Below are 72,089 nucleotides of genomic sequence, written 5' to 3' on the forward strand. Positions count from 1 at the left end.
AGGCAGACTATAAAACCATGAGTGAAAACTCATAAAATTAATATATATGAATGTGCTTCTCTTTCCTGGTTGGGATTGGAAGTATCTCCACTGGGTCATAGTAACGTAGTTTTCTAGGGCCACCACCCTGGGACCTGACCAGCCCTATCTAAAATCTCCCTCCTAACAAAGTGAGAGCCTCCATTCTCAAACCAAGAAGATCAGGTCCCAGACTTCCTAAAGGACACCCCAAAAGCCTGAGCATAGGAACCCAGAATCACCCTTGTGCTTTCACTGCAAGAAGAAAGTTCCACAGGTCCATCCCTGTGGGAAAGTGGAACCCCTTACACCATAAAGACAACAATGCTTCCCCTTGAGGCCACAAGCATCACATCATAGCCCCCCTCTTCCACTTTTTTCCTCCTCCCCAATAGTTGTGACCCTGCCTGCTATCCTTCTTGATCAAGACTGCTCTTCTAATTAAAATAAACAAGTGTCAGGAAGCAATTACTGCAGAGAGAGAAGCAGATGGTAGAAGAGTGGCACTTGGTATTGCATTAAGCAGTAACTTGCTATCTCTTCAAAGTTTCTGCACTTTAATTAAGCATCGTTATAGACAGGTTCAATGAGCTTTGGAGTGGGGTTTATCAGATTAGCTTCTTACAGGGCTTATACTGTATGATTGCAAGAGGTGTTCCTGATGCAAAGCTCAGCTGCCTTAGAGGACCTGGGAGGGGAGAAAGGACAAGAAGGCCCCAAACCACTCCCTGTGCAGGCCAAAGGAGGGGGTGGAACTCTGGGACAGGGACAGAGATGGTGCAATACAGGGATGGCCTGAGTGAAACCTGAAGTAGAGAAGCTAGACGTCCCCCAAGCTGGGTGCCACCTCTTCTCCTTCCTGCATGTGTGCCACACACAGGATTCTGACCCAAAGAGGATAGACCAGAATCTGAGAGATGATGGAACAAAGAGGTTGCAGCAAACAGACTTGGGTTCCCATCCTTGCTGGGGTCCAAATAACACTGGACAAATTACCTTTCTGTACTGCTTGGCTTTTTCACTTCCACTGCGAAATGGAAGTAATAACAGCTGACAATGACTGAATGCTTACTACAGTCCAGGTACCATTCTAAGCACTTTATGTGTTTACTCTCCCTCATTCACTCCTTCTCCCACCAGTCCTATGAGGTAGGTATGATTAACAGATGAGAGGCCTGAGGCACAGGGAAGATAAACTTGCCTGAAGCCCACAGCTGGTAAGCGGAAGAGCCAGAATTCCAAGCAGGCAGCCAGATACAGAGCCCACGCTCACTTGTCACAGAAACCACACAGCGAAATAAGAAACTATGTTCTACAATTCAGCAAGAAAATCAAACAAACCACTGCCACATGCAACATGGATAAATCTTAAAAACATTATTTTGAGCAAAATAAAACATGAGTATGAGTCCAATTACATGAAATTCTAGAAAAAGCAAAGTAATAAGTAATGACAAAAATTGCATCAGTGGCTGCCTGGGGCCATGGGTGAGGAGAAGGACTAACTATAAAGAGGCACAAGAAAATGTTTTGGGGTGATGGGAAAATTCTATATCTTGATTTTGATGTTGGTTACACAGGTATATACATCTGCCAATACTCACTGAGCTATTCACTTAAAATGCATGCAGTTTATTATATGTAAATTAAACCTCTAACAAAAATTTTTAAAGCTATGTACTTCAGACTGAATACAAAAATATGAATGGTGTTATCTTTATGTGGTGGGATTCACTCATTCAACAAATATTTATTAAACACTTATCATGTGTCAGGAAATGTTCCAGGTGCTGGTGGCCTATCAGTATAAACAATTAGGAACTTGCTTTTGTGGAACATAAATCCTTTTGGGGAGAGATAGATAACAAGAAAATACATAAGTATAAAAATAGTATGCCCAATGGTGATAAGTACTCTGGAAGAAAATAAAGCAGAGGAAGGGGAATGGGGAGTGCTGGAGGGAGTTGTAATTTAAGACAAGGGGCTCAGGGAAGGCCCCTTTCTCAGCAAGGCATGTGAGCAGAGAGAGGAAAGTAGGCAAGGTAATCATGCCTACCCTGAGAGCAGGCCCACCAGCGCTGTGTGCCCCGTCACGACCCTCCACCCCAAGGCTGCCTCCCACGTACACCTGCAGCCTGGCGGCCACCTCATTTACCTCAAGATCTCTGGACTCTCCCTGCCTTTTCTTCCTCTTCTGACCACACAGCCAGCACAGTCTGCCCCCACAAGGTCTCCAGGCTCTCCTCTCCTCTCCAACTCTCCTTTCCCCGCCACCCCCAACATAAACCCATCTAGACGAGCCTTCACAGCTTGTTTCACACCACCTGCTCAGTTTAGAACTTCTTGCCACCTCTCAGGTGTGGACTCACGTCCATCAAGAAAACAGAACCAACTTCCTTGGGGCAAGATTTGGAAGGTCTGTGTGGCCAGGACACCAGTTTCATCCTAAGTGAGACGGTCAGTGTACAGGCCAGGGGTTTGGATAATCATCAATATTAGTGATCATCTTCTAAGGGAGATACTTGGATTATAAAGCTGAGTATACAAGGCCGCAACCTTCATGGAGACACATATAAAAACTATAAATCAGTGTTTGAGGCCTATATTCATGGGAATACATTGTAACAAACCAATACTTGCTGTGAGCATACCACGTGCTGAGCCTTGTACCCAGCCCTTAGTATGCATAAGTACCATATAACCCTCACAATAGCCCTATGAAGTGGGTAACATTCCTATTTTACAGATGACACTCAGAGAGGTTAAGTAACTTGCCCAAGGGCAGACAGCTTGTAAGTGGTTAAATCAGAATTGGAATCATGTCTGTCCCACTCCAGAGCCTCCAGACTAACCACGGTGGCGAAATACGCCCAGGAATGGAAGTTGCTCGGGGGGAACGTGGTATCTGTCTAGTATAACGGGGATGGCTTCAGACAGGAGGTATTTGTTCTGGAGTTTAAAAGATGACTTGAAGTTCATAAGGGGGAGGAGAGACTGGAAGGAAGAGAGAAGAATAAGAATCCATTGATAAAAGGAAACACGAGGAAAAGCACACCAGTATGAAAGGTGGTGAACGGTTGAGTATTGCTGGAGGTGCAAAGAGGATTGAGAACTTGAGCTTGGAGAGGTCAACAGGGGTCCAATTTTGAAAGGACTCTATGTCAAACTAAGGAGTTATATATACATTATTTAACAAACCCTCATGTAGTCTCTACTGTGTGTTAAGCACAGTTTAAAGCATCTCACAAATATTAACTCATTTAATCCTTAGAATAACCCTATGAAGTAGGTATTATTATTACTTGTCATTTTTAGGTGAGGAAGTTAAGGAACAGAAATGTTATGTAATCTTCGCAAGATAAATGGTATTCAAACCTAGGCAGTTTCATTCCAGAGTCCAGGCTCATAGCCACTACCTGTGGTACACTAGAGAGATTTTACAGAGAAGGCCGCATTTTATGCAAGGAATGGTGCAATTAGGTTGCTGTTTCTTTAGGGTCCCTCCCACACTTTGTGGGAGAGGAAAAGCAGATGCAGGAAGAAAAGAATGGGTTAGGAAGACTGCCTGAGAAGGCACCAAACTGTTCTAGTGGAACACTGATGGCCCACCGGCAAGAAAGATCCAGGCCAAATGGAAACCACAGATATTTATAAGGTAGAACTGAAGAGGTACAATGGTTAATGTGGTGGGGAGAGAGGGATACTGAAGCTGGCCCCCACATTTCCAGCTCAGATTCCTGGGTAGACGGGGTTGCCGCCCACTCAGATATGCAGGAAAAGATGAAAAGCAGACATGAGTGTGTAAAGTTTGATTCTCGACTCACTGTTAATTCTCAATAGCAAGAACCAGTAGGCAGCTGCATGCCTAGGTCTGAAGCCAACATGACTGGTTTTACAGCCGTCCATTCTGATGCGACCTTGGGAGGAGAGGACCAGGATATGGGCGATCCAATGTGTATGAGGGAGTTCAAACCTGGAGGTGCCAATCGGGAGTCATCCACCCTTGAATAGCAGTAAAATCCAGGAAAGTAGATAAGATCACACAAAAGAAACAGGTAGAGTATAAGGAAGGAGGGCAAGTACCAGGGCTCTAGAGAACTCGGACATTTAAGGGTCACATCAAAGAAATGAGTCCAAAAGATGGGTGGGTCTTTGTAGCCTTTAAGAAACAAACACCCTTGTAGATCTATGGCTGAGAAAGATGTTTTTAGACCAGTATAGTGAAATGTGAAGCCAGGAAACCAACTCACTGTGTGACTTTGGACAAATGGCCTTACACCCCTTTGAGCCACAGTTTGGACCTAATGATCTTCAACCTCCCTCCCAGTTGTGAATCTGTGAAATAGGTCAACAGCAGACCACAAGGTGACCTTCAAACGGGTGTATTTAACTAACCCAAGAACATTCAGGAAGGTAGCTCCATGGAAGGCGAGTAAGCCAACCAGCCAAAGAGGCCATTGTCAGGGAATGGAAACACTCCCATCTCGGCTTTCTATCCACTGTTTTGCTCCTCTTGGCCAGTCTGGGCTTGTTTCCTCTCTACCTACAGAAAGAGAATCACTCTTCACAGGAGACCATATTGAGTTCTTTCACCACCCTGGTCACTGTCCTCTGGGCAGACTAGAGAAGAGGAACCATGCATTCCTGGGACATAAGTAACACAACCAGAGTTTGAAAACCACCTGAGTGGCTATATTGTAAGAACACCATTTCATGGGATGCTGAGTCTGAACTCTGTGCATTTTGAGAAACTTCCCTCCTGTGGCTTCACAGGAATGGTGTGAGGATCTATGAGAAGCAGTCATGAGAGTGTTTTGGAAGAGAAGTCCCACTGTAACTCCTCCATGATATCAGGAGACAAAAATGAACTTGTTTGGGGTAATTTACAAAATAGGAAGAAGAGCATCTCCACTTCTGTGTCCCATAGGCACTTAAACACCTGTCCCACCCTGGACTGGTCAGCATCCTGCCAGCCCCAAATCTGCTCTCTGGCCTGATTTCTCAGTCTCAACAAATGGCATCCAATCCCCTACTACTCAGTAGGAACTCTTCCTTCCCACCTGCCCAGCCCTCTCTTTCCTCACTGCCACTACAGTGGGTGAGTTCCACCATCATCTCTTACAGGAATTACTGAAATAGACTAACTGGTCTGCCTGCAGTGAATCTTGGTCCCCTCTAAACCCCTTTGCATATGACTGGAACCAAAGTGCTCTTTCCAAAATTGGAGGCATATCTCACAACCCTTTCCTTAAAGCTCTTTGATGATTCCCTGTTATTCTCAATGTGTGAAGTCCTGACTCTGACCTGGCAGACACGGTCCTCTGCCATCTGCCATCTGCCTGCCTACCTCATCAACTTCATCCCTTGCCTCTCCCCCTGTGTCTCTAATGAACTATGTGGTCCTTCCACCTTTGTATAGGCTGCTCCCCTTACCTAGAATACTCTTGTTTAGTCTTTTGGTTTTGCCAAGTCATAGTCATTTTTCAGGTCTTCACCTCACTTTTTCCAGGAAGACCCCATGATTCACCCCAAGCTAATCTGGGTGCCATTCCTACATGAGCTCATAGCACCCTGTATTTTACTAGGTTGGACTTATATGTTGCAATAATCTGTTTACCACTGATTTCCTTCAACTGATTATAAGCTCAAGGATCTTATGTTTGGTTCACCATTATATCTCCAACACCTAGTAGAACATGACAAGCATAATAAGTGTTTAAGATACAGTGAATGATGAATGAATAATACACCCAGTAGGCAGACACAGAAACAGAGTTTTAGAAGTGCAGACTTGGAATGGCCCTTAGCAGTCATCTAGACAACCTCCTACCCAGTGCAGGAATCTCCTCTGACAAACATCTGGAGGCTCTGCTGGAGGCCGAGTGGGCCACCGACCATTGTTGAGAGGCTCTGGTTTCTAGAAAGGTCCCCCTTACATAGAGCTGAAATGGGTCTCCCTATAACATCTCCATCAGCCACAGCTCTCCTTTCAGGAGTCACACAGACCAAGTGCATTCTTTGTTCCTCGTGATAGCTCCCCACATATTTGAAGGCAGCTGTCATGCCCTGCTCATTCCCTAACTACCTTCCCTTCTACTATATGCTTCCCTTGTTTTAAGAGCTCCTCTCTGGCCAGGAATTCCAGATCTCTACCTCCCTAACCACCACCTCCTCTGGACAGACCCTCAGACTAAAGAGTGATGAACTCAGTGTTTCATCCTCAGATCACTGACAGCCAAACGGGGCAGCACAGCATGGAGCTGTAAGTTACAAAAGCGAATGAAATCTCCAGTTCTCAGAGTTCTCCTCATTCACCCAAAATGAAAGATGTAATGGGAGAAAAATCCATGCCACTGAGTGGAACTCAGAAAATAAGGGCACCTCCACATGGAAACCTGTCTATGGAAAATAAATCCATTCTACTATTGACTCGTCTCTCTGCCACCTGTCCTACCTAGTTCATCTCCTTTTATTACAGCATTCAATATTTCTTCTTCCTCTGAATATCATTTAATAATTATCATTTTATGAGGAAAGACTGACACTGGGCTTCCCACTCCAACCTTACTACTCAGAGAGTTAAATGATCCTCTTTCATCCAAACTCTAACCAAGCAACTTTCAGTACTTCAAAATCATCCAAGTGTGTTGTTAATCATCTCAGCCAATCAGACAAACACAACATCTGACATACTGCACCGTCCCAGTGGGACATTGATGGAACAAAGGGCACTGGGCTGGGCAAGTGACTTAATCCCTCTAGACTTCCATTTCCTCATCAGTAAGTGAGGGGACTGGCATAGGATTCTGTCCACAGTATTCTTGTCATTATCAGAAATACTGACAACCAAATCAATCCCTCCAGATTTCCAAGCATCCCCTTTCAGTTTCCAAACATCAACCCCAGCAGTTCTGAGATCCACTCGACCTTGGATGGTATGTCCTACATACCCTGTAGTCCAGGGTAGTGGGCATCATAGACAGGTTCCTTCTCTCACCACCCTGTGCCCCCAAGTCCACACAAAGGGCAGACAAGCAGATGGAAGTTACCCTTGATCTCTTTATTTTGGCTCTATCTTCACTGAAGCCCCTGCTATAAAATGGTCCTGCAAATTTCCAAAGAGTCCCACAAGCCTCAGAATATGAACAGATTCTATTCCTATTCTCAGGAACCTACAAAGTCCTTGGGAGAATCTGAGTGACTCAGAATCTAGTTACTCAGAGCTCTTTACATCCATGTATAATTTTAGGGTTTACTTGCTAACAACTGTTTTGTGTATGATTACTATAGTAATATATGTATGTCTTAAAAACTTTAAAACACAGGGAAAAAAGTATAATTATACCATTCAGAAATGATTAACATTAACTGTTATAGCCTGTTTTCAGTGCATATATTATTTAATGAGATCATAATGTACATGTTATTTTATAGCCTGATTTTTCCCTATACTATTAAATTATTTTAATGATTACATAGTACTCCATTATTACCATTAATTTAACTGATTTCTCATTGTAAGCACTTAGGTTATTTCAACTTTTTTGCTGATATAAATAAAACTGTGACAAACATCCTGTAAAAGATATTTATATATGCCTCTTTCCTTGGGGTAGAGATCTACTGTTTTGCATTATCTCGCCAAAGGGGACAAATAAAGAAAAACATGGGGATGGCTGACATTTTTTTCCTTGTAGTCGCAACAAACCTATCCACCCATGTTCATGCTCTTTCTTAGAACTGCAGAAACAGTAAAGTAGCTTTCTTTTTTGGTCCAATCAGATAGGCAAAGATTAACAAAAACACATTGTAAGGGTCTTGGAAAATGCTTTTTCTTGGGACACAGCAGGTGGAATGGTAATATAGGTCTAACCTTTAGTGGGAGCAACAGTAATATTTCTATTTATAGAAAATGTAGGATCTAAATGTCTAACAATAGAGATAAAGCAAATTGTTATATGTACATAATGGAATATGTTACATCCTTACAACCTTTTAAATAAAACGTTAAAGAGTATTTATTGATACAGTAATACATTCACATTATAACACTAAAAGCAGAAAAAATAGACAAAGTACAATGTATTTCATTTCTCTAAGAAATAAATGTACACAATCTCATACACCCATGTGCATGTACACACACACACACACCTGAGAGAGTCTACATCAAAAACTGAAGGAACAAAACAGCAGCAGACTCACAGAACCCAAAAATGGACTAACAGTTACCAAAGGAAAGGGACTGGGGAGAGTGGTTGGGAAGGGAGGGACAAGGGGGGAAAAAGGGGCATTATGATTAGCACACATAATGTAGGGGGGGGGGCATGGGGAAGGCAGTACAACACAGAGAAGACAAGTAGTGACTCTACATCATCTTACTATGCTGATGGACAGTGTCTGTAATGGGGTATGTGGGGGGGACTTGATGATAGGGGGAGTCTAGTAACCATAATGTTGCTCATGTAATTGTAGATTAATGATACCAAAAAAAAATGTTAATAGTAGTAAGCAGTGGGAAAACAGTGATTTTTACTTTGGCCTCTGTGCTCTTCTGAGTTAAGCTTTCAGTATTAATTGTGTATTACTTGCATTGCATAAAATACTATGTGTTAATAGTGGTAATAAAAAACTATCAAATTAGTGAATAAAGCAAAATTAATTCAGGTTTCCAAACTTGGAGGTGGTCAGTCCAACTCACTGTGTCTCGTTTCTTGACCTTTCTACCTTTGGCCATACCCAAGAAAGAAAAGAAGAAAAACCACAACTAGAAAGGGAGCCTGTGACATTTCCTACCCAGTTTTGAAACTGAGCCAAGTCAGTGAGAAGATTGGGATCAAAGAAACACATCAGACTTGGGAGCTAGAGCCAAACACCAGGTTACTAGTTGCAGATGTCTAACCCCAGAACAGCAACGCTGGGAGAAGGCTTTATCCAGCTGCACAATGCCAACGAGTCATTCATACACTCCCCTCCCCACCGCCCCAGAAAGCTGCCTTTTTCACTGCGGAAGGCTGATGCCAGAAGGAGAGGCCTCTCTCGCAAAGGGAGCCTCCCTCAGCACATTTAGTGCCTCACACCTGTCCAGTAATCACGCCACCAAGTTGTCCACACATGCCCCACCTGGGAAAGTTGTTTCAGTCCTCCTCAGAGAGCCCTCTCTCTGGACACAGGTATGGCAGCAAACATCTCATGTGGAAAAAGGAAGGCACAGGGACACAGGTATGAACCTTTGCATGCCTACATCTTCTTCGCAAAGCTCTCCAATGAGATAAGCCCCATCCCAGCCAGGAGATAGAGTGGGAGTTCATGGCCCCATCAGGGCTGCATACTGGATGTCTCTCCTGGCTGGCTGTGCAACTCTACACTCGAGTGTTTTGATGTGTCTGCACCTCCATGATCTCATCTGGGACATGGAGAAGAGTAATTCTATCTATCCCATCAGATTATTGTGCTGATTAAACTGAATAATACACATCAAGAACCTCATCCTGTGTCTGGCACATGGTACTTGGATATTGGTTCCACTTCCCTCTCTTACCTATGTCCCGAGAAAAGACGAGGGATGCTTAGCTCACAGGGACATGCTCCCCACCCCAAGCAACCAAGTCTTCCTTCTCTGAATGTAAGTAGGGGACTGAGCTTCATATAAGAAATTTTAACCAACATATAAACAAGAAGGGACATCACAACCATTTATCTCCCATCTTAAAGAATTTTCACAAGAATCATCTAGTTAGAGTTGGGAGGGACTCTAAGTTTACCTAGAGAGCCTCCACCCCCCAGTTCCCGACTGGACAGCCCTGACAGGTGACCTTCCCCCAGCAACAGATTCTGGTTACGGCCAGCCCACGCGCTTGACAAATGTTCTATCATTTTACTCTTGACATACCCAGAAACAGACACAATAACGCTGCCACATATTTAACCAATAGGGAATCTACAAAGTCCTTTCACAGAGGCTGATTCTGACTCGCTTCATTTCACATTTTTTAATTTTAAAAATTCTTTTCAACCCTCTCTGGCTGTAGACAAAAACAGTGTCCCCTTCATTTTCAGACAGGGAAATGGAGCAATGCTAGTGTCCAACCCCCAGCCTTCTGTCCCCTCCTATTACGCCCAGGATGGCACTCTGCTTCCCCATCCTGGAGAACATGACCAGGCTCCCCTGTGGCAACAAAGCACCTCCAGCATCAGGGGTGGAACAGGAGGCCCAGGGGGATGAACACAAGGGGGCACTATTAGGGTTTCTCCCTTCCCTGCTGTTTCCACTCAAGGCTGCATCTGAATCAGCAGCCCATTCTTGCCCCTTGTTCCCTTGGTCCCCCTGGTCAAGGCCCTACTCTGAAATGGACCTTAAGAGGCAACAGCCTTAGCCACTATAATCCATTTCTGCCCTGGTGACCTCGCGCTGAAAGGTTTCAGTGGTGCACGCTCAATCACACTTTCTTCTTGCAGCCCCCAAGCCACACTTGAGAAGCACATCCTCTGAGAAGACGGAAGAGCGGCATGTCAGAGTCTGGCAATGTCACAGCCGCTCGGGCTGGGCCCCTGTGCCTTTGCTCACCAGCCTATGAGCTCCCTCCCTGAGGTGGTGGTATTTCTCCTCCACCTTCTGCCTCCAGCCTGAGACTTGTCAGCAGCCTCTTTGTGTAGCAAACATACAAGTTGGTTTGGCTTAAAAGGTCAATTGCAGCAGATTTGTACGTGTTCTCTCCCTCTGACGCCAAAGTCCCAAGGAAACGAAGAGAGTACAAGCCGTCCTCGATGCAGGATGCAGGCTCTCCCTGCTCCCACCCCCGGCTTCTGGCTCGCCACCACACCCCCCGCTGCCTGAACAGTGTCTTCAGCCAAGGGAGGACAGAACGCTTGCTGGCTGGGTTTTTCTCCACCGCCTTTCCCACAACAGCTCCGAAGCCTGGCACACATATCCATTCAAGTCACCAGGTGGAAGCCACCAGGTCTGTGAGACCACGGGGTTCACAAAGAGGGAGCCCTGGGGCTGCAGGACTGACCCTGTTATGCAGATTCACCCCTGTGCTCCAAAGGCTTGGCAGTGTGGAGAGGTAAACCCAGTACAGAGACAGGCAGCCTATTTGGCTATGCTCTCAAGAAGCCATTTCTATTAATGAGGCACCTGTCCTAAAATGCAGTTCTCAATCAGGGTCCAGGGCCTTCAGTGCCTTAGGAGATTCTTCCAGATGGTCAGCAGGCTGTCACTTCCAATATTCATACTTATCATATGACAGCATCAACACTTCTGTCTCTGGCATGATGTAACCATGGCCTTTACCTGGGACATCTCTGAGAACTGTGGTATGTCACCACAAGAAGGATTAGTAGCTCCAACTCCAGCCTCATTTCACGGATGAAGAACCTGCGTCCAGGAGCCAGGAAGAGGCATGCCGCAGCCCTTGGGGTTAATGCAGGGAAGGCCAGAACCCCAGTGCAGGTTCTCATGCAGCTGTACCTCACCACCAGCCCAAACCCATTACCAAACCGCAGATCTCCTCCACTCAAATCCACGGAAAGGTCTTTATGTGACAAGAATGGATGAGTAGCTGGACCATGGGGAACTTTGTCCAAATTGTTGGACAACTGCTGCTTTTAAACACATTAAATCCAAAGAGGATTTATTAAGCATATTTTTCATCACACAATATGAAGCCAGCAAGATCAAGGCTTTCTCTGCTTACCCAGAGAAGTGTAGGCTCTATCCAGGACACCACACCACCCCTTACGCTGGTTTACTCTACAGTTGTTTTCAACTGTTAGCGTGGATCAGCAACACCTGGACGGCATTTTTAAATGCACCTGCTGGGCCCATTCCCAGAGTTTCCAATTCAGGAACTCTGAGTGGAGCCCAAGAATGTGCATTTCACACAAGTTCCCCCAGGTGACCCTGGGACCCACTTTAAGAACCGTGCATCTGAGTTTCACTAAGACTGACATTTCTGTTTCCATGAGCCCCACCCGACCTCCCAAGCTGCACATCCACAACTGATCCATACTTATTCAGTCTCCTCCCATATCTGCAACCTTATCTGATGGTTCTGCCCAATTAAGGCAACTCGCTTGTGCTACAACATAATCTATTGTCCCATTAACAGATGGCTGAAGGTTCAGGCTGGCCCTCTTCCCAAGATTGCTAGCTGTTGTGCTATACTAAGTTTCCCCAATCCAGACAAAGCAGATGAACCAGAGAGGAGTTTCCAACCATCATCCTGACAGCAAACCATTCCTGAAATGCCCCCTATTACAACAGCTTTGCCAGGGATTGTTAAACCCCAAAAGCTGGCACAGTCTGGGGGGAGACCCCTAATGCACACCCTTGGTCTCCATCCACCTCCAGCTTCCAAGGCTTTGCCTCATTTCCAGAAGCAGCTGGCCCTCTCCTGCTGCAGGTACGAAAGTCTGTGACATCCATTCCAGGGACAGCCACTCCTACGTGATGTATTGAGTCCCTCCCTGCCTCAGAGCAGGTTGGGATGACTCTACCTCAGAAATGGCAAGGCAGCTGCTCACATCAACAGGTGTCTTCCAGGACAGCAGATGGCAAACCTCCTGGGACACTGGGGTGTTCACTGGGACACGGCCAAGGTGAGGGAACAAGACCCCACCTAGAGTCCAGGGCCATATTAACCAACAAAGTAAAAGAGTAAAAGCCTGGCTGTGCAGATGGAGGCCAGGATCTACTGTCCACTCACCCTGAGCTAGTTGTATGGCCTTAGGAAAGTTGGCTAAGTTTTCTATACCTGGTTTCCTCACCTGTAATATGGGTAAATAATGATACCTGCCTTACAGGATATTTTTTTAAGATGCCTGTGAAGTGCTTAGCAGAATAAATGTTAGCTGCTCTTATCATTATGATCAAGGAAAACCAGAAGGCCCTACACCTGGCTCAAACTGCAATGCTGCAGAGGCTTCAGGGAGTGAGGCCCCAGATGCCACACACCCACCAGACACCTCTGAGAGCACCCCAGGCGCCCACGGCCTCCTCATCCAACCTCCAGCAGCTCCCGCCAAGAGCCTCTCTGGCCCTCCGGTTGCTGCACTTGCTCCTCTTGCACAAGGCATCTCTTGCTTTCTAGATAGTTCATCATGGCCTCTCATCAAAATCCACTGTAAGTCACAACACAGGCTCTGACAACGTGTTTTTGCTGACCTCAACACTTCCCCACTTCTGGCATCACCAGAACCTTCCTCGGTGCCAGGAGCCCCATCCTGCAGCCATGGGTCAGGCAGAGGTGTTCCCTCGGCCACCCACTAATGGAGACATGCCCGTCGCCTGGCTCTGACAGGAATCTGCCAGCTATAAACCAAGCTAAGGACCTTTCTAGGAATTTTTGCCAAACTGCAGGAAATGAGTTGACATCTAAGGTTTGACTAGAGGCTACCGGAAAGGAAACACATCTCTACAACCTACTCTCAGCCCATCTTTTGGAGGAAGTTCTGTCCTGCAGCCCTCATCTAAGTGCTGACAACTCAGAGAGGACCTGGACTGTTGAGCACAACTGAGATGTACAAGAAACAAAAGCCCCCTCCAGCTGTGGTGAGGGTGAGAGCTTGTTGGGGGGATGTGAGGACAGGCTGGGACCACAACGCCAGCAGCAAAGGAAGGAGCCACACCCTCTCTTCTCTTCCTTACCCTCCTGGCACTGCTGCTTTATTTCCTGTGCCATGCTCCCCTCCCCTCTCTGCTGGCCACCACCTCTGAAGCTCAGTTAGGGTTACCTCATGATCTTCGAGTTCAGAACCCCCACCACCAGCTCCGTTTCCCAGTCCCAAACTCCAAAAGGAGCAGAACCCTCAGCCTGACTCCCCTTTCTAAAGCTCTAGATTGCAGGCTGGATGTGGTGGGGCAGCCATGCATGCTCGCCCCTGCACAATAAGCATGGCTGTGGGGCGGGGGGTGAGCTCAGTCATGGGATACAGAGCAGGCAGTCGCCCACTCAGCAGGGATGGTGGGAAGAGCAGTTTCTCTCAGAAGAGGCTGTGGCTGGGCAGGGGGAACAAAAGAAAATCAAGCTCATGAGCCAGGCAGAAGCCAGCCCAGCAGAGCTCTTCCCTTCCCAGAGTTGTGCTAAGACTTGAGACTGGGACCAGCAGAACAGCAGCCAATGGTTAAGTGGGGAGGGTAGAGCCTGGTCCCAGGGCTTTCCGAAAGCGGGCACAGAGTCTGAGTCATATTCATTCTCAATGGAAATCGTTTTAAATTGTCCCTTGCTCTGGGCTGCAGGAGCTATATAGTGGCTCACTGCATCCAGGCAGCAGTCAGTGTTTTGGAGTGGACATTAGGAAGGGATGGGGGGCAGGTATCAGGGAAGAACACCACATCTACCACAGATGGGTGCTGTTTTAAAATCCATCTCTTCCTCCCTGTTCTGGGCAGGAGAGGAGGAGAGAATGGGAATGAAATGACCCCAGCAATCTCTAAGGGATAATATTTGGTCATGGATATGCCAGGGAGGGACATATCAGGGCCCACCCAGCTCCTCTCACCAGGAAACAGGGAGGTAAGACTGCCCCAACTGTAACTACCCAGCCAGGAAGGAAACAGGGACACCCCCACCCTCTCTTCCAAGCTGTCTACCAACTCTTGGACACCTTAGAGTGGTCAGAAACCCTGGGAGTGCCAGGAACAGCAAGAGGAAAAGCAGAATGAACGGCTCAGCACGGTGGCCTAGGAGGTCTCCAGGTTGAGCTAAGGCATAACCAAGCACCTCCCCAGCTACTGGACATGAGGCTTTGGGGGTTACAGGCACCTGCAAAATCCTGCCATGCAGCCTTATAGAGTTAGGTGGCAGCCAGAAGCGAGAAGCAGGGGCCTGGAGAATAAATGCCAGCATGTTGGTTGAGCCCTGTGGGAGCGGAAGGTCTCCTCAGCACCCCAGCTAAAAGCAGTGGCAGCCTCCTGTATTGATTATGCATGCATGCCACTGAGAGAACAGGCAGGCTGGGCCAGGGCCGAGGCCCGCTGGATAATTTATATGCTGGCACTGGCATTCAGAGAGCCGTGGGCAGAGTTCAAAGGAAAGAGCTGAAGAACAGACGTTCGAGACAGAAGCGAACTGCCACACTTCTGCAGCTTCCGGTGGGTGGGGCAGAAAGGTCTCCTGAGGATATCACGCAGAGTGGGGCCAAAACGGGTGTGTGCATGACACACCACTCCCACTGCCCATGACACACACCCCAGCCACAAGTCCCAGCCACCCCCTTCCCTGGCACACTTCTGCAAGGCCAGGGGTGTGCCACCACCCAGAGGAAGCCTGACCTGGGCTACCTGACCTCCTCGGTGCCCCTCTGACAGCTGTGGCTGCCTCCATCAGAGCCTTCCAGCTCACCCATCAAAGCATTTCTTCCACGGGGAAGCCCTCTACAAGGCACTCAACAGAGAGGGGCCTCCCTTAGATTCAGATAGCTCTCTTTCACAGCTTTATCGAGTTTTTACTCAGATTGTGGTGCTTCTGTGCTCACTTGCCCTCCCCTCCCCCTTAAATGTAAGCTCCATGAGGAAGGGGCCCTGTCAGTGTTTTACCCCCTGCACCTGCCACAAACCTGACCTGTGTGGAAACTCGATAGAGACTGAATACATGAATGAATAAGGGAGTCCTAGTACAACATATTATGGTCTTACTTAAGTCTCTTTCTTCCCAGCGAGGCTGAGATCCTTTAAGGTAAGGACATGTCTAAGTGGTCTTTTGCCCCCAGCACAAGAAGCAGGGTAGAGTCAAGCATTCCTGGCATCCTTGGGTGATTACTTCTCACCATCGAGGTGATCCAAACAACTCACCTCGTTTTGATCTTTCTCAGAGCTTTGCATAATTCCTAACCCATAACAGGAGCTCAGTGTCTATTTTCAAATGATTTACCTTAGAAGCCCACATCTAAGACTGGGAATGTGTCCTCTACACCAAACAGTGGCAAGCAGGCCCCTGAGTGATGGTGACACTGCCAAGCGGCTCCTCACAGCCCTCAGACATGGGCAAAGGCAGTATTTAGAGCAGAAGTTACCTCCCCAAGAAGTGGGAGACCCGAAAGTTAGTCCCCACCCTCTACTTCTGACTTGGTGATATGCAGAGAGCCTCAAACTCCCTGGTGTGCAGCTGTCTCATCTCTAAAAGGGGAGGGAATTTCCCCTGGGCCACAGGCATCAAATCTACCATCCCATGTTGTGGTGACTAAATACAGTCTGTCACATGAACTCAAGTTTGAATCCCACCTCCATTTTTCAGCTGTGTGACCCTGGACAGGGTACTTGACTGACACCTGAGTCCTGGTTTTCTCATCTGTAAAACAGGACTAACAACAGTTTACAAGGACAGAATAAGACAATGCATGCAAAGGACTTTGTTACAAATGAGCACAGATCACAGTTTGCTGATGGTAGCAGGTCACAGTGGAAAGATCACAGGTTTGGACTGAGAAGATCCACTCTGGTAAGCTGGGTAATAAGCGGCAAGCTGGGTTCTAAGGCTCAGTCTCCTCTTCTGCAAAAGGGAGGAAACCAAGCCGTCTCTGTTCACTCTGCCCAAGTTCCCTCCATTCCAGGATGCCTGCCCTTGCTGTTCCCTGTGGGGTGGCCCCTGCCAAGCCCTGCCATGGTTCTCTCATCATTCAGGTCTTAGCTCAGATGTCATCTCCCCAGATGGCTTTTCCTTCACTTCTCCAAACTCACCCACCTGCCCTTTACTTTACTGTATGTCCTTCATGGCAGTCACTTCTGTCTGAAATTGTCTGAATTTTAGCATATTATCTATTACCCGCTCACTAGAATCTCAGCTCTATGAGCAGAAACTGGTCTGCCCTGTATTCTGCTGCCTCACCAGACCTTAAAATGCTACCTTGCACAGGCTGGGTGCTCAAGCAACAATGAATGAATGAACAAATGAATGAGCAAACAAATGACCAAACAAATGAATGCACATCCTTCAGGATCACTGTGAACAAATGGATAACGTGAATGCAAATGCCTAGCACAGTGCCTGGTTCATAGCAGCCTCTTTGTGTTGGTTTTCCTTGCTTTCCCTGGGAACTAATTTTTCAAGGACTATAGTCCTTAAACCATTATCTCAGTTTGAGATTTAAACTTACTTAAAATTGAGCTAAGGTTACCAGAAGGGGAAAAAAAAAGAGAGTCGGCGGGGAGGAGTCATAATTAACCTCCCCATGCAGATCTCCACCAAGAGCTTCTTAACACCTCTGAAATGTCAGAGCAACTGAGCCTTCCATGATCCCCTGAGTGCTCCACAAGACAGGTCATCAATTGAGCCACTTCTGCATCTGCACACATTGCAATTCAGGCACAAAGACAAATGGTGCTCAAATGAGAGCCAAGGGGTCAGTGCCAGCCAGGGCAGAGAATGCAGGCTGGCCGAGAGGGCTTAAGGCTGAAATGCAGCCCGGTGAGGCACAAGGCAGGATGGGGATGGAGATACCTACCCCAGGACGCTGGCACACCCAGCCCCCTCTGCACCTGCTGCCCCTTTGCTCTTCTGGCACATCTCACACTATCCTTCTTTGAACCAGCCCGGAGGGCTCTCCAACTCTGTCAGAGGTCCCAGGCCAGCATTGTAGATGAAGCTTTCCTTCCTTCTCCCACCAGATGCAGCCAGACTATCCCAGGTCAGGAGCCCACCACCAGGGAGCAAGGGTTGCAATGGCCCCACCTTGTCCACACATTCTAGGCATCTACACTGTGAGCCACTGAGGCACAGCTGCCCCAGGGCTGAGAGAAACACACATCAGAAGTGAAGAGGCTCACACAGGGGGCTGCCAGGGCTCTGCCCCCCACCGTCCCCAGTGGGTTCCCAAGGGGCTGAGCCTAAACTCTAGGTACCATCCAGAATTCACAGCCCTGACCCTCTCCCAACCCTTCTGGGTGAGCCGTGTGAAATGCCAGGTGAGAACTCCATTTTAAATGTCAAAGAATAGCATTGTAGTTCTGTACACTCAAATACCATATTGCTTATCAGAACGCCAAAGCAAGGCCACATGGGATTAATCTATGGTTTCCGACCACTGCACTCAGCCCTTTGCACCTAGAAAACCCTCACGCCATGCAGGTAAGGGGAGCGTATCATGCCCCTGCCCCAAACCCAGCTTGCGTCATCTCCACTGGACAGAGCAGGCGCAATGCTCTCCCCCGCACTTGTCCCTGTGGGTCAAACTGCAGAGGCAGAGGCGGCAAATCAGCCCGACAGTTGTAGAAAATAGGCACCCTGATACCAAGTCTAGAGAACAGGTCAGGTGAGGCAGGGGGAGACAAAAACAGGGGGGCCCTCAAGCCACCACGAAGCAATGGCTCCAGTGCCTGGCAAGAAGGCTTTCAGGGGCATGGGCTGACAGATGACCTTGAACTCTGTCTTCTAATCAGTTCAGCTGTGACCTTCATCCCTTCAGCCCCACTTTCTCTTGGTACTCAAGTTTCTTAGTGAAAGACAGAGCCAGTTCTGTTCACAGGACTGGGGCCTCTTCCCTCCACTCCAGCAGACTCCTGGGCTGGCCTGCACTTGCAAAACAGCACTGCCCTGACTCTACAGAATCCCTTGATTGGGTGCTTTTCCAACCTTCCCTCCCCAACTTTACAGTCACTTCAGCTGTGTTATATTCCAATGTCTGGCCACCCTACCCTGCTATGTAAATTTAAGTAATCCTTAATCTCTTTGAGCCTCAGTTTATGTATCTCCAGGGATGGGTTAAATTAGAGAGCCCCAACATTTCATTTTCATGCTAATATTCCGCACCTCCATAATCGTTTGAAAGCAGATCACCAGCTGGAGTCATTTGTGACCCTATCTACTTTCTTAGAATTGGACCGAGACCTATTTGCCTACCTGGGTACCGAGCTCAACAGGTTTTCTGAGTTTCCCTTAGTTTGGTAAATGTTCTCTAAGTCAATTTCTACTCATATTCTTATTTTGTATAAAGGTGGGGAGTCAGGAAGGTAGGAGGCATTGGGCAGACTGGGGAGGAATTAGGAAGTACCAGTAAACTTCTTGTAAGGAACAGAAAAATGTTCAGACACAGGGCTCCTCTCCTACCCCTCCCCTTTTTGAAATATGTGAAATCTGCCCCAGCGATCTGGAGCCATGCCACCCTCCCTGGGAGAGAGAGGTTCTGGTGCCAAGCCTCCGATGGCTACTCACATCAACACCCCGGGAGTCGTTCTCCATGCTGATCTCTCCCTTACCCCAGATCCAATTCATCATCAACTCCAGTCAATGGGACCACCAAAATATGTCTCAGCTCGGCCAGCTGTCTCCCACACGGCTGCCCCAGTCCACCTCCAGCTTCCTGCACAATATCTGGAGTGAGCAGGTGCTTAATAAAGGTCTGAAGAATGAATGGAATCCAAGAGGACTTCTCTTTCTGAGAAACAGAACTGAGAGATGGACTGTTTGTGCAGAGAAATGGTGACTTCAGTTATTTCCTACCCAGCTAAGGATACATAAGCACGCCACCTCAAGCCCTGCACCACCACCTGAGTTAAGAATCCTTCTCATCCTCAAGGCAGCTCCACACTCTGCAGATAAGATCAGAGTGTAAGCATCAGTTTAACATCTGAGCAGCATTAATTCCCTGGAGCCACCTCCTGCCCTAAGGCAGTGTGAAAATATCTAAAGAACACATACCCTCCTCTCACGCATATGCATGTATGTGCACAGACACACGCACCCCATGCTCATGAAAGCAGAAGGGAGCAGGGCTATAACTCAGATCCCTGTGCTAGGGCCGCATGGCACTGTCCCCACAGAAGTATTGAGTCTGCACCTCTGTCCACTGGCTTGACTGTCATGATCTTCATGAATACAAAAGACAACCCTCCCGCCCTGCCAGCCCCCAACACCAGGGCCAATACTCAGAATTTGCCCATAGCTCAAAAAGCAGAAAGGATGATTGAATACTCCTGTTCACTCCCAGTTTCTGGAACTCTGCATCCATGTGCAGGCAGAGGACACTTGCAACAAAAGTCCAGGCTGGAGAGTGACATGGGTGGCTTTCTGGGCCCAACGCCCCATGCCCATCTCAAGATTTTCCTCATCATTTCACACTGGTGACACCCCATCCAAACTTCCAGTGCCATCATGCGTGATCTGGACATGTCTGGGGGTCAATCTCCCAGCCAAAGACCTAGAACCAGGCTCTCACAGGCCATCTAGGGACAGGGTGGAGCAACTCTGGGGGCTGGGGCATCCCCACAGGGAGTCCTCCTCTGGAAAGTCCCAGCCTCCTCCCTCGGCTTCATCAAATGCACTTCTGTGTTGGCCCATCGGCCCCTCCATCTGACTGATCTGGTAGGTCCCAAGTTTCAACCAGTTTATGAACACAGGCTCTGGAGTGAGACAGCCTGGGTTCAAATCATACCCCCAAGGGGACAGACCTGCGGACACATGACTTCTCTAAGCCTCCTGTAGAACTTGACTCACAGCACCCACTGCACAAGATTATCATGAAAATTAAATGAGTTAACTACTATATGTAAAGCTCCCAGCTCAGGGTAAGAAGGCCTTCAGCTCCGGACTGTCAGATCCCATCCTCCTGACCCAGTCCCACACACCCACTAGTTATGAATTTGTTTGTGCTGAAACACACAGTTCTTGGGCCCTAAAAACACTCCATCCAAATATGCCTTGAAAAAACAAGCAACGTAAGAAGAAAATGGATTTCCCTGTACCTCTCCTGAGGTGTCTCTGTCATCCCTATATATGAGACCCTTTTCTGGTTAGAGAAAAACTGATTTGTTAATACATAAGAGAGTCCTTGAAGGGGATCAACTTCTACTAATTCCCAGTCACACTCTTTCCACCAGACAACACTGCTGGTTGTTATTGTCATTTTGTCACCAGTTTCCTTAATAATACCCTTCATTTGTAGAATGCCCCTCCCAATTCATTCCTCTCCTCAAGAAAGCAAGCCAGTGATTTGGAGGAAAGGCTGTAGGCTGGGCATTCTTTCTGGGATGTGGGATTCCAGGTGATCTTCATTTTCCTCTTTATGCATTTCTCTGTTCACCAAAATTTGTCTTTTTTTTTCTTTGTGGGCCTTTTTTTTTTTTTTTGCAATGTACATGGCACATGTATTCCTTTTTTAAAATGAGAAAAAAATATAAAGCTATTTCAAAATGTCCCAGGCCTTGTCTCTGGAAGGAAATTCAGTGACTAGAACTCAACATGATGATGCACTCCCGTCTGATCCTCAAAGACCAGGCAGGAAGTGGCCCAAGGTACCAAGCACCTGAAGTGTGGAAGCAGGAAGCAGGGGCTTCATTCCTCCAGCAGGTGTTCACTGAGCACTCAGCCTTTGTGCGGGGCCATGTGTGAACAAAATGAAGTCCCAAGCAGCCCTCGGGGCGATAAGGTCCTTTTCAGATGGGCGGACAATAATCCAAGCAAACACATATGTATTGTCAGATGGATTAGGGGCTATGAAAATTAAGTTAAGGAGGATGAGAGTACTGGGCAGGGTGGTGCTACTCTGGAAAGGTTACTGGGGGAGGGCTTGCTCCATGAGGTTCACGTGTGCAGAGACCTGGGGGAAGCAGCCAGGACAAAGACTTGGAGGTGGGACTGGGCTGGGAGAGTTCAAGGAGCAGTGAGGGGACCAGTGTGCCCAGAGCAGAGTGACAAGGAGAGTGGAAGGAGAGCATGGTGGAAAGTGCTGGGGACAGACCTGGTGGGGCCTCACGGTCATACGCGGGACCCTGGGCTCACTTGGAGTGGTACAGAAAGCCACCGCAGAGCTTTGAGCAGAGTCACATAATTTGATTTCCATTTCAAAGGATCATTCCAGCCTGCTGCGTGGAAAAAGGAAACATACAGAATCGAGAGTGGAAGCAGGAGTCTCGTAAGGAGGACAAGCCAGGCAAGAGGGGGTGGCAGCAGTTTGGATGACAGAAGGAAGAAGTATGGGCATATTCTGAGCCCATTTTTAAAGGGAGAGCCTACAGGCTTTGCTGATAGATTGAACATTGGATGTGAGAGCAAAAAAAAAAGAATCAAAACAAGTATAAATGTGTTAGGTGTGAATAGGTAGAAGGATGGAGTTGCCTCCTTCTAAAATGGGGAAGCTTGGGAGGAGCAGGCCAGGGGCAGGACACAAGCTTTGAAGTCAGGAACTGCTCTCACTTACTTGCTAAGAGGAGAGGATGTGGGTAAATTACTTACCTTTCTGAGCTTCCATTTATCTCATCTATAAAGACATGGCTACCTGCCACACAGCCACCATGAGGATCTGGGCAGCACCGGAACAGCCTAGGCAGTGTGTGCATGAAGCAGCACCCTCAGTGACTTAGAGCTCATTCTCAGGGCTGCCTCAGGACTTCTTCAAAATTAGAGACATTCACATGTCCCAGACATGTCCTGGAACACACTAAGTCCTTCATAGCTGTTCTCTGAAATGTAACAGCAAGTGTCCAATGCCACATGTTATGAATGACAAAGCTAAGATTCTAACACAGCTCTTTTGCCCCAAATCTACAGCTCATCCAAGAGCCAGCTCAGAGCAGTTTCACCACCCTGAAACCTGAGAGCATCCTTCACCTACCACCAGCCTGTTCCCTTCATCCCACCTTCTCCAGCTCGATTTGCAGCTACCTAAACAGATTCACACACAGGAGGAAAATCAACTCAGAAAAGCCTCCTTTCATCATCTCAGGGCAGAATCCCCTAGTAAAAGGGCTTCTACCTCCATTGCAGGGAACAGAAACAAAAAGCATCCTATTGACTTTGAGGTATAGAGTGAATTAATTCTCTAAACCCAGTCCAGAGCATAAGACAGTCCAGCAAGGGCCAGCTAAATACAAATGAAAACCAGCACAGCCATTCTGAAGCCATCAGATCCCAGAGGAGATGGTAATGTTACAAAGGTACCCATCAATCAAAGTTGATCCTGGGGGAGCCATGCACATACACTCTGCAAAAAGAATTAAGAACTCAAATCCAGAAAGCATAAACTCAAGTTACTGCACCTCAGGCTTTTGCCTGGGAAACCACATGGCCCTTCAGAAGTATTTTGCACGAAATACCAACCCTCAGGCTTCCCTAAAAGACTCTTAGCCTCTTTTCTCTGAAGAATGACAACTGTAGGAGAACAGTGATGGATGGAGAGTGATTTGGTACTTTGCAGTCACCTTCTCACTCTGCCTTTCCTCCTTCCTGCCCATGTGCCAGAGTGAGTCAGACGCACCCACATGGACCATATTCTGGACTTGACTCTATGGCCTGGTTTGTGCCTCCTGCTGGAGAGCAGAGCCAGTGTCAGCCAGGCAGGGTCCTCCTTGCCCCTAATCTACCAAGTCCAGTGACTTCTCCATCCCACATCCAGGGTTCTGCTTCTACAACAAAGGAGAACAAGCCACCCTGCTGCTTTGATATGTCCCACGTTCCCCAGGACACACGGACTCACGTCCAGATGCCTTTGCCCACTATCCTGCAGCCCCCAGCTCCTCCGGCCCCCCTCATGGTGAAGCAGCCCCACGGTCAGGGTCAGACAGAGGAATGTGACCAAAGTCAGTCCAAGAAAAAGGAAGCCCAAGTCTTTTTGTTCAATGGCTGAGAGAAGAGAAGCTCTTTCTAGCTCTTGAGCGTGAGGTCTGCTAGAATGAGCCCTAGATATGCAGAGCCATTTTACTACCACGGATAGAATCAGCCTGAGGCCCTCATAATCTGGACACCCTTAGATTAAGCCATAGCTGAGGTCCATTCTCTAAAACTTTAGTTATGTAAACTCCATCCCTCAAAATTACCTCTAAGTTAAGTCAGATTCAGTTGGGGCTCCCATGACAGACATCATCCTGACTGAAACACCTGCCAAGCCAGCTTCTTGAAAAACTAGGCTCCACATACCTCTCCAGCCCCAGCTCTCAGTCAGCCCTCCATCTTTGTGCTGAGAAGGCCAGTCTTCTATGTTTTGAAGGGAATTCCTCATTCCCTTTCCTTTCTGTACACAGTTTCCCTGCCTGTCATCCTTACGCCTTCTCCTCTATCTGCTGATGTCATTTTTTAAATTCCACCTCTGCTAGAAGCCTTCCTCACACTCCCTTCCCTGGCAGGAAGTAACCATCCCCTCCATGGAAACCTCTTTCCTCCTTTCTATCCTGTATCCAGGCCCCCTGCTGTGATGACATGTATTCATAATATCCTTCACTAAAGAATGTCAGCCATTACTCTTCTCTGTGTGCCTAGCACTAAACACAGTGCCCTGGGCCAAGGAAGTGCCCAATGGATATTTGCAGAATCGAATTTGTGGAAGCCTGCACTAGACCAGCCTGGTCTATAAGAGGGACTGGTCCAGGAGGCATTCCTTTCTTTCAGCCCCCAGGCCTCCATGTAAACACAGATGTGCACTTGAGAGATGGCGGCATGAGGTAGGTACACTGTGAACAAGGAATAAGGTGGGAGAGGAACAGGGGATCAGCAAATAAGATCTGTATTGCAAACCTTTAAACACAGGACCCAAACTCAAGAAGGCCATCAGAGTCCCTCCATCCACCCAGCACGGGTTCCCTCTGTATCCCTTCTACCAACTCCACCCCCAACCATCAGTGTGTAACTGTCCCTACCTACCTTATCTCTCCAAGTTCCAGTTCCAGCTCTGCCACCAATCATTTGTGTGTCCTTAGACAAGTCATTTAAGTTCTCCTGGCCTCCCCTCTACATTGAAAAGGAGAACTAGCCATGCTTTAAGTTTCCACCCACTATCTAAGATGCTAGGGTTCTGTACATGCTAGGGTGCTGTACAAGGGGGTGGAATCTCTCTTCCCAAACCCCTCATTGGGAGAAATCCCAGATTCTAATACTAAATAAAGGGTTTGAGTTTTTCCCACCCTCCAAACCTTCTTCTGTCCCTTCTGTATTTCCTGGGAAAAGAGACACATTTTCTTCCAAGAAGTCTTAACATGGCACCTGTCTTAGGCGCCAAGGAGAAAGAGGCTCAGCAATCTTTCCTTCTTAAGACATAAGACCCAAGATGCCAAAATTTGCCAACTGCCTCATTACACCCAAAATCTAAATCTGGAAGCTCAACAGCACGATTGGCTGTGGTGGGAAAGTGCTCACGATGCATCCTTAAGTGAAAAATACAGCTAGGGTGAGGGCCTCCAAAATGCGACTTCAGGGCCCAGCACGGAGTGGGTGCTCAATCAGTACTTGTTAAATGAGCGAATGAACCACTTTAGAAACAAAATAGCATGTCTTGGATTTTGGACGCTTAGAAATTAAGATTAATTTAGATAGATAACAAAATTTTCCCATCGATTATTTCAGGGGACAAGCCCTTCACTTATTAGCAACAGGTGGGGCTGAAAGGTAGGAGAGGAAAAAAGGGGGAAAAGCAGGCAAATTTCACTCTGGGTTCCTGAGCCAGCAGCCCTAGACTTTGGTTTTGGTATTTTCTAAATGTCCTATAATAAACATATATACTTTGCAATAAGAAAATCATTAAATTACTTTTATAAGGAACTAAATACTGTAAAAAAAAAAACAAAAACCACATATATACCAAAAAAAGAAAGAGTAAATGTCATCCAAACTCCACAACCCACACACAAGCCAACCTTCTTGCCTCCCACACATCCCACCCCCCTCCTCAGGGAAAGCTTCCCTGCTTTCCCTTTTCTGTCGTGATTCTGGGAATCTGAGGAGGCAAGCGATTGCCTTCAAGTGTTAGCCTCAATATAGTCAGAGCCCAGTGTTGAGGCAGCCTCCGTTACTCTGAGACCTGGAGAAAAGCAGATGGAAAGCTAGCCTGCCCACTTCTGGGGTCCCCTCTTGCCGGAACCATCCAGGCAACCCTGGAAGAGAATGCAGGCAGAGCGCAGAGAAGCCCCCGCCCCGTGGGGCCCCTGAGTACACGTGCTGTTCTGCCCAAGTGCAGGCCAGGGAAAAGACGTTTAAAAATGAAATCCCACAGCCTGGCAAGCTTTTCAGGAATTTAATATTTTATCAGCACCCTATTAACACATCTGTTTCTTCCCACATGCTCCTGCCTCTTTCTTGAGGATCTAGACCAAGTCTACAACCTGAGTCCCTCTTCCTCCTACCTTGACTCCCATCTGCTCAGTGAGATGAGCAGATCAGCCTAAGGTGGGCCAGCTCAGGGGCAGAGGAGGCCCCGGGTAAACAGGGACGGTGCTCACGGCAGCAGCAGACAGAGGGGGAGGGATAGAACGGCAGGGGACAAGCCCTTCACTTATTAGCAGCAGGTGGGGCTGAAAGGTAGGGGAGGAAAAAAAGGGGAAGAGCAGGCAAATTTCCCTCTGGGTTCCTGGGCCAGCAGCCCTCGAAAGCCAGCCTATGGGCTCTTGCCACTGAGAACATGGAGACCGCTCACAGCCCAGAGGGCTGCCATGCCCCAAAGAAGTCTTAGTTCATCCTTCCTCTAGGTTCCTCTGGAATCTTCCCTGCCGCCCACTCTGTGATCAGCACTACCCAACAGGGGAGATTCAAGCTGTCCAGATTTCAGGATTCAGAGTGTCCACGTCTGTAAATTCAACCTCCCAAAGCTTGTTTCCTCACCTGAAAAAAGGGGATAAGAATTCCTACTCTTCCTAGTTGTTGTGGGGATACAGTGAGATCATTTTGTAAAGCATTTTCACAGTGCTTGGCATCTAAGAGTTTCATACGTGGCCAGGATTCTCAGCATTTTCTTAACTTCCCTGGCTTTTCTGTACCTCTACCTCATCAATCAGCTCTCACCACAGGTACCAGGGTCTTCCCAGCCACCTTCCCCATGTGAGGTGGGATGTCAGAGGGGATAGGAGGGTCAGACAGACCTCAGTTTTAATCCCAGCCTGGGGACCTCTCCATGCCTCAGTCTCCCCATCTGTAACAAGGCAACAATAAAAACAGTACCTCCCTCCAAGACTCACTGTACAGATTAGTGAGGTGATACATGTGAAGCCCTTACAATAGGACCTACATATAGTGCGCACTTGACACATTTTAGTCATCATTTTCCCCCGACCCCCTTCATTCTAAATTAGGTCTCCATAATTCTTGGAGACCTCAGTACTTTTCCTTCAAAGCACTCATCCTAATTCAATACATGTGTTTGTGTTGCTTAATCTTTGCCCTTTCACCCAAGTTTAAGTTCCACGAGGGATAAACCAAGTGTCTCTCTTGATTGTGGCCATCTCCCTAGGACCTGGTACAGTACCTGGATATACTAGGTGTTTAATAAATATCTGTTGGATGAATAAATACATGAATAAATGCATAAAATATTAGTGTTGACATGGATGATCACCAAGGTCCCTTCCAGCTCTGAAAGTCTCTGACTATTCTCTATTTTTTGACAGCTTTGGAAGAAAAGTTTAAAATGAGCCCCAGAGAAGCTGTTTCACTGATCCCCGGGGAAGGCTCAGGATGGTTGCTGCTGACAGACTTCCAAACACTCAAGTTGTGCAGAGATTTACTCTGATTTTTTTTTAACCTGGGCAGGAGCCTCCTGAATTTCCAGGTTGGGATCATCCTCTCCTTCGCAGGACCACCCACACACAGGGCACTAGATAAGGCCTTGCAGTGGGTAGCAGGGACCCAAGCCAGGCAGACAGGCCTTCCTGAGCAAAGGAAGCCAAACTTCACAGAACAACAGGTGACCACAGCAGCCCCCATCCTCACCTTTCCACCCTCCAAAGAGAGAGGGCTTCACACTTACCTGCATGAAACAAGGGGAGCCTGGGGCTGGCCCTGAATATCACCATCTCACCTAATCACAGAAAGTGCCACTTCTAATGAAGATCCTGAGACCCTCCCCAGCACTCCTAACTCAGATCTGCAGCGGGACCAGAGAATATGCATTTCGTAAAAGCTCCCCAGATGCTCCAACACATACCAAAGTCTGAATGCTGCGGTTCTAAAGAGAGGAAAGAAAACTGATGATGTAGGCCTTGGTCGCTGGATACTCTGTGCGTGGAACCCACTTCCTCCACACTTACCTAACTTTGCAGTAGACGCTGTTCTGAACCATAGAATTGCAAACCTGATGGAATCACCTAGGAAGCTTTAAAATACACTGGGGCCAGGGTCTTTCCCCCAAAGCTTCTGATTTAATTGGCATGAGCTGCAGCATAGGTTTGGGATTTTAATATGATGATCCTAATACGCAGCAAAGGGTGAGAGTTGCTGCTCTAACTCATCCTCAGAGCCCAGTGCCCAGCTCTCTCGGGCAGGCTCCAGCCACCACAGGCACCCCAGGACAGCCTTCACCAAGCCAGAGGCTCGGCCTGAGCTGCCATGGGCGGACAAAAGAAGGGACAGTGGAGTTCACATGGCAAAAATCTGGGATTTCAGGGGATCCACCCTAAAAGCCCCAAGCCTTTACTTCCCAGTGGTGACAGGGGACTTGCTAATCAGACATCTGTGCCCTCAGTATGTACAAGACAATAGAACACAGCTGTAAAGAGGTCCTGATGTTCCCTGAGGTTTTATCTCAGCTCCATCACTTACCAACTCCACAATCTCAGGCGAGTTAGCTAACCCCTCCTAACCCCACTCTGCTCACCTTTAAAATGGGAGTGACATGAGCTAACACTTTTTCACTGCAGCCTCACCACTCAGCGTGCAAAGCCCTTTGCACAGTTCTTGGCACATAGGTAAAGCTCAATCAATCTTAGCCAATGACAAAATATCAAAGGGTTCTTTTTGTTGCTTATTAGATTCTTCATTCTTTTTTTACTTCCTTTATAGGGGCTTCGACCCTTGGCGACTGTTGTGCTAACCTCAGATACTTTCTATCCCTCAAGGGTCCGTTTTCTGCCCAAGCTTTGCAAGCTCTTGGCTCTTGAACTTGCTATTTAACTTCTCTGAGCCTCAGTTTCCTCATTTCCAAGGTGAGGGTGTAAAAGTACTACCCCCATGTTTATGGAAAGACCCAGTAAGCTAACCTACATAGAGTCTCAACACAAGGCCTGATACAGGGTCACTCAATAAACCAAAGATGCTGGGAAAGGTGGGGAGCAACTGTTTCTCCCTCTTGAGATGAGGTTCAGCAAAGATCCCATCCACACTGGCAGCCAGGAGGTAGAAAAGATGGCTCCTGAAGGCTTATGGGGAGTCGCCAATTCCAAATTTGGAGCTGGGGGAGAGGCAGCCCCACCTCCCCTCCACCCCTCCTGGGGCGATTCTGAAGAATGCTGACTCCAGCTTGGGGCCCCTCGCACTGGTTCCCCATCCTCCTCACTCCATTTAGCTCTGGCAATCCAATTCCCTTTCCTCCACCCGGAAATCGATGTTTAATTAACACATTATTGGAAAAATAAACACAGTCTTCAATGGGACTGCAATGAAGCTAATGCATCTCAGCTTGGGGGCCGCGGACCATCCCCTCAGTCAGGAATAATGCTCTCCTCTACCAAGTAAAAGTTCTTCCGTTCTCCCTAGAATCCTCTGGCCTGGGGAATCCTGGTTTCCTCCGTCTGTGTATCCTTCCCTCCCCGCCTCTAGGCAGAGAGACCACCCATCCCCGCTTACCCTTGACCCTATGACATAGACACAGGGAGAAGGAGGAGGGATTTGGCGTCAGGACACACATCACTGTTCCCTGGGAGAAAGAGGCACCTCCCCCTGGATGCCCCCTACCTTTACCTGTGAAGCCAGGATGGACCCACCCACCCCTCCTCTCCAGACCAGAACCAGCACTCATCCAGCTGAGGAGTCAGCAGCCGTCTTGCCCTGGCTGGAGAAGGGGAGGGGGTCCAGAGATGGCGAGCCAGTCTGATGAATTCCAGATACCCTCTCCAGCCCTCAGGCCTCAGGGGCTGATCTGCCTGCCAGCCTCCCCCTGGAGAACTGCCTCTTCCAGCCCCCATCTCAGATGCTCCATCTCCTGCCCCCTCTTCTCTAGGGCTCAGGGGGGAAGGCAGTGCGGGATCTCAGAGACAGCATGAATTCAGGAGTCAGACCCAAGCTTGGATCCAAGGTCTGCTACTTCTGCGTGATCCTAAACAAGCTATTTAACCCCTCTGACCACTGGCTTCCTTGTCAGATAAACAAGGACACTACTCATCTAAAAGGAATACATCAGAACACAATGCACTGCCAAAGGTACTAGATACTAGATGGCTGTCCATTCACCAGAATCTCCCACGAAGGGTCAGGCCCTGCTGCAAGTGCCATGGGGACTGTAGGCCCACCAGGCATCAGGGCCACAGAGCAAACCAGAGATAAACAGGGTGCAGGTTCTCTGCCTTCTGCCAATCTATCACCATCCCAACCAACCTCAACTCCCTCCTCTGACAAGGTGCTTGAAGTGGGGAAGAGGGTAACTGAGACACCATGGGAAACAATTTCAAAAATGCCATCAAAAGACAACCAGCACTGCCACTGGTGGGCCAGCAGCCTCCCTCCCTAAGCCTCAAGTTCCACTGACTGGCAGCAACATATTCAGCAGTTTCCGGAACTATGAGCCAGACTGCCTGACAATGAGTTAGCACTCAAAACCAAGTTCCCTGACTTGGGCCCCAGAGGCAAGGCCCACAGAGGTCATAGGACATGCTACTTAAGACCAGAGGCTTCAGAGCCAGGCCCAGTGGGTTTGAATAATGACCTCGCCACTTCCTACCCGTATGACCTCAGACATACTATTTAACTTCTTTAGGCCTCAGTTTCTCTTTTGTAATAGAGAGATGATAATAGTACCTACCTAATAGGGTGTGGGGAGATTAAATGAGATAATGCATGTCAAGTTCTTAGTATAGAATCTGGCACATAGTCAGGACTCAAATGTTGGTTAGTAGGAGTAATTATAGTAAGAGTAGTTAGGGTGGTAGCAGGACTAGTCAGAGGACTCAGGCTTTAGTCCTTTAGAAATGGGGACAGGTGGAAGTGCCTTCAAGGAGAAGCTCTATTCCTATCCACCTTCTTGCCCTAAAATTGGATTTCTTCTCTGGCCTTGTCCCCTTCCACTCTCTTCCCATTAACAGAATGTGGGTGATGTCATCTCCAAGAAGGATAAGCATGCATTTTATCATCCAAACCAGGACACTTTTGAGAATTAATAATTACACTAGGACAAAGGCCTAAATGGGAACTGTCTCTACAAACCAGGGCATCTGGTCACCCCATCTCAAGGTCACACAGAAATGGCTTCATGCCCTGTCTCAAGGTCCTGGCAAAAAGTAAGGCTTCCCTGGTTCTCTGAATCCACTTTACTCAAGCCCTCCTACCCCACCATCCTGACCTCTCAAAACATACACACACACACACACACACTTGGCCAACATGTCTAATTCCTCCTTGATTCAAGGTCAAAGCCAATCCTAGAGGTGGAGCAGAGAGACTAGCAGGAGCCCTGCAGCCACATTTCATGAAATCCTGTCCCCCAGCCAGCCTCTGGAAACAGAAATGAAACCCACTGAGGCTAATGTTTGGGCCCATGCCGTCCTTTCTTGAGAAATGTGGGCTAAGCAAGTCTGGGAGAAACACACAAGCCACCAGGCTATCAGGATCCAGACACCAGCTGCTTGGACCTCTGCATGGAGCCACTGTGCCTCTGAGAGTAACCTTGATGGGCTGGGCTACATGGGATTCAGAACCTAGATCATCTCGCTGGGGTCTCTTCCTCCAGCATGTTCAGAGGATGACCCTGACCAGCACTCCGTGACCCCAGTGACCCTGGTAGAGCCCACCTGTATGCCTCTAGTCTCCCTCTAGCTCTGCAGGAGCTGAGTCTGCAGAGGCACCCCTACCCCCACCCACCTCACCAAGACCCTACTCCCCTCTGACGAGTAGGAAGGGGAATTAAGAGGGGCCCACCGGCAGCCACAAACACAGTTCCCTTTGGGAGAGGGCGCGCATCCTCAAGGCAGCGTGATGATGTAGAAAGAGCACCTCCTGGGCAGCTAGGAGACCTGGGCCCCAGCTTCATCTCTAGATCACACTTGGCATATGACCCTGGACAAGCCATTTAATCTCTAGGCCTCAGTTTTCTCACCTGTATCTGAGGGCACTGAATGACTTGATGGCTCTTCTCCCTTCTACCTACAACAATATAATACCAGGGTCACTAAGTTGGGCATTGGAATAAGATGGTTCTGAGTTTGAGTCCTTGATCTGACATGTTACTACATTGCATAAGTCTAAGGCTCGGTCTCCTCCTCTCTTAAAGGCAGGTAATAATAGTATATGGCACTGAATTGTTTGGAGAATTAAATGAGATACTGAATGTAAAGAAACAACTTGGTACAGAACTCCCTATATATAAAGTTCTTCAGAAATGGTAGCTATATCACTATCATTACTACTACCACTAAGATGCTGGCAACTGAGGGATCCTGGAGGAGGCAGAGGCACCCTGATAGGTATGGAGAAGACCTTTCTCCTGAACTCAGAAACTACACTTTTGCAACTCTTTGAGCAGACCTGGAACTTGCAGGCAGGGATACAATAGCTAGAGGCGATGTTCAGCTTTTCTAGATGACAGGCCCTAGGTTACTAGGGAAGAAAAGAGAATCCCAACACCAAACCCATACGGTTCTTTCCTCCAATCAACAAATATCTGTGGAGCACCCACTATGTGCCAGGAAACGTCCTGGGTGCTGGGAACACTGCAATGAACAAAACAGACAAGTCCCTGACCTCCTGGAGCTCGCATTCTGGAGGCAAGACAGACACGATCACCCTTCATTATATAATACAATATCAGGTAGTAATTGAAGTTCGAATTAAAGGCAGTGTAATGGGCTGGAAAGTGGTGGAGGAAGTGGGGTGAGGGGGCTATTTTAGGAAGGCAGCCTGGGCAGGCCTCTCAGAGGAGCCATCGTTTGAGCAGAGACCTGCAGGAAGGGGCTGGGAGCAGCCCCCACACAGCCCCTACGCAAGCCAGCACTGCCACCTGTGGCTGGCCGAGCCACACCGCTGGGCTTCTTCCTCCGCAGAGCAGCCCCAGCTGGCCCTCAAGGGTCAGAGCTGCGGCTCAGGCATTCTCCCCACGGCAGGCTCGCACTAGAGGCAGACAGGGCCTGACCACAGCACAAACAGATGCACCAGGTCCGTGCATTTTTTCGCCCCAAGATTTGGAAGAGATGTTTCCACTTTTCCAAGTCTCCCATCCACATGCAAGGGTCACACAAGGAGAACACGGCTGAGGGATCCCAAGAGCATTCTCTTCTCTGTTGGCACAATACTTTGCCCCTGAGACATCCTCCTCCCCATTTTCCCCCTTTCTCTAGGAGTGACGTCGTAACCCTTCGTCCCTAACTCCTCAAGGTCAGTCCCAGGAAAGGAGAGGGATAGCAGAAATGCACCACAATCGGCATTTGGCTCTGAGGACTTTTTTTCTTTTAGGCAAAATGTTTTCCAGTTTCATTTATAACTGCTAATAAAGAGGGACACACCTCCAGCCACAGGAGCAGGGAAAATGGCGCCGGGCAGTTCAGGCAGCCGGAGCAGGACAGCTCCGAGGCTGGGGCTGCTCCTCGGACCAGGGCGATTTTAGCTCCTGGGGCCGTAGCTTTCACTAGGGCTGAGCTGCCCAAGGGCAGCTGATGCTCGGGATTGCACAGCTGCCCTGCACACTGCCCAGGGCTCCTGGGGTGGCAAGGAAAACCCTCAGTTTCGCCCACCTTCCCCCACTTCCAGTCTGCACCCACCCACAGGCCCGCCTGGAGGATGTGGGGATCGCAGACGAGGCTTCCCACCGGAGACCAGAGCAGTTTCTCCCCCTCCACCCTCTTCTGAACTGTCTTGAAAAGTCCATCGCCCTCTTTCCTCCACCAACTAAACACCTCTGCTCTTTACCTTCCTTCCCCTGGAGTGAGGGACAATAAACTTCCCTTCCCTGTCACCCCCCACACACCTCCAGAGCCACCTGCACCTGCATGTCCAACAAACACTCACGCAGCCCAAACAGGCAAGCAGCCTCCTGCCTGAGCCGCGCGCAGTTTCGACAATCCCATGTGGTCCAATTGGAGGCACCCCGGTGTTTGACAAAACACACTCCTCCAGTCCCCGACCCAAAAGGCAACACAATGGCCACTAAGAATTTCAAGACCAGACAACATCCATAGGTAGAGAGCTGGGTAGGACAAAGACACCACTCGATCCTCCCAACAAACCACAACAACTCTGGGATATTCTGCAGTGCCCTCTGGTTTGACACAGCCCACTGGGCAGAGCTGAGTGTGTGTTGGGGTGCGTGTGTGTGAGAGAGTGAGACAGGGTACATGTGTGGGTGTGGAAGAGGGTCATGTCTCTACTGTCTGGGCATGAAATCTCCCCAGAGCTAACCCAGCCCATACTCCATTTTCCCGTGTAACCTTCCTCCACTGTGCCGCAAACATATATTACACGGATGGTTAAATTGGATCATTATCACCCGGTGCTTATTTGGAAAAAAAAAAAAATAATTAATGTCATCTACCCCCATTCCAATCCTCCTCTCTTGCGGTCCCCGCCCCCAAAGACTCTCCCACATGCTAATCCCATGAACTGCGACACACCACAGCTTTCGGGAAAGAATAATGGCGAGGAGAAAGAGGAGAGCCGTGTGGGAGAAGATGTGGATAGCATTACTGCATTCCCCGTATGAAGGTGGGAGGACAGGAGCCATGGTGGAGGTAGGGGAGGGGACAGCCACCAGGGGAAAGGAGACTGAACAAAATCAAGCCCTTGGTCACCTGTGTCCATGTGAGAGGGAGTGTGTGTGCAAGAGCGTGTGCAAACGCGTGTGTAGATGTGCTGACTTAGCCCTCCTATCAGAAGGCTGCATCCGTGTGGCATGTAGGAAAGGCCATCACACCACTGTTGTGTTGCAAAAAAGAGAGAAAAGAAAAAAGAGCCGCAGAGCCATCAGAATCAGAATTTTCTCATGGAGATGGAAAGGGCTAGAGGAAAGGAGGAGGGGATGTATGGGGTAGCGGAGAGTGGGGTTGTGGAAACAGAAGGCAAGAGCATGACAGAACTGGGGGAAGACAGAGGGGGAAATCGGTGGTGGGGTGGAAAAGAATTGCACACACACAGAGACACAAACACACACACAACACGCAAACGCCAACCCCACTGCTCTACTGTTCACCCAGCCTCACAACCAGTCCCCATCTCTCCGCTGCCTCTCTGTGTCCCCAAAGCTGGTGCCGATGGATTTCTATATCTCAGTTTTGCAGCAGTGGGCTAATTACACCCAAGCCCCCTCACCAAATTAACCCCTCCCCTCCCTCTCCCTTTTCCTCTAAAAGGCCAATTGAAGAATAATGTGTTTTTAGAGATAATGGATTTTTTTTTTCCAAAGAGCGGGAGAAAGGGGGATGCAAGACAGAAATTCTGCAAACCAGTGACTTCCAACCTCACCTCCACCGCCCCTCATGTCCCCATTTGCGGTAGCATCTCATCTACAATTTCCCAACCATCCCCTTATCCCCCACCACCCAAAAGAAAAGACCTTCCTACCATACACATCGACAAACACATCAACCGCCACCCAATCTCAGTGGCCGATCTCAAAACCCTAAGCGTCAATCCACCTCGATGCATTTCCCTTATATAAGCAGCACATCATCAACATATTGAGTAGAAAACGCAGCATGAAAAAGAAATCAACAAAAAAGGAGGCCAGACCCCCGTCAGACCCCCAATAATTAATAATAGGGAGCTATCAGAGGAGCAAAAATGTAGTTGTCTCACAAAATCTAGACTCCCTTTGATTTCTGGCCCCTCATCTTAAGAAGCAATTTTTTAAAATTATTATTTCACTAGAAAGGGCTGGAAAGCTCCAGAAAAGGGCACTCACATAGTCCACTTGTTTTTAAAAAAAAAAAATTAACCCAGCCCTGTTGCTCACTTTAATAGCGAACTTCCAGCATCCAGCCTTTTTCCCTTCGTCCAGAAGGAAGACTGGCTCACAGGATGAACCCCAGGCTGCAGAAAATGGGCCGACAGCCCTTACTCTCCATTCCCCAACACCCCCCCACCACCACCAAAATCAAACAATAGGAATATCTCTGCACAACCAGCACCCATCTGAAATATCGTTTGCCCCAATATGACTTAGGCAGATTAAAGCAGAAGATTAAAAAAAAAAAAATACCAGCCCGGCTATGTCTCTCTCTCCCCTCCATCCTTCCCCCACGTACCCAACAGCCCTTAGGTAAACTTGCCCATCACAATCAGCGGGACCATTGTAACTCGAAAGGCAATGCAGAAGCCCTTGACCGATGAAGGGAGGCTCTACCCAGAACGGCAAATTCATAAAGGGCTAGTTCTTCAGACTCCCCAGACCTAACCTCCAGGTGCCCCCCAGATAGACTATCCTGGGGACAGAGTCACCCAGCGTGCTGTGAGTTCAAATTTCCATTGGAACCTTCATCACAAAGACAAACGGTCATCTGACCCCCGAAACTACACCGTCCTCCAGGTGTGAGAAGGAGCTCCCCTCTCCCTCCCAGGGCCATCCACAGGATCCAGGGCAAAAAAAGAATTAAGAATGTTGGGGTGGATTGTGGTGGCAAAAGAAAACTACCTCCCCAAGCGGGAATGACCGGAGGAAGCGGGGAGATGCCAGCTCCTGCTCTCTCGGTCTCCTATTTAGTCTGTGTCTAGCTCCATCCTAGGCTAACTCTATATGATCTCTGACCTTTGCATTTAAAAAATTAATAATAATAATAATAATGATCAAGGGAGAGGAATCCTACTTTAACTAAACCCTAATAATGGTTAAGAAATATATAATTTTCTCACTGCATGATGATATTTCTACATCCATATCGAAAGAGGAAGGCATTTAATGGAGGAAGAGAGACACTTATTTTGTTTTAACAAGTAATCACAGGGTAAGTCACCTACAAAGCAGCCGAACCCATAGGTTGGTATTACATCACTGGCCTAGGAAGGGATGGGGGTGGAGGGGCAGATTTTTTTTCCCTTGTCATCAGGACAGCATTTCTAAAGCAGTTAAGTTTTGTGCTTAAAAAAAAAAAAAAAAAGAGGGAAAGAGCCAAAACTCTGGGTACAACACAATGCCCTGAAAAAAAAAAAAAAACAAATACATCAAACCAGCCTTTAAGGTCACTGAGAGCTTGCAAAACCCATAGTGCTTACACAGAGTGGAAGTTTTCAGGCAAGCCCGCTACTAAATCATTAATATAAACAAATGGAAGGCAGAGGAGGAAGATTCCCCTGTAACCGATCCAAACAGGCGCACGCACACACATACACACACTCATACACACTCCCTTTTCACCTACTCTGAGTATGCCCACCTTCACAGAAAGACAGCGGCAATCCAGCCTGAGTCTTGAGACTCAGAAACCTCCCCCTCACACCCCTTAAAAAAAAAGTCACACTCAAACACACTGACACACACACATACACATCTCAATTCCTCAACAGCTAGAGAGATTCCTGCCTCTGTTCAGTTCTGTCTTCCTGTGATCCTCAGAGCATCCCTTCTCTTTCTCATTTGAACCAGCCCCTTCCCCAGAAAAAAAATAATGAAGAGGAGGAAAAGTGGCTACAAAAAGCCAAAAAACTATCTGCCCCAAATGAAGTGAGGAGCACACATCCAGACTGACAACCCAAGCAAATAGGAGAGAGACTTGAAAAGAAAAAGGTAAAAAAAAAATCTAAAAACATTCTTTGGCTTTTCCAACATGTGGGGCAAAAGGACCAACTTCCAGGAGAAACCGAAGCAAAAGAAAGGCAGCCAAAAAGCCCTTCCCGCGGTCAGCGAGGCTCTCGGCTCCAGCATTCAAAAAAAAATCTAGGTTGGTTGCTCCCAACTGAAAACTTCTGCCCTCTCAGGAGCAACCTCTTCCCAGAACGAACAAGAACCTTGAGTTGTTCCGTCCTGCCTGCCTTCCTTTCCCCCTAGATCTTACCTTTCCAGCTGAAGATCTGGGATCTGTTTGTTTGTTTGATGTTTAATCAACTGAGTTTGCTGGGTATGTTTCCTCTTTGCAAAGGTTCAAATTCCAGAATCTTTCTCCTTTTCTTTTCCTCTCTCTCTTGGGGAAGGAGTGGCGGGGAAGAAGGGAGGGGGGTGTTGGAGGTGTGAAAAGCAGGTCCTTGGAGGCTTGAGATGCTGGCGGCTGCGAGAGGGGAGGACACGCTCGCCTCTCCCTCTCAGTGAGTTGCACGCGAGAAGAGATGTGTAGGGCTGAGCTCTGAGCCTGAGACTGCTGGAGGAGCCCAGGAATTTCACGCACTCCAGAGCGGCCCCTCCCTCTCCCACACAGACCCCGGCATTTAAAGAGACAGCCAGGCAGCCTGGCTCAGGGCTTCACCTCCTCCCTGAATGTTCTGCAAACAGCTGAGGAGATACCATCAGCGAGGGGCACTCTGCAGCCCCCTAAGACTAAGAGGCAGTGTCAGGAGCACAGTTCTCCCTCCACGCCAACTGAGGATGGTTCTTCGCTAGAACTGGAGCAGGAATTAAAGACAAAATCCTCATTTACAGCCCCACTTCCCTGCTGCTGAAGATGCATGTGTCTCATTGCAGACTGAGGGAGTGAAGTGTGCCTCAGTTTCCCTGAGTAGTCACTCCTCCTTACAAAATCAGGGCAATCTTTGAGCATCTGGTGGAGGTTAGAGCTGTAACTAGGACACAAAGCCATTCCTTCAACAAGCATTTTGAATGCCTGCTTAGGATGAGGCCCAGTGCATAGGATAAGGGCTGGGGACATAGAAATGAAGGTGACAAGTGGGGCTTCCCGTCCAAGGGCTCCTAGTTGCAAAGACAGACAGAGGCACAGACAATTCTATCCCCGGGGGGCTGCAAGCTAAAACAGACAGAGGCAGGGATCAAGTGCTGTGCTGGATCAGGAGGATGGCTCCCTTCTGCGGCTCTCACCCTGAGTGTCTAAGCATTTCCAATCACCCCCAGCCCCTCCAAAATCCATCACTGGTTTTGCTGAACTGGTCCCTGTCTATGGAAACATTTTCTCGGTCAAGCCTGAACAAGAGATGACAGTCAGTGGCACCACAAGGTTTTGCTCAGCATCAGGCCCTGGTGCCTCGCAGTGGGAAAACAGCAGCCTCCCCTCTAAGGGCTGCATGCACATCCTTTCTCCGGCCAGCACCAATGGCAGGAATTGCCACAACCAGCTGTTGGGCACTTACCACATGCCAGCACATGGGTCCTCTCGTTCTGTCCATTGAGATCTGTGCTGTTTGACAGTTGTCCATCTCACAGTTGAGGAAATCAAAGCTTTAGGGAGGCTCCCAAAGTCACACAGATGGAAATAACCTAGAATGAATTTGAGCTACAGTCTATTCAACCCCAGAACCTGCCTACCTGGACAGTGCTACACTGCATCCCTTCCATGGAGGGTAGTTCTTTTATTTCTGTCCTTCACTGGACATTCTTCTAGCCATCCTGGCACCTACCCAACCCAGCAAGCTTTGATGGCACATTTACTTGCCTGGTATTGTGCTCACAGGAAATGAAGTTAGTAAGTCAGTTCCTGCCCCAAGGAGTCCCTGGTAGAAGACAGAGATGTATTCCTATAAAGCAAGGGAAAAATAACCGTCATGAGAGCAATGTAAAGGAAGTTCTATGAAATTGTGAAGAAGTAAGTGACAAATTTTGATTTGGAGATGGGGGATATCAAGGCAACCTTGGTGGACTGAAGTAGCATTTGGGCTGGGCATGGACAGCCACACATAATCCCAGCATTACTACTCTGCTTTTCAGTCTGTTCTACCTTAAAAATCATAATCTCATTTTCTTATGTTTCTTTGGGTCTCCAATCTTCAACACCACTATGGTACCCAGCACATAATAGGAACACAAACACAAACAACACAAACACTTTAATGGATTAATTTCATGCACGACACTTCACCTTCCACCAGTTTATGCTAGACCTGAACTTCCCTGGCCACCTGAACTACATCCTCCTTACTTGGCCTTTCTTGAAGCCCGTGCATCTGTCCTCAGATGTGGAAGAGAAATTCAGAAGGCACAGTGCATGGGATTGGGAAAGCTGTCTGGAGCTCCTGGAGAAAAGACCTGTGAAGGAACCCCCGTGAGCCAGCAGGAAAATGGGAACAGCCAGGGCAGCTATAGATTCACCTTTGAGAGCAGCAGGAAGAGGCCCAGGAGGCCACGGAGGCGTACGAGGGAGTAAGCCTGAAGGGAGAGCCTGAGGACTCAGTGCCCAACAGATGTCAGCTCCCACGGGACTCCTTTGGCTAACACTAGCCCTGGAAGTCCACTGCGCATCTGCAGAACAACGTGGAGGTTAGGACGTATACCTGGCTCCCAATCCCAACTTGCCTACCTAAATTCCACACGATTTGAATACTTTTCTTTCACCAATCCAAGTCTCAGCATCTTCACCTATAAAATGGATATAATACCTGTACTTACTTTATAGGACTTGTGAGAACTAAGTGATCAAATACACACAGAACACCGGCCCCTCAGAAGGGCTGAATAAACATCTGCTACCTCAGCCCAGAGGTCTGCCTTTGCCCCTGCATGGGATTATTAACTTTGGACTGCCCCCTATAGTTAGCATTCCCTTATTTTATTGTCTCACTTTGAAAATTTTATCTTACTAGGGTATCACAGTAATAACTGTCATTTACTTGTTTTTAGCCCTTTTGCTTTCTAACCTCATGTGCTTTGAATATACCTGTTATTATCGTTTTACTGCATTTAGCAGCTTCTTGGGCTTTTAAGTGTTATTTATCTTTCAATTACTCCAATATATCCTTTCAGTCTGCCTTTTTATCGTGAAATCACTGGGCTCGTCCTATCCCGTTCTCCCATAGCGTTTTAGCTAACTACCATTCTGCTTGTTCTCAGCGACCCAGCATTCCCCCCAGGTATCTCTGGATTTATAATAGTGGATATGTACAAGATGGCAGAGAAAGACAACAACAAAGACAGTAAGTCAGGTCTGCTTGCAGACATGAAATGCAACCATAACATAAAGCACTACCAGGTGTTTGCCCAAATGATGGTACCATGTCAGCAATGGTACTGACGAGAAGAGGGCCACAGAAATCCTCAGAGATTGGTGCTTCGCTGCTCACACCTCTCATTGGTCATGAGAGGGCCACGATCAGAGGCCATGAGGTTCAAAGGTTCCCTTGTGGGCCTGTCTTCCTCCCCTTGGCTGTGTGGTGTCTGCCTTCACTCAGTTCAAGGGGAGAACAAAATGGAGACCATTTCAGCTTTTCTCAAATGTACCAGACTGGTGCTTTCAGGATGGAGCAAGGAATAATCTCATCACCAATCAAAAGAATAATCTGTTCATGAAATTCTGGGCAAAAAAATCAAGTTAATATAATGATGACAATGACAATAAGAATAACCATCACAAGTCACCTGGGTGACCCTCTCCTTGGCAGCATTGTGGTTAAGATTCCAGGGCTCTGCCAGCAAGACATCTGGGTTCAAGTCCCAGCTCCACCTTTGCTGGCCTTGAGACCTTGGCCAAGTTACATGCCAAGCCTCAGTTTTCTCATCTATAAAATGGGGATGAAACCATCCTTGACCATTTCCTGTGATGATTACACCAAAACCATCTACAATAGTAAAGGGAACATGGGAAGTCCACAATGGAGAGTACCAGTTACCATCACCAGAGTGGAAATTAAAATATTTAATAGCTGAGATAATATAGGTAGCAACCAATCAGACCGGAAGCTGGCTGTAGCCACTGGTTTGGCCCTACCAGGGCATACCAGCCCTCAGCCCTGAACTATTGAGCCTACAGGTACCAAGATAAGTGTGCCACATGCATTAATGTGTTATCTCCTCTAACTTTACAGCAAGTTGGCTTTATCATGTTACTTATTGAAATATATGCAATTGCATATTTGTAAATAAGACTATGCCTATAAAATCACGGTTACAGATAAACAGATTTAACATGCCTTCCTGTTGTCCCAGTGACTCTTGTATGTGAATTTCAAGGGTTGCTTAGGCTGGGAGTTTTCTACCTTCATTACATGGAATCTTTCTTTTACCTAATGATCCTTTCATTAATCTTTAGAAGATAATGATAATGGTCAATGGCCTCGGTTTCTTTATCCATTGAATGAGTATATATACTGTCTGTCTTTTTCTTCTGAGTTCCCATTGCTCTACCCCAACCAACCCTGGGAATATTAAAGCCTTATCAAGCCAAGACCAAGCCACTAAATATTGGGTGTTAAACAGTTCTGTTAACCCCTGGTTAACATTTCAGTTAAGATAAGGTTTCAGGTCCCTACATGCCTGGCTCCTGCGCAGATTTCAAATTCAGCCTCAAATGCTATTCGCTTGAAGCAGTTTGCCCAGTGTTCCTTGCAAAAATCTATTGTACTCTTCTCTCCTCTTCTTCCCCAAGAGCTGTGCTGCACTACTGGCCCGCTGGAGTTTCTTTGACTTTCTGTCACCAACGTGATGATGTTCCCAGTGCTATCTGTAACGGACTGTTTAGTAATTAGTATTATTTGACATGCACTGTTCAGTGTGGACAGTTCCATGGAGGAGCCTGGCATCTTTCCGGAGGGGACTTGCACATAAAGAGTTGCCCCTGCAGTCCGGAGGACTCAGGGCCAGCAGTGAGCCCCAGGGAGCCAAACAGCAGCATTCTCCAAATTCTGAGGGCTGTGCACATAACCCAGAGTACTGCGTTCTGGCTCAGAATGGATGGAAAGCAAGTGAATGTGAAATCTGCAGGCATGTGAGGGCATAAGCCCAAAGGACAGCCTGAGCACTCAGGCCTTGAGGAGATTAGGGCCCACGGAAAGCTTCTAACTCCAGGCACCCCTTCCACCAGGGGATATCAGACACCCACGAGTGGCTACAGGGAAGGCCAGCTCCTGGGAAGGCCAAAAGTCTCCAATTTCTAACTCCAGTGGGGAACTCTCTCCCTTCATCTTCCTTTCCTGCTTATTCCATGGAAATAAAATATTCTTGGGGGCTTGCAGCCAGTGGAAGCTTTTCAACCATCTCCATGAATTCAGCAGTTTTTGCCAACTGAAAAGAAACAGCCATGGGGACAGGACTCCTGATACCAGCTTCAGGGAGACCCCGGCTGGGATGTGGAATCCCCCTCAGCTGCATCTGTCTCCCCGAGCACTCAGGTACCAGCAACTTGGCTAGACTGATAATGACAGAATTGCTCACGCACACACACACACAAAACTTTACAAGGAAAATAAACTGAGAAGGAAAGTATTTCCTTCTGATAATTTTCAAAGCAATTTTGATCATTTTCAGAACATTTCTAGCAATTCTAGAATTTCCTGCTTGGGGATCAAATTTTAACACAACCCAGGTATACTTGGAGTGTTAAATGGGTTTGAATGTTTGAGTGACGAGGAGTTACCTGTTAATGTTTGATGGTTGCTTTCCAAAAAAAACATTATTTTCTCCTTCTTGATGAGACTTCCTGCCTGTTTTCCACTTCATTCCTCCCACCAGACCGGTAAGAGCAGGCTAGGCTGACTCTGCCATTGCAGACTGAGCGCTGAGAGGGCAGGACCTACATCTCTGGGAGAAGCAGAGTAGCCTAGTCAAGGGTATGCGCTCCAGCCCCAGACGGCTGGAATCCAACTCTGCCGCAAACAAGCCTCAGGATCTTAGGCAAGTTTCTTGACCATTCTGTGCCTCCGTTTCCCCTTTATGTAATAGAGATTATGATAGACCCTACCCTACTTCACGGGGTTGTTTTGTGGATTAAACAAGTTAATATTTTTAAAGTTCTCAAACAGTGGTTGCCACAGGGTAAAGGCTATGTAAGTATTTGTTAAAAAAAAAATAAACAGCTTCCCATGGGCACTACTCCCAAGAGTCCCTTAATAAAAGATTCATAATAACAGCAATGGGAATGTGCTGGCTCTGGCTTATCTCAGGATCAGGAGCAGAAAGACATCAACTCTGCCTTCATTCCTGGAGACCTTGCTTGTGCAGGTTCAACCAGGCCCAGTTCCGATGCAGGCGGTCCCCTGCCTCTCGGCAGCCCCTCCTTCCCATCGTCTCTCTCTCTCCCTCTGCTGGCCAGCCTCGTACATCCCTACCCTTCACACTACAGCACGCTCAGCCTCAGGTGCTGGCAGGAAAGGCAACCGCGGCGGGGAGGATTCTGTGGACGCCAAAGCACGCCTCATCGCCATGCCCATCCCAGCAACCATTCTCTCTGACCCACGCACTAGGACTATTTTTAAATGATATACTTTTTCCCGGTTGTGAGAAAAAAAAAAAAAAGATAGAGACACCCTCCCCAGGATTCAAGCTGAAGATGGAATGATTGCCAAATGCTAACAGCTTTTTGAACAGGACGCAGTTAAAAATACGTCTGAAATGGTTTTAACTCAAACTCAAAAAATAGCATAACTGACTGAGGAGCCGCAGGCAGTGGGGGTTGGGGAGGCGGAAGAGGAAGAGGGATTCCCCTCAGAGGGGCCCTGGGCAAACCTCGGCACAGGGACACAGGCGAGGAGCCTGGTTTATTTTCCTACATGAATAATACCTTTTGAAAACACAGACCAAACCTCCAGGGAAAGTAGTGACCCCAGAAAGCTTGTTGTTGCTGGGTTTGAGGAAACATTCCTGATACGGGCCATGCAGTGCAGCAACCTGGATTCCCTCTACTCCAAGTGTGGCCACAAAGGCACCAGCATTGCTCCCCCAGCAGTTTGCAATGCAGAATCCCGGCCCCCACCCCAGCAGAACTGCTGAACCAGAATCTGCATTTCAACGTGATGCCCACGTTGATTCAAATTCAAATACCGTAGGTAATACTCTAGACTCTCTTATGATACCTCAACCCCAAAAGGACTTGATTTGACACATGAAGAAACTGAGACATAAGGAGGGACTCATTTAAGGTCACCAGCTGATTCAGGTCTAACAGTATCATCCAGGTTCCCACTCCCTTCCCTCCAGCTTTAAGCCTCAAATTAGGCTTCATCACCAACAGTCCCAGCCAAGGACAGCTGAGAACCTGGGATGCCTTCTTTCTAGGTACAAAGGACTTGGTACATAAGACAATCCCTTAAAACAGTTTCTCCAAATATGTTCAGTAGGTTACTATTCCTATTAGATACTCTGTGAAAAAGAGTCTATTTGTCAAATATATTTAGAAAATGCATGATGCACTTTAATATACTTAAGTCTTTCAGGAGTCCTGTGGAAATTGTTTCATCTACTGTTTTCAAAGTTATTCTACCACAAAGCCCTCGTTTCCCCACAGGAGACCTAGTAATGTGAAAAAAGATAATATTCTAAGAAATACACATTGGGATTCACCACTGTTTACCACTTAACCCATGCTCAACCAGTCTAAAGGAAAGCATAATGTTTCATAATGTTTCTTAAGGGTCAAAGTGTCATCATTCAATCTGTAATTGATCACTTCCTGCAACAGGGAGGTCACTATCTTCCAAAACAACCAAACTCATCATTGGGCGACTCCAATATTTAGAAACATTATTACATTAAGCCAAAATCCGCCTTCCTGTAAAATCTTGGGCAACAACTGCATGAAATCTATCTTCAGCACCAGTGTGCATGGGAAATTAATCACTGTTTCTCACAGTTACCCTTCACATGCAACTCTAGTAGTATAGATTAATAAGTCTACTCTGTCCTCTACAGTCCAGACCTTCAAATATTCCTCAGAATCATAGAATTTAGAGCTTAAAAGCATTTTAAGTATTACCTAACCTAACCCTTTTATTTTACAGATGAGAAAACTATGTCCAAAAGCAATCAAATTACTCGCCTGCAAACAGGCAGTGTAAACTTAATACGAGAGCCTGGATTTGAAGATAGCAGGGGTTTTGTGTTCTTTTCTTGGCTGAAGAGTCCTCTTTCCTCACCAGGAATTCCTGGACGTTTGAAGTTCACCTCTCACCTCCAAAACCCATCATGGAGAACCACATAGCCTCCAGCATCCTTCCTCCTGGCACTCCCTGGGGGCCAGATGAGTCACAGCACTCACCCAGTGCGGGGAGCTGCATTTCAGTCTCTCCTCTCCTGGAATGGCCGAGCTGAGACTGTTCTTCACCCCACGCTGCCTCCTCACCACTGCCATCTGTACCCTCCTTCTCAAGGATCACCATCTGCTTTCCTGGTACCACCCGCCGCCCCCAGCACTTTGCTCGGTTTCCTAACCCACTGCTTGAGCCACTCTCCCTGAAAAGTGTGATTTCCCTTTCTCCTTCCCTTTCCCGTCTTCGTCCATCTATCTTCCTCTCCTCAGCCCTCCAGAGTTTGCATGCTCGTAATCTCGTGCCTTCTCACTCTTTCACCCCAAGCTCCCACTCACCTGGAAATTCTCCCAGAACCCATTGCTTGGCCTAAGATTTTGCCAACAAGCTATATACGTCTGCTGAATTAATAAACGAGGTACTTTCTTTCTGCCCCTTTTCTATCACAGCCTGGCCTCTCATATTCTGAAACATTATTACTCAAGCCCACTTGCCCTTCTTCCTACCAGTACACTCCCTTCCTACAAAGTAGGAGAGAGCTGGGTACACTGTAGGTGCCAGGTAAATGCAGGGGGGTAGTACTGAGTCCCTAAGAAATACTCCTAAAGATGACTCCTGCTCCTTTTCTCACTAGAAAGGTCTACACTGCAGGAGGGCAGTGATCACATGTATGCAATCATACTCAGCACTTTAAATTTATCAATAAATATATGAGAAATAACTAAAAGAGAAGGTTTGAGCCCTTATGTAGCCCACAATGATTTCCACTTATCTGGCATCTCTTCTGTGCTGGACACTGCTCATACATTATCTCACTGAATACTTGAAAGAATTCTGTAAGGCTGGGAAAGGAGGTTCAAGGAAGGGATTCATATCTAGGGCTTTCTGGCTTCCATACCTGTGCACTCCCTCTTCTCTGTGTCCCCAAAGGTATCCATCCCAGGGTCCAACCCCAGGTCCTTCATCCCGATTTGTTCTAATAGAGATTAGTTTTAGTTCCCTATTTTTTTCTCCCTTTTCCAATCAGTACTTCTCTTTTCTGACCCCCTTTTCACGTCTCTAGACCCTTGAGAAGACCCTTCCCATCATTCCCATTCCTTACTCCCCATTCAATGTATGGCAAATGCAGATGTCAGCAAACAGAAGTTTTACACCAAAGACTAGCCTGAAAGCAAATCAGATTCCTGGGTGAAGGGTAAATATGATAAACAGATTTCAGTGATTAATGCCCTATGCACATTGGTGGTGAAAATATATTTTAGGCAATTGACTAAGAAAATCTCAAAATATGAAAATCTGGCATGTAACTATGGGGCCCAGGGAATAAACCTCTTCTCCCACCAAATGCTCTGATGCATCTGCATCCAAACTCTGAATTAACTGGTTCAAGTCTTCTCTCTACTTTGCAGCCTCTGGGAAGTGAATGAGTGACACTATCGATGCCAAAAGCTGGAAAGAAAATAATCTAGAAGTCTAGGAAATCAATCAAATATGGATAAGTCACCTCTGCAGAATCCAAGTATAGCAATAGCTTCACATTCTTGGTTTTTAAACATGAACTCTCTACTCTTCTCTCCCATACCCCATCATCTTTCTTTAATTTATCTTCCAATTCAAGTAACGAGTGTGGGTCACTTTGAAAACTGATTATCCTACCCCTTCTTAGCATTGCTGCTCAGACCTGAAGCATGTGAGGACCATTTTGCTGAGGATGAGTGAGATCTCTACAGTAGGCATTTGGGGGGAAAAAAAGACAAGGAAAACAGATGACAAGTTCATGGGTCATGCTAACTGCCTCACTCTCCTAAACCACAGCCCATCCTCCTTCATGTTGATCTCCAGTGTGAGCTGACTATGCAGAACAACTCTGATGGAAGGAGGAGAGAGACCAGGCTCACAAATACTGCCAAGTCCTCTTTGCTTTGGTTCCCAAGAGCTGGTGGCCCTTGCTGGTTGGAAGTGGTTGCCCATCCAGATCTATTTTTATAAGCCATAAGCCAAATTTTTCCCCTTTTATACTTGCTCTTACAAATCTCTCTTGATCCAAAGGACTTTTATTAACTCTCTCCCTCCCTCTGTATTTCTTACAGGATGTGATGAAAAGTTAACTATAGGAATGAAAAGATGTTTAAGACTGGGTGGTCAGGGAAGGAGGCCCTGGAAAAAATATTTTTTGACCTGACTCTTGACTAATAAGAAATAGCTCATCATGAGCAAATTTTTTTTCAGGATGGAACAAATATTATTTGTGATTATAATTAAGTCATAACTAAAAGGAAAATGAAAGTTTAGAAATGGCATTAAGGTGTATCACTCTGAGAAGCCAGTCTGTAAAATGAAGTGGGAGAGATTTGCTATAGGACGGACATGACAGCAGGGAAGAATCAAGCCATACAAAAACCTCAGGGAACATGTAACTTCTTCAGTTTTGTATAGCATAGTAATTAAGAGAATGGACTCTGGAAGTAGACTTCCTGGTATCAAATCCTGACTCCATCATTTATTTACTGTGTAACCTTTAGCTGTGCTTCATCTTTCTGATCTGTAACATAGTTATAATAATAGTCACTACACAAAAAGATTGTTTTGAGAATTAAATACTTTAATATAAGTAAAACACTCTTAACAAATGACATAATACATGCTATACACTTATTACTATCATATTGTCACGTGCATCCATTTATGAACACCCATGCACATATCAGGGTTATTCTCCTAGCCCACTCTTCAGGGTAATCAGTACAGACACCCCGTGCAAACTGAGGGGCCAAGATCCCAGCAGAACTGACTCAAGCCTAAGCTTGAAAAGATTTAAAGAAAAAAAAAAACATTCAAAGATGGAAATTTTGTTCATGTAGAACTGTAGAGCCTTCTGCTTCCTTTAGATCCCCCTCAAGCCACACAATGATTCTCTTCTTCTTTCACACTCACATTCCATTTACAGAAGTCACAAAAAGCCCAGCATTCCCAGGCCTTTTCTTGGATATAATCACTACCTGAAGTCCAGAGTTGTCAGTCACCAAATACCAGCACTTCCAGGGCAAAAAGCAGTCTTCCTGGAGTCACAGCTCATCTGATTCTTGTGTGAGCTATAAGTGCCCAAGGCTCAGCACCAGCACATTGCCTAGCATATTAAAGTTGCCCAACAAATGTTTATGGAATAAATGAATTGTGGCTCTTTTATTACATTTGTGCTTCAGGTGTACAATAATATACTTCCTGTAATTATTATAACCATCTACTTTTTCCCCTTTCCACCATGAATAAAACTAAAGAAATGGAGCATTTTTAAACAATCAGTTGGCATCACAGAAAAGGAGCAAATGTGAAAGTGATCATTAGTTTTTAGGGTGGACATCCGTCCAGCAAGCTCTCAAGAGCTTGCTCCTCTGGCTTCATCTCAACCCTCCTATGGGGCAATAATGATCTTTAGAGCTGTTTGTAGACAATTTCCCCTCAAATTCCCTACAGAAGTGTATTGCTTCTAGAACCACGGAGAGCTCCCAACAGCTGCCCTCTCCATGGAACCGCTTCAGTTTTCTCAGCACCACGGAGAGCTCCCGTGCTGCTCAGCAGGTGTGTGGATTTAGCATCTTTTATCATCAGTGAGAACTCCATCAGGAACTGCAGATGGATAATCCCTAGTGAAACTACCTATAGTGTTATTCAAATACTGTAACAGGGCAAAAAGTGACTGAGGTAAAAAGCGCCCCAAAGTCCAAAAAATATACAAAGAATCTGCTACCCTTTGATGGGGCTAGAGAAAGCAGGCCTGAAGACAGCTAATGATTGCAGCCACTTTTGTGCCAGATAGACATTTTTATTTCCCTTCCCCCCAGAAGTTAAATACCAAAGGTGAATTCAAAAACCGCAGTCTAAATTGTGATCATATCAACGTGGCTGCACCAGACACAACTGATCTTATCTGAATGGTGACTTTATCCACTTTGAAGAGCAGGACTCATTACAATAATAAGGAGTGACAGAAATGGGAGAAAGAGCAATCACAGCAGAGCCAGGAGAGAGTTTACTTTACTATCATTTTGGAGGATTAATTCTAAGCTTCCCTCCTATAAACGTCATTTTTCACTTCAGCAGAAGGTCCAGGGTCTGAAATTATTCTAGCCTGACCTGCAGAATGCACCACTTTGCACCTGATTTGCAATCCATTTCTGCTTCCTCCTATCAAGCTCAATGATACCTGTTTAATGATCACCTGGCCCTCTGCATGCATCACTGTGCTGATGTGAAGAGGCATGCGCACTGGAGGTCAGGTGGTAGGATCCAGTGTTCAGGAAGGTCTGAGAGTATGTAGGCAAGGAAAACAGGGTGCGAGTTTACAAGCACAGAAGGGGTGTCTACACTCTCCCAAAGAATATGGCTTCAAGGGGAAGAGAAAAGGGAAAATATGTTGAAGCTGCTCTGTGTGCTTAATGTATTATTTCTAGACCTGGTCGCCCTTCTAGGTCCCTTACCTACTAGCCAATTTAAGCGGGAAGATGATATGATTACCTGGATTCTCCTCATTGGAGATACTATTTCCAGCCTCATCTCAGCTGCCCCCTAAATTCCAGTCACACTGGATTAATTACCTCTTCTCAGACTTGCAACACACTTTTTTTACATCTTGATGTTTTACTCTTGCTGTTCCCTTATCCCAAAATTCCCTAACTACTTTCTCTTCTCCATCTCCCCACCCAAATAAATCACATTCATGTTTCAAGGCCCAGATCAAAGGTCACCTCCTCTAACACTGCCCCTAATTCTCCCCTATAACATTCACTTTTTTCCCTTTGTTCTCTCTTGCATGTTCTTTTTTAAACTCACATTAGTTATTCATTTGCATGTCTCTCTCCCCCTCTAGATTGTAAACTCCTCAAGAGCAAGAATCTGTCTGACCTTTGAATTCATGGCAGCATGTTGCACAGTTCTTTGCTCAACACAGGAACAACATAATACTTCTAGTAAATGAATGAACAAAATGTAACAATATAATGCACAGGCCAGAATATTTTCCTCTGTCACCTTTTGCCTGAAATCTTGTATAGTAATTTGGAAATGTCCAAGTCCTTCCAGGTGCTGATTTTCTTCCATTAGTTTAATAATCAGGGGAGGGAGGAGGAAGTTTCCAGCATCACTGGCTAGGGGTCCACAATCCCCAGCACTGAATAGAACACAGCCTTTACCTTAAGATCAGAGCACACCTCACTGACTTACTCATGCCACTGGTTGACAGCTCTGCAGCTGACAGTCAGGTTCTGAGACTACTTTTGGCCCCAAAGGGCTGACTTGAGATTTCCTAACCTAGCAGACTTCTCTAAACTTGATTTCTAGCCTTTTGAGAGTTACAGTATCTCTCTGATTTTAAAAGTCCTAATAGCTTTTCCTCTAAAATTCATACTCTCAGCTACCAGCTCTCTACCACCTCACCGAAGCTCAGGTCTTGGATCCTTCAAAGCACCTCAGTGCCAGATGCCAATGCATCACCCCAGAGTGACGGTGTGGGTGTGGATGTGAACATGACCAGACACAGCAGCATGTGCATTCACAGTTATTTACACTCAGAGCATCAGCCCGTGTGCCATATACAAAGTAGGTGCACACTTGCAACTCCTCACAGGAAGAATGTTAGTAAACTTGATGCCAGATAATTGTCCCCACTGCCCCCCTCATAAGCATTCTACCTAAGAAGCAATTGTCAGTCCCCCACACTTGCCATCTTTCACAGCCACTTCTCTCAGGATTGAGTAGTGACCAATGGGAAGACGGCATCGAGGCTGCTGAATCTCAGCTGGAGCCTGCATCACCACTGGCACCCTCTGGAAGAGGCTGGTGCTGGGGTCTGTTTTCCAGCTTCTCGTCTTCCCCTTCCATGCATCTCCCATCACTGGCTTCTTCATGCACACACACACACACCCCGCAATCTTACTCAGTGCCTTTCAGATTTCTTGGCTGAATCTTGGTGGAGTATGGCCTTCCCCCCTCACTCGGCCCACTGGAGTATATTCTTTGATTTCCAATTATCTGTTTCCTGAGTCTTGAGTTGTAAGTGAGCTTTGTCTTCTGGGATTGTCTAAGAATCTGACTTTTCCTTCTATCCATACCCCCCGACAAGATGAGAAACAATACAGGTCACTCGAGATAAGAAGAAAGAGGAAGGAAAAGTAATGCCGTGTTCCGATAGATGCGACAGTCCTGCAGTCACTTTCTGAGAACCTGATAACTGAATTCCACTGCTCTGGGATCACATCTCATTTTTACTCTGCCCAGTAGCCACCATTTCTGCCAGAATCAAAGGGGTTAAAGCAGCAGCCAACATACAGTGGAAGAAGCATTATACTGAGCTTGAACTTATCTCGAACCCTTCACGCTCTGGGACCTACCTACCTTGAGCCTAGTTTCCTCGTCTGTTAAACAGAGATCATGTGTAACCCAGAACAGGGGACAAAGGTTGTTGCTGAGCCCTCTGGGGCAGGCCTCAAGGACTTCCATGGTTAGTGTGGGCTTGTGGCAGGTGGGGGCAGCAGAGGGCCACTGGGGGAGTGGAAGTAAAGCCCTGTGTTCTTGTCTCCAGAAATTCTGATGGATGACTCAGCTCTTCCTCAGTCCCCTGGTATGTCCGTGGGCCTACTGCCCCAGCCCGAGCCATGCTGGCCCCTCGTGCCCACTTCTACCACACTCCCTGGTCCTCCAGCAGCACCAACCCCCTTCTGCACCATGGCGTGGGTCTCTGGCTGACTTAGGGGAAAAAAAACAGTCATCTGGAATTTTAATGAGACCAAGTTCATTACATTCTGTTGTCATTTCATATTTCACTGCCTTGATGGTGAAGGCACAGGAGACCCCAGAGGGCCTTTCTGCTTTGCAGGCAGGGTGGAGAGGCAGGAGGAGGGGGGAGGGAAGTGGCTGACAGACAGGAGACCGCGCCCCCTCCGCCAACCTCCCTACCCTCATCAAAACCAAAATTGTAGAGGACTGGTCCTTTCCTTTGAGACCAACCACGACAGCCAGGTGCAGGAAGCTGAAAGAGCTTTCCCCAGGTTAAAGAGGGGCTCAGATCAAAACAGGGCAGGAAGGGAGGGACCCCTCAGTGCCAAGCTCTTGCATGTTCTCAAATACAAACAGAGCTGGCCTCGGGGCACCATAGAAATTGCCATTATAAATTCAGATGGTGCACCAGGGGGTGCCTCATTTTCTATTATTGTGGTTGGTCTCGTGAGCCACTCCAGCAATAGGATCTCAAAAGTGCAAGTGCTACCCCCGGGGGCACCATTAGAAACACATTATTTTAAAGCACCGCAATAAAGCATGAACTCAAACAACTTCATTGAAATAAAGATTAATATGGAACATGTGTTCCTCAGCCTCCCTCCACCCACACACACCCTGCAACCCATACCTTTCTCCCCACACAAGCACCTGATGGCCTGCTCCCTGGACCTCCTGCCCTGCCTACAGCTCAGTGCTTGATGAGGTATGGGACACAGAACTTGGGGGACCCTCAGAAAAGAGGACATTGGAGGGCCAGGCAGTGCCAGACACAACATGAAGAAGCAGAGGGGCCAGTCTATTGAGATGCCAGGCCTGCTACCTAGTGGGATACAGTGACAAGAGCCTGGGTTCTCACCCAGGACCAGCCACGAACTAAACTAGAGGCATTAACCTGAGCGCATCACTTAATCTCTCAGAACCTCAATTACGTTTTCTATAAAAGAAAGCTAAATGTCCTTCCTATCACTCCTGCTTCACAGGATCACAGTGGGGATGAAACAAGGCAAGGTGGTTTGTATGAGAGCCCATGAAAACTAGAATGTTCCATCCCAATGGGAGTCACGTGTGCCCTTCTGCAGGGTGTGGTCCAGGGGAAAGGCCCTCAGCTCTCTCTGGCCACCAAGCCATAGGAGAGTGAGTGAGGCCCAGCACAGGCAGATGCAACAGCTTCCTGTCGACTCAGCAGAACTGGGGGCTTGGTGGGGAAGGAGAAGGAGCCCCTATTTCACAGGGCAGCCAGGACTTGCAGAGGGGTGGATCAGCTGGGACACCCCAGGCCTTTCTGTACAGGCCTAGGAGATGCAGACAGGGCAGAAGAACTGGACTAGTGAAGAAACAAAATCCAACAGCCCTCTACTCACACGGGCTTGGAGGAAGAGGAGTTGTGCTCCAAAAGGGGAACAATAAGTAGTCCAAATAATCTTGCTGAAATTCATAACCTTCCCCTCCATCAGAGAGCATTGAGCTCTTTCCTATTGTCTTGAATCTCCACGGGGAGTTGGGGGCCACACAGTCTTCCCTCTGTATGACAGATGAGGCACAGAAAGCTTAGCTAAGGCAGTAGGCAAAACTGGACTAGAATACTTAGATTCTGGCCTATAATCTAGCCTCCTTTGATGAGGACCTAGGTCTTAAAGAGGAATATTTAAAGCTAATTCTCATAAGGGAAACAATGTACTCAGATGGGGCTACCTACAATAGACTAACAAACAGAAAATTAAAAATTCTACTGCAGGATTAGCCTTTTGTCCACCCAGGTTCAAAGAAGGCCTCAGCCACCTTCCTGAAACCTTGTCCCCCACTGTAGCTCAGCAGGACCACAGGGCATAGGAAGAAGAGAGCAGCCTGCACCTGTTACCACTAGAGTCATGGAAGAAGGAAAGGGGCTGATTAAAGGTAGGAGACTGGTGGCCTAGTGGGTTTTACATCTTCTTTGCTTTCTGTTTCTGGAAGAGAAAGGGGATTGTCATTTAAAAAGAACAAAAACAACAAAAACTGAACTGACATCAAGTATTTAAATTTCAGAAATGGAAGGGAAAAAAGGAAAAGTGAAAGTGAGATAAAAATATACTGTAAACAAGGCACAAAGCCTGTCTGTGATAGGAGACCTCTTCCCTCTCTGGCTTAGCAGGCGACCCTGCCATGCCACACCAGGGTGTCACATGCCAGATGTCCCCAAGGGAAGAGCACGGGAAAAGAGGATGCGCTTTATTGCATCTGTGAGGGCTGGAGAGTTGAAGCCATAGGCCCAGGTCACAGGACCTGCATAGGCTGGAGGCTTGGCTCTGTTTTTCACCCTGGTCCACCACCTCTGAAATGTACCTCACTGGCCATTAAGGGGACCAGGTAGAAAGGTGGAGGATGCAATGAAGCCCACCCACGGCACAGGAAAACCAGAGTGGGGACTGACCACAATATTCTCTAACTCCACAGGCCAAGCATGGCTCATCCTGAAATCTCCAGTGAGCTATGAGATGGGGAAGATAAGAAATACAAGTTCAGAATCATGACTGATAAAGGAGTGATGGAGCAAAATGCACAGATAAAGCCTCACCATCCTCCCCCATTAAATAGAGGGGATTAAAGGAGAATTTGGGGGCACATGAACTCTCCTGGCCTGGGAGCAGAGAGGGAGCAGAGCTGAGAAGAGAACCAGTCTTAAAGTTACAGTGATCTGGTCAAAACAAGCTGAGGGTCAGGAATTGAAAATATCTGGAGATCTAAAGAGGCATATGGGGCTCAGCACCTGAAACCAGGGAACGTCAGCAACCAGGCAGACAGGCCAAGTAAATTAAGATGAAATAAGTAAATTATAAGGCTGTAGCACAGCTTCCACAGTGAACTCAGCAGGCGTGTGGTTGACTGGAGCAAGCCTGGGCTTTCAGGTTTGGGCAGTGGGTCCGATGAATTAAGGAACCAGTGGGCTGTGGGGGGAAGTGGGACTATAGGTGTTTGGAGGAAGGCTGCAGGTCATGGGACATCAAAGAGCTTCATTTACTAGAAGTTCAGACAGAGGACAAAGGGACAGAAGATTACACTTCCCATAGAAAGGGGAAGATGCTGAGCTCTCCGTCCATGGCAGCGTTCAAGTAACATCTGAGTGGAAGAGATTTCTACACCAAGGGGGCAGCTATCCTACATAAAACTTTAAGATCCCACAATTCCTTTACATTTCTCCTCCTCCTTCCCACCCTACCCTCCATACCTGCACACTGCTACCCTCAGCTACCCGGGTCATCAAGTTAGTAAGAAAAACTGGCTGGGTGATAGAATGTGCACAAGTCTACTAAAATGCAAGGATGTGTTCCCTCAAATTCTGCCCTGGTCTGAAAGGCACACTGTTTTGTTTCTCTCAATCACAATCATCTGAGTGCTACCACAGTGTTCTTATGCCTCACTGGGAGCAAGACATTCTCCCACGTCGGCATCTCCCCTGCATCAGGGTCTACCCCTGTGACACATGAGCAGTACGGCTCAGGGCACAACCGGGACTGCGTAGCTCTTGTAGTTGCCTGCCCATTAGCAGTCCCACTCCACATCTTCCGTCCTAAAAGCAAACCCAATTTTGTTCCACTGTCCAACAACCACAGGGTTATGGAAGGCCAGCCCAGCCACAAGGAACGAATCTCGCTCAGTCCGAGCCAACATGGTAATTCTGCTTCCCTTGCTAGTGATTGGTTTTAAAAGGGCATGTGAGGCCATTCTGACCAGTGAGGCTTGAGGAGAAAACCTGGGCTTCTGGGAAACCTTTTCTCTCTCCAAAATAGGCATGTGGTGGTCTGCATGTGATGTCATCTTGGGACCATCTAGAGACTACAAGGGGGAGCAAACCCAATAAGATATCCAAGACCCAAAGGCAAGAACAAGAGAAAGAATCTGGAGACACGATTAAACCTCAGAATTAGCCAACCCTGGAATGCTTTAATTAATCAACTAACCAATGCCTAGAATGCTCTGAAATAGGGATCTAGACTTCTTGTTCCAGAAATGACATGATGTTGTCCTTATTATTAAAACCACTTTTATTTGCCCTTTATATTACTTGCAACTGAAAGCATTCCAAGTGGTAGGCACACCATATTACACTCACTTCTGCGGCCTTTGCACATGCTTTCTCCTTCCATCTGGGCCCTCTTCCCCCACTAACCGTCTCCCACTTGGATGCTTCTTCATCCTTCCGGTTTCAGTTATCACTTGCTCTAGGAAGCCATGCCTGACCCTCTCTCATGTGCCCTCCCACCCCACATCCTGTACTTCCCTTCACAGAGTTTATCCTGCTGTTTGACCCCTGTCCTTCACTGGACTGTAAGGCCCATGAGGACTGGGACAGTAAACATATTGCTTACTGCTCTATCCCAAGTCTAGTATATAATAGGCACTCAAACATTCTATTTATCCAACAGATAAGAAAATTAACACTTAACAAGGACTTCATTTGAACAAAGTTCTATTCTAAGTACCTTAATCCTAACAACCAATACATTAGGCATTATTATCACCATTTTTCTGGTGAGAAAACAGGCATAGAGAGGTTGAATCACTTACCCAGCATCATACAGCTAGAAAGTAACTAAGCCAGAATTTTAATAGAGGTGGTCTCTTTCTGCTACATAATATAAAACCATTGTTGAGCACCTACTATATGCAAGACATGGTCCTAGGTGCTGGAAATAGTGTGACCAAGACTAAGTTCCTGCCTTTGGGAAGCTTACACTTTAATGGGAGGAGACATATAACAAATAACAAATGCATAAATGTACTGAGTAAATGAAAGATGAGAAGTTCATGGTATAAAGCAATGTGGAATACATCCTGGCCTTGAAATCCCAATAGTTAGATTTGAATCCCACTTCCTCATTAATCAATGGAATGAGCTTGGGCCAGTTATGAAACGCTCTGAACCTCAATTCCATCATCATATGCAAAATTGGATTGATGTAGGAATAAAGTGAGAATGCCTATAAAATGGACTTTCACCCTGTCTGCTACATAATAGCAGCTAAATAAATGTTCTAAATCGCTACAAAGTATGAGTCCCATGGAACTACAAGAGTCTCAGAACTGGAGAACTGGTTGAAGGAGTCTATAGATAATCAGATAGCTAAATTAGGAAAGGGTTATTTACCTTCTTGGTCTATAAAGCCTCCAAACTAATTCCTGTCTCCCATTTTTCCCAAGTTCCCATCTACCTCTCTTAGAGATAAAATGGGGACTGTCAAGGTTGGGGACCAAAATACTAATTTCTGGTATTTAATACCATTCATGATACATGACTTACTGACAATGTGTCTACATCAGTCAAGTCCTATCTGGCCTGCTAGGATCTCAACAATTGTCCAGGTGGTCAGCAGGGAGACCATCATCAATAGAACAGACCCTGGTGGCAGGTGGTGACAGGAAAGTAAAGTCCAACATCCTAATTATTGATGGAGTCTTTTTTTATAATTGCACTGAATTATTAATGTACATTAATTAATCTATTGGAAAGTATTCATTATTTCAGAATGGATAAATGATATTGTATTTAACTATTAAATACAATATTTTAAAACTGTAGCCCCTTCAGCCCATCTTTTTGACTGTCCCAAAGCAAGGAGAACAAGGTATTTATATAAAGTAGGGGAGTTCTGACCCCAGCTAAGATCCATGAACTAAGAAGCAGTCTTAACCATCAGACTAACATCCTCGGCCAGGCTAAAAGAAATCCAGGACCCCGCCAAAGATGGCTTCCAAAAAACAAGGAGGCTCTCTCTGGCTACCATGTCACTTAAGACACAAAAGTTCCAAGATTATGGGAGAAAATCCTCTGCCTTGTTTTGTAATGAATAGTACATATTCCTTAAATACAGAACTGGAAGTTTTATATCCAACAGAGTGCCCTCTCCTTCAAACTATTCACCTTTGAAATCCATACACTCAAGCCAATGATTTGCCATGAAACTCTGGCGTGGCAGACATGAAACATTCAAGAAAATTGCTTTTGGAGACAACATTAAGTCAGATTGATTTACCCAAGAAAACCAAATTTATAACTCCACAGTCATAGAAGTTCGTTGGTTTTCCCAAAACATACCAGCCAGTTTGATAATGGAGATACTAGGCTTGGCTCTAAGTGACTTCTGGCAGTGTCCAAAAATAAAATCCATTCCCTTGTAGAGAAATATTTGGACCAACTGAGTATGTTCAAAGCAATGTGCCATAACATATTTTTAAGCTCCTAAATGATAGTATAAACACTGTTGCCTCAATTCAGTAACTAAGCATGCATATGTCAGTGTGTGTGTTTATATCCATGTTTGCAGATGCATAAGAAGTCACCAGAAAGATATATGTTAGTTTTGACAGGGGTCTTTTCAGGTTGCTAAGATTATGAATAATTAATTTTGTAAATTGTGTATTCCTGTACTTTCTGAACTTTCTGTAAGACACTTTTGTTTCTTTTGTATATAACTTTTGTAATTGGGGGGGGAGTAAAGGCACAATATAAGTATTTTACAAATACATTTTTAATGTGCCACAGACCCTGAAGGCAACTTCATACCAGAAGTTACAATAACGCTTGGCTCAGGAAAGTGTCAATGGATTAAATGCATTGCCTTCCATGTTCTACCTTTTGAAGGGCACAACCCTCATTTAGATATACAACTTCCATTATGTTCGTTTTTTTAATAAAAAATCATTCTCCATTAACTTAGGAACCACATTGTATAATGTCATTCCATCTATGCCAGTGGCAACTAAGCATTGTAATGACCTTCTAGTACATGGAGTCACCACTCGCCATGGACAGAGCCCAAGACAGGCCTGCATTGTGCCAAATGCCATTCTGCTACATAGGGTCACAGTCCAGAGCAAGGCCCCAGTGAATTTTCTATGAAAGTCCTTGCACCACACGCAAGAAACCTTTCTAAAGGAGAGGAGGAAAAGGCGTGACCCCATCTGAAATGCAATTTCTTATGTTCTCTGCCACAGGGTATCCAAGAGTACTGACAAGAAGCAAAAATAACAATGGCAATAATAACAGGGTAACCCTAGGTATTTCAGGCACTGTAAGCAAAAAAAGGACAACTTCTGCCCCCTTTCAGGGACCAATTGGCCCCAGGTCCAAATTGCTTTATGATGTCACAGTTGATATTTACCAGCAAATGAGATGGCAGAGGAAATGCAGTGAGGTAGGGCCTGATTTCACCACACCGGCAAGCAAGAGGTAAGTTTCTTGCCATAAAGAAAATAGAGCACTTGGATTCCTGAGATGAGTTCTTCAAATTTCCAGTAAATCACTTTGTTTTTTTCAAGAAACCAAATTTTCCTTCTCTTGGTGCCCCACCTTTGTCCAATTCATGGTATCTCCTCCAGTCCTTCCGATGTAGAATCATTATGAATACTCAGTAACAGCAACAACAATAAAAAAAAGTTTTGCATCATGTTGAATAGAGGAAAGAAAAGGAACATGAGTTGCAGGATGACCTATAAGCTTTTTTTTTGCTAACTGGAATTTAAGGGTGCTTTTGTCCCATATGATGTGGCCTAAAAGCAGCTTGTAAAAAGAGGAGTCACAAATGCAGAAAGTGTAGAAGTTCTCCTACAGAATTCCTGTTGCCCCCCATGTACCTAATTCCTGGTAATGAAGAGCAAGGATTGCACATTGGCAATCCCATTCTGGACTGCTTGGGCTCTGCACAGATGCTGAGTGTCACAGAATAATCTATGAGGGCTCCCTTTCCAGCTGGCCCAGGTATCAAGATACTCTGATGGAGGCTCGAAGCCACTAAATGTCGTCCACAGTCTAAAAGCCCTGCTACTGTGGAACATCTTTAAACTGTTCTGTACCTCTCAAAAACAGACTCCTGAAAGGTACAACTGTGCATCTATAATGATGGAAGAAATACTTTCCTTGCCAAGGAGCTAATCAGTCAATCAACACGTAACCTTTTAGAAAGAATTCACTCACACTTCACTGGGCTCCCTTTCTACTTAAAAAAAAACAGGAGAGCATCATGGGACATGCCTGGCAATAGTTCAGCAGATGGCTGAACGTTAAATATGGAAAACAATCAACCAACCAACCAACAGTGTTTGAGCATATGTTCCTTTGAGACACAGCACTAGACTCAGGAGGAGACCAAGTGTAAAAGAGAGTTTCTGTCTCTGGTCGTCTTTGATCATCGCTGGGGAGATGACTTACTCATTAAAAAAAAAAAATACTTCAACAAAGTTATACCTCACTTCTATATTCTTAGAAGTTTAACAGTTTACAATCACTATTTTCATCTAAATTAATTCAACCCTTCCTATATACCTATGTTAATCACCTTGTCTTATGATGAGGTAATAATAGCACAAGAAGTGTCAATACACAGGGTGGATGATTGACAAACGTCAGTATGGGAATATATGCCATGGACCTGGTTTCATAAAGGGAATAGACAGGAGACTAAAGATTTGTAACTATAAAATATTTGAGTAAAAAGAAGAGAGATCAGGACACAGGCAGAAAGTGGTGTGAGCAAAGGCATGGCTGCATAATGTCTCCTTGCCCTGGACAGAACACAAGGTTCGTGGCCACTTTAACCCCCTACGATGAGCCAGAATGAACGCCTGTCCAATATGGGTGGAAGAAAAGCTCTAGGTATAGCAGTTCCTTGGCAAACAATTATCCAACCTTACCTAGATGTATATGACAATCCCATATGATACAACATGGAAAATGATTTTTTTAAAAAACTGTTGCAGGGGGATGAGTGGTGTCTTAGTCCATTCAGACTGCTAGGACAGAATGCCACAGCCTGGGGGGCTTACACAGCAGTCATTTATTGCTCACAGTCCTGGAGGCTGGGAAGTCCAAGATCAAGGTGAAATATTTTACTGTAATATATCATTCACTGAATTCAAGCTTCGTCCAAACTGCATTCACCAGAATATAAAAGTATGTCTGATGCTAAAGTCTAAGCCACTTGCTTCAAAGCTGTGTGCTGTTTCCTTCTCCATGGTCTGACCTAAATGGCCAGACATTGATCAGTGTGCGTCCTCTAACCAAACAGCACTTATTCTGCGCTGTGTGCTGCTCAGGCTGCACAACAGAGGCAGCCTGAAAATGCCTCAGCTGCACGGCTTTTTGCTTCCCCCCTGGAGAAATTAAGCTGTAAGCAGGCATCTTATCCAGATGTATCTTCCCCCTCCAGATTGGGTCTTACCACCAGCTTAGTCACCCTCTTAACCTACTTCTGAGAACTGAAGATTGGCGGCCAGAAAGTATGATTGAGCAGTGCCCTCTCAGGCTCCAGCATGAGTACATCTTTATGCTGCAGTTACATTTTCTGAGAGGTTGAACAAGTAGATGTTCCAAACTAAGTGATCCCATTATGGAAATTCCAAAGGAATACAGTGAACATCGTGGTTCCCCACATTGGACAATACTCCAAAATTTAAAATATTCTTCCATCGGGAAGACCAGACAGAAGATGTCTGTGCCATTCGGGTGTGTGTGAATGGCAGCACTGTGACTGATAGCCTACTTCCTGTGATCCCGTCTACTGTAAGCTTCTTCCTTCCCGGAGAGATGCCGCTCGACTACAGGTAATGCACGTGGTGGAATTCCAGGTAACTCAGTTGCTCAGCCTCCTCCTCCTCAGCAATACCAACAGGAGTGCTGAGAGCACAGTGAATTCCACTACCTTCTGAACCACATGACCACTAGACTGGTTTTACATTGTCCACATGTAAAGTCCTGTGTGAACATCCTCATATTTTGGAATGTTTAAAATTTACAGAAAGCAGCATTGCTCTAGAAGTAAAGACTCATCCCTACGCAAATGAGTTCTAGTGACCTATTTCGGTGGGAGGAATGGTGAGGATTAAATGCTTAATATTTATCGAGCACCTGCAGTGATCTATGTCCTATTCAGAACAGCAGAGGAGGTATAACTCCTCTTTCAATCAGGTTAATGAGGAATTGATTTTTGAAGCTTTTTAAAAACACAAAGTACAATACCAATGTTAAACACCAATCATATTGGGAGTGGTGCTCACCCAGCTGACCGCCTAATATGGAAGGGAAAACGTGGGCAATCAATAGCAGATCCATAACTCCCTCCCAGGGTGCTATCAGAGTGCTTTTGCCCTCAGCAACATGTGCAAAGAGTCAGTCTATTTGCTCTAAACTGTGTTAAGAATCAGAAGGGAACTCACCTTCTTCCTGTAAGTGAATGAGTGCCCTTTATGATTAGGAGATGTGGCACACACAAAATCTAGAAGGGAACAAGCAAAAGGCTCTATCACAGCCTTTTGCAAAATATATGCCATGGTTTCTCAAGACGACTGAGCCACCTGGTGTTAGAAAGTTAACAGCTAAAGCTCCTTTCTCTCTGTCTTCCATGGAGGGCAAATGAAGTTTTTCCCAAATGACCTTAGGACAGTGTTAGCCAACAGCCTCTACAGTGAAGGTAGACTCAGCATTAAGCTTCTTGACTCCAGAACTTCCCAACTCTCATTCGGGAACACTCCAGAGCACACCGTAGTCAAATTTGGACTGTGAAAATTTGAATCTATTGAAGTCTAGGTGAGACATACAACCACATTGGCAATAAAAACAAAAATAACAGTAGCTACTATTTATTGAGGATTTAGTGTGTGCCAGACCCTGTGTCAGTCAGACACCTTACTGACAGTATTTCATTTAATCCTAACAACAAACCGTGAGATAGTTATTATTATTGCCATCATATAGATGAGAAACTGAAAGTCAGAGAGCAGTGAGTTTGCCCGGCAGGTAAATGGTAGGCTGCACTGAAATTCCGATCCCAGAGTGTCAGATTCCAGGTGCTGTCTCCTTTGTCACCCTACTACCTTCTAACAAGTACAGCCACCATCTACTGAACACTGAGCTACATGCCATGCTTAACAATGGGCAGATTACACATCATCTCAGAACATAGCAGATAAGGTAACTCAGCAACCCTTTAGTCTATTGAGGACTGACTTCAAATACCATGCCAAAATGCTTTCCTAAGTGGGGAAGAAACAAAGGGAACTGGCCTCAAGAAAGTCATTATTCTCCCAGCTGACCTAGAAGTGAATCCTGAGGCAGCATCAGGATGGGTTTTCCTATTGGCACAAAAATGCAGAAGGAGCACACCAAAATACATAAATAAAAAGGTCTGCTGAATGTTTTAGTATGGTCCCAATTTATAAAACATTTTAAAAGAAATACAGTCTTTTTCACATTTCAGAAAAAAATATAACAAGACTTAAGGTAACAGTGTATCGCCACACAAAAATCCTAAATAGCTAGAAAAATTCTATTTATCTATTATTAATATTACCCATTATCCTATTTATTTACTTTTTACTAATTAAAAGTGCTTCTACAGTGCCTGCCTGCACATAGTTTATTCTCTTAAGAAGATGAAAGAGACCCTCTGAAATTCAACTTTTGCCTGAGTTATGACAAATTCCAAATTAGTGGTACCCACATTAGGATCTGTATTAATGAAGGTATATTTTAGCTCACATTGACTTTTTTAAATGGCCCTTTCCTAAAGAATGCAAATAGTTTTCATCCATCATCTCATTTACCTTTATGTAATAAAGTCAGATAAACTGACCCATAGATGAAGTTATATCTCCCCCAGTCACACATGGAACTGGAAATAGAATCTAAACCCTGTGCCTTCAGGCCTCGGGTTCAGCCCGTTTGCTCTCCATGTTCCTCCTTCTGCTGTGGCAAATCATGCCTCTCCCTCACCCTTGGCAAGTGAGGTCTAGAACTCCTCAGTCTAAACATTCATGTCTTTGGGTATAAATTAATGGGTAAGTTATTAATAACTATATATAATTAATGAAGCCACATTTACTAATAATAGAAGTTAATCAGAGAAGGACTCTAGTACCCAGCCAGAAAGGTCTAAGAGAGGGAATGAAAGAAAGAACTTTCTGTTTGTTCTTTATTCATCTATTTGTTTTTAAGTTTAGAAGAAACAGTCTAACCATGACATGTGCCCAAACAGCTAGTTGTTCCTCCATTCCAATCTCTGACTCCTCCTCACCACAAAACCCCCATTTTGTTCAGTGCTACAATATACTCAGCTGAAAACATTACCTTCCCAACTTTTGCCACAACAGTCACATGACTCAATTCTGGCCAATGAAACGTAAGCAGAATTTCCTGGGAGATTTCTAAAGAAAGCATCTACTTTCCTTACACCGGCACTTCCTCTTCTGTCCACCTCCCCTCCTTCTTTCCACTGGGAGCGTGATCGCAACTCCTGGAGGTACTGCAACCACCTTGCAATTAAGAGGATGAAAGCCACATACTGTGAATCATAAAGCAAGAAAACACAAGAAGCCATGGTGCTCAGTGCCATCTATGCATCTATACTAGCTATGGACACCCCACCACCACCTGCGGGCTTCTCTTGCAAGAAAAAATTATTTCTTTATTGAATCCACTGTAATCAGGATTTCTATTGTCATCTACCAAAGAGATTTTTTTTTTTAAAGATCCAGTGCATTTTGGGAGTACTCTAAAGAGGTAACCAAGACTTAGGGTATTTAGAGTTGAATTGATCTACAGAGGTCTTCTAATTGAAATGGGTTTTGTTTTTGTTTTTTAACAAATTTGGAAACCAAGGAACAAATCAGAGAAGAGATGGGCCTCGGTCAAAAAGCTAGTGCTTCAGTCCTCTCAGTTTGGTGATCCTTCTATGATTCCATGTTGCCTTCCCTGAAGAGCTAAAGATTGGGGCAAACTAGGAAGAGAAACATTTTTCAGATAGCCAGATAAAAGCAAGTCTGCAAGGGAATAGGCTGGACTCAGTGTCTGGACACAGATACATTAAAAAATGCTGTTAAAATAGTCCTTATAAGAGAAACAAGACTTTAAAAAAAAAAAAAAAAGCTCATGGATCTTTATAACCAGAAGCTGGAAAAAACTTTATTAAATTGTTTTCAGCAATTTCCCCAGAGTAAACTGAAAATAGCAGTGTTGGTTTTTATTCCTTAAAAGAAAGTGGAAAATTGTTTTCTTCTTATCTGAGAAAAAATATTCAAAGCAGTTCAGTGTCTGTGAATCTATACAGTCTCTGTTCAGAGCCTTCTCTATCTAGAGGTTTAGAACAAGCACTCTGGAGGCAGACTGCCTGGGTTCAAATCCCAGCTCCATCACTTACCAGATATGTGGCCCTGGGTAAGTGACATAATCTCCCTGGACTTCCATCTTCCCATGTACAATGTGTATAATAATAATGCCTACTTACTAGAAAGGTTGTTGTGGACATTAACAGAGCTAATATATATAAAGTTCTTAGCTAATATATGTATAATTCTTCTATAGATCAAAATATAATTGAGCTAATATATGTAAAGTTCCTTGTTCTAATATATGTAAAGTTTTGCAACACATCCTGCAATCATGAGGATGAAAATCACATACTGTGAGTAACAAAGCAAGAAAACACAAGAAGCCATAGTGCTCAGTGACATCTATGTATCTATACTACTAAGGACACTCCACCACCACCACCTATGGGCTTCTCTCCTGAGAAAAAATTAATTTTTAATTTAATCTACTGTAATAAGATTTCTACTATCCTCCTCCAAAGAGATTTTTTTTAAAGATCCATCATATTTTGCAGGTACCTTAAAAATACTTCTATGTATTTTAACATTTTATATACATGTAATACATATGTATTACATATGTATATTATTACATATAATTATATATGTATATGTAATACATTAATTGAGCTGATATAAAGCTTCTTAGAAGTGCATATGAATATATACACACACATATATATATGTCATCATTACTGTGATAGCCATAATCATATGAAATATAGCAGACTTGGGGGTTCAAAGAAAAAGAAAACCCAACTCCCCAGGGATTATTTAGCAAATTAGACAAAAGCACCTATATGAATCATTTCTGAATTTGAAGGACCCAACCAAATATTTGTTGAATAAATGAACACTATTGGGTGAAGTAAGCTACAGGCATTTTTAATGCCTCAAAGACCTCAAGTCCCAAAGAACCTTACAAACCTCAGGAAGGGTAATCCAGAACAACATAAGGGTAATCCAAAAACAAAAATTTCTATCAAAATTTGAAACTATGGCAAGGATTAGTTTAGCCATAAATTATAATTAATGAATAACTAGAAAACATGTAATTGTACTTCAGGCTTATGTTTCTTTTATAATCTTTTAGAAAAATATGGTGCTTAACTTCACCAGTTTTAATAATAAAATTGTATTTTTTCCTCTTACAAGAGGCTATAAATCTGTGACGGGAGCCTTAGCAACTCCAATGAGAACACCAGGGCATACTTAGCACCTGGGGCTCAGAACAGAGTCCTGGCATCTACTGCCACTTGGTAGATACTCCCCACCACCTCTATGTCCACAAGGCTGATGACAGCAGGGGACTGAGAACCAGGACCCTAAACTTTGGGTGCTGCTTGGGCAGGCCACATAACCTCTTTAAGCCTGTTTGCTAAAGTGAAAAGTGAGAGTCTTGGATTAGATCATTACCAAGATTTCTTTAAGTCCAATAATGTTAAGAAATCCTCTATGGGGATAAAACTAAAAGTTAAAGGATATAAAGTGTGCCATATGTCACAGATATCAAGCCAAGAAAATCAATAAGAATATCTTCAAGGCTTGACAAACTTGGAATGTTTTACCTACGTGTGATGTACCTAACACTATTGATATGTATAGTTTCTACTATGATTCTCACCTTCCTCTTGCAGAAGGAGACTCTTTTGCATTTAAAATATCTAAGTTACTGCAATAACATGCTGTGGGATCAGATGATACAACATGTCTGAAGCCATCCTTCCAAGAAGGAAAAAAGAGGTTGAGGGAGGTGATTTGAAGGCTTTGCAAGATGGAAACTAAAGGCATGCACAAAACTTCTATCAGAGAAGTCATACTGAATGTCATATCAGTTCTGGAGACAAGAGTATAATTTTGAGGCAGGGGTCAAGTTGCTGCAGGGGAGGAACATCTATTGTTGTCCCAGAGTCTGTTACCACTTTGCCTTTCCTAACATTATTCTGAATATTCCAGCCAAGCAATTTAGCTGAGATTGACTCCATCCTGAGGAAGGGGAACTGATTCCAGATGGGCCTAACCCATTCTGTGCATACCCTCTGCCCTGGCCACTGTGATTGGTGGAGGAGAAGTACATGTTATTGGCTGAATGTGTCATTCCAAAACTCATGTGTTGAAATCTAATCCCCAGAGCAATGGCATTTGGGAAGGCAATTAGGTCACAAGGGTGCAGCCCCCAGGGTGGGATTGGTGCCCTTCTATGGAGAGGCAGAGAGTTTGCTTATTCTCTTTCCATCATGTGAGGAGACTACTCAGAAGACCAGCACCAAAACCCAACCGTGTTGGCACCCTGATATCAGATTTCCAGCCTCCAGAACTATGATAAATAAACTTCTGCTGCCTATAAGTCAGCCAGTTTATGGAACTTTGTAATAGCAGCCCCAACTGACCAAGACAGCACATGATCAAAACCAGGCCAATCAGAGCCAATAAAATTCAACTTTTGGTTGACCCCTCAAAGAAGCAAAATTTCTCTTGCTCATGTTTAAGAATGAGGAAAACTGCCAGGGAAGATGTTCACCATCATCTTTGGACCCAAGAAGAGAGACTGTTTGATAATAGGATCCATGTCAAGGAATGGGGAGAGAAGTCAGGTTCTGTTCACTTCATTTGGGTGCTAATTAAAGCCTTGCCTGAATCACTTAGTTACAAAGAAAATAGATTCACCCTTTCAGCTTTAGCCAATTTGGGTGGATTTTTCAGTATTTGCAACCAAAAGCTTCCTGACCAAAACACTTTATTAACTGTTAGGAAGTGAAATATTAAGAGCCAAATGAAGATGCACACCTGAACCCATCATGACTCAGGAGACAAAATTACCAAAAGTAAATAAGGTAGCAGAAAAGAACCAGCAGAGCAGGCCTGGGGGAAAGGGTTTTGACAGAATGCCACCAGACGTAGCTGGCTCACGTCTGCATTTAAAAGATCAGGCATCACCTTCCCACTGGTGTCATAGGATGACTTAGTGGGAGAAGTAGGGCAGAAGGTTTCTGGGACTCTGTCTGTCAAAGCGTGGAGCAGCTCCACTCTCTGCTGAGAGAAAATGAGAGCAGGTAAAGAGAAAGACAGGGCTTGGTAGATGAAAATTGTGAACCATTGTCCAAAAGGCTTGGAAAAGCCCAGTATGACTCAAGGCAGCATCAGCATCTAGGGAGTCCAGCACGGTGGGGTAAGTGCCTGCAAAGCACGCAGTGAGACAGGTGGTTCGGTGTGGTTCCAGGAGAGTGACCTGCTTGGGGCTGGGCCCAGGCAAGGTGAGAAGTACAGGGCACAAGGTCCCCTCGAGATTGACAAGAACTAAGCAGGAGACCCCTCCTTTCATCTCAAGTGCCGTTTCTCTTTGTCTACTCCCACCCCCAACACTTCAATAACTTGATAACTCAGTATTATACTTTAGAAAGAGCCCAGCAGAAATACTGGAATATTCTTGAATACAAGTTCCACAAGGGAGGCGACCTGCACTAGCCATTCATTGCTCTATCCCCAGCATCCTGCACTGGAGTTACGATAGTGAACCGAAGAGAAAAGATCCCCTTGTTACAGATACAGAGTACACAGTCTGAGCAAGGAACAGGGATAATCCACAAGCAAATACACAAACAAAAAGACGAGGTCATTTAGATAATGTTAAATGCCATAAAGAAAAGAAAAAAGGGTAGTAGGGCAGAGAATGCCTGTGGAAGGTAGAGATACTTGAGATAGAGGGGCAGGGAGAGGCATTTTGAACTCAATCCTGGAACACAGAAGGCAGCAAACCAGCAGGTATTTGGGGAAATAGGGTTTGGGAATTAAGGACAAGCAAGTGCAAAGGCCTTCAGGGTAGAATTTGCTCAGGGTCTTCAAGAAAGTGGCCGGAGGCCAGTGTGGCCAGAGCACAGAGCAAGGGGGACTGTGACAGGAGCTGGGAAGTGCAGGGACTGGCAGCCTTGCTTAGGAATTGGGACATTAATCAAAGTTTAATGGGGAACCAGAGGATTTTGAGTAAATGAGTAGCATTATCTGACTTAAGTTGTGAAAGGTCATGCCTGTGTGGCTCAAGGACTATAGGAGACAAGAGTGGAAGCTGAGAGAACATCCAAAACCGTTGAAGGACTCCAGGAGAGAGAGATTGGCGTTTTCGATGGGAAGGGTGATAGCAAACGGCATGAAAAGAAGAAAAAATGTCCCTGGGAGCTCTTAGCACCTTGTAATAATTTTAGTCCCTTCCCTGTATCTACATCAAAAATGATAACAACAATAGCTCTGAGCAGTAACTGTTGTTGTAAGCACATACTTTTCAGATGCAATCTCATTTCATCCTCTCAATAAACCCATGAGGAAGATTATTATGAGCTGAATTGTGTCCCCCCCAAATTCATATGTTGAAGCCCTAACCCCAATGTGGCTGTATTTGGAGATGGGGCCTTTAAGAAAGGAATTATGGTTAAATGAGGCCATAAGGGTGGGGCCCTAACCTGACAGGACTAGTGTCACAAGAAAGAGGAGAATGACACCAAGGATGCTCAAGCACAAAGGAAAGACCCTGTGGGGACACCAGGAGAAAGAGGCCGTCCGCACGCCAAGGAGTGAAGCCTCAGGGGAAGCCTGACCTGCTGACACCCGGATCTTGAACTTTCAGCCGCCAGAAGTGTAAGAAACAAATTTTTTTTATTAAGCCACCCGGTGTACGGTATTTTGTTATGGTATCCTGAGCTGACTGAGTCCAAGACTGGCACTGAGTAGTGTGTAGACATGGCCCTCAGAGCTGGACTTCCTGGCTTCAAATCCTGGCTTCACACTTACTAACTTGCCTGCTCCCTTGACTTCTTACCCAGGATGCTCTATTTCCCACCAGACAAATAGCAATGATGCCAATCAATGTCAATTTGCATCAAATAACCCTATATATCACCCCATGAAAAAATAAGATGAAATATTCTCAGCCAAAAAAGAAGGCAATCTGGCAGTGAGTGGTTCTGTTTCAGAGGTAGGTAACAGGGAAGGGAACATTAGTACTGGAGTTCTGTGGGGAAAAGAAGATGTCCCCCTGAAAGTTTTGACTCCAGACACGTGGCACCTAAATAAAAATTCATAAGACCCTTTCCACTGATTGAAGCCACCCTCAGTAGGTCCCACTGGGCCACAGAACAGGAACAAAGGAGTTTCTACCTCTTCCAGACCCTTACGTTTACAAGTGACAAGATCGAGGCTCAAATGGCCAAGTGATGTGTGGAAATTCATGCAGTTTGTGGGGGCCCTGCTGTGGAACTGGCCAACTGTGGCTTTAATTGACCCTTTTCTTTTTAATCTCCCTAAAATCCATGTACTTTATCAGGACAGCATGTCTCATCTCAGACGTGGCTGAAGTTCAGGCTGATCTAATGACCAAAGAAGCTCCAAGAAGTCTCCTGGGCCTGCTTCTTCCCCTTATTTTAATCCTCTTCAAGGACAGGCAGTGGCCAGGTGGGCAGAGCCCATTCCTCCAGGGCAAGCAGCCACAGGAAGGAGTGGAGCACTGTGTTGCCAGCAGATTTAAAATAATAAATAAGCGCTTGTTTCCTTCCGCATTTTGCAATAGGACCGCTCAGTGACACACACTTCTCCCCATTCACATTCAGCTGCCTGTACTTCAGTACTTCCTACAGTTGCTTCCAGACTCGGGTCACGCCAGCTCTTTGTCACTGACACGCTCCTGCCCTTGAGCTGACGTTAGCAGGAGGGCGGTGGCATTTTTCCCTTGAATGGCTGAGAAACTCCCTTGCCCCCACATCCAATCAGTCACCAAAGTCTGTCATTTCCTCCTTCCCAACGTCTCTCGCATCTGTTTCTCCCTCTCTACTCCCACCGCCACTACTCTGGTTCAGGACTTGATTGCCTCCTGCCTGGGCTGCTGGTGCAACAGCCCCTCCTGCTTTTCCTCCCTCTGGCCTCTCCCTCTCCACCCACCCAGGGTAACACCATTGGAGCAGACTTTCTGCACTCCCCTGATCAAAAACCTCCAAGGGTTCCCTGTTGTCTACGCCCAGAATTTGAACCCTGTGTGCTGGTCCCGGTCCGCCTTCATAACTAGACCTCCCACTCTGCCTCTACACAAGCCCTGCACTCTAACAGATTTACCCAAGACAACCCAGAGATATCATCATCATTCCCCCACCCCTTTGCTTCTCTTGTTTTTTATAACTTGCACCAAAACCCTATTGATTTTCTAAGAACCAGATCTCATGCATTCATCCTGTCCTCACTCAACAAGGAATCATTGAGAAGCACTGTGTCTCCCCCAAGGTACTGTGGAGACCATCAGTGAACAAAGCAGGCGTGGTAATTCCTTTATGGCAT

This window comes from Manis pentadactyla, chromosome 11 (assembly GCF_030020395.1).
Source record: "Manis pentadactyla isolate mManPen7 chromosome 11, mManPen7.hap1, whole genome shotgun sequence".
Lineage (NCBI taxonomy): Eukaryota > Metazoa > Chordata > Mammalia > Pholidota > Manidae > Manis > Manis pentadactyla.